Source organism: Gavia stellata, unplaced genomic scaffold (assembly GCF_030936135.1).
Source record: "Gavia stellata isolate bGavSte3 unplaced genomic scaffold, bGavSte3.hap2 HAP2_SCAFFOLD_42, whole genome shotgun sequence".
NCBI classification, from domain to species: domain Eukaryota; kingdom Metazoa; phylum Chordata; class Aves; order Gaviiformes; family Gaviidae; genus Gavia; species Gavia stellata.
In genome coordinates, this window is record NW_026776913.1 from 1,563,510 (window position 1) to 1,633,373 (window position 69,864).

Genomic DNA, 69,864 nt, shown 5'->3' on the forward strand with positions numbered 1-69,864 from the left:
TTTTCTTCCCGAATGCCTAATAAAGCCTTTTGCACTAGCTGTTGGCTCAACTGTAAAACAGGTACTGTGAAAGTAGCCTGGAAATCCGCACGCACAAAAGGACCGGAGCCCATCAACATTTGCGCTTGTACTCCTTGCAAGGGATCTCCTTGCGGGAGAGGCTCAGCAGCTGCCTGATCACATCATTGCTGCCAGGTACTAAAGAATTGAAGCCTTTGTGAGGGACCGAGCAACATTTGAACAATTTGTTTGCTATCATACGGAGTTAACAAATTTGCTGTGAACAGGTGTTCTATTAATGCTCTCGTATAAGGAGAAGTTAACCCGTACTGGGTAACGGCTTGCTTAGTCTCCTTTAATATCTTCCAATCTAAGGGTTCCCACGCTGCTTGTCCCGCTGGTGTGGTAAAAACTGGATAGGCGGCAGCCTCTAAAAACACCCTTTATCCCACTGCTTCCTTAATCACTCCCTTCCATCTATTTTGAAAACCGTTTCCTCCCCTCTCATCTCCCCCACGCCCATCTATTCCTGAGGTCCCGTGCATGGGAGGACGATAAGCAGGTGAAGGGTTAACAGATCGAGCATCTAAGCGAGCTTCCAACACTTCTAACTTTTGAATTAGTTCCCAAAACTGATGATCTTTCAGCCCCCCACCCCCACCTTCAGTACTCGATGGCGATGGGGATGGCGGTAAAGGAGGATTAAGAGTTAACTCAGCCATAGGATTCTGCTGTAACTCTTCCGCAGTTTCTTCTCCCCCTTCAGTTGCAGGAGGAGGAGGAAAACCTTCGGCTTCTCCTAAAGGAACAGGTTCTTCTTTTGTTCGGGCTACAGGCACCGTTTTTTCTCGGGGCTGCGGCGCAACGATTCCTGGAGGTTCACCGAAAGACAGTCTTTTATTTTTTTTTTCTTTTTTCTCTTTTTTCCCTTTTCTTTTCTTTTTTTTCCTTTTTTTCTTTTTTCTCTTTTTTCCCTTTTTTTCTTTTCTTTTTTTCTTTTTTCATTTTTTTCCTCTTTTTTTTCTTCTCTTTTTTTTTTAAGTCCAAGGTCACCGGCGAGCCACCGCGCTCAGTTCAGCGAGCGCCAGCGGATCGATGTGCTGCGGGTTTGATTGTGCATCCCTGGATCGTGGGGCCACGCACCAGCGGGGAGGGCCGGGGCACGGGGGGCGTGCGGGGGCCCGTGCCGGACTCCCGCCTCCGCCGCGCTGCACGCCTGGCATGGTGGCCCCACACCCGCACCGGCACCGCCGCGCTGCCAGAGGCCACATCTGTCCAGCTGGGTTTGGCTGGCAGGTGCCGTGGGCGGCGCACCACAAGACAGTCCTATAGGGTTGGTTTCCTTCTCAGGAGACGGAGCCATGAACGCTGCAGCAGCAGCACGTCGCTCTGCTTGCATTTCCGTCAAAGTCTCTGAGATTAACCTCCACACCATTGCTTTCTCCTCACTCACAAGAGACCTCTACCATTGCCATGACCTTTCAAGAGGCATATTCCAAGGAAATGTTGACCTTCCCCTGTAACTTCAGGACCACTCTTCTGCCTGTTCTACGCTGTATTTCATTTCTCCTATCTTTCATAGACTTTCCCCTGACCTGATACAAAGACCATTTCTAAAGCCGTTGTGTCAGATGACAAATGCCTGGGCAAAGGCCCTTTCCATTATTCTCCAGTTTTCTCCTTCCCTTTCTCTTTGTTCATTCAGGTACCTCTCAACTGCGCTGCTGCTTTGAGCTTCAGGGACTAAAAGCCTGCCTGTCCTTCAGTAGTCTAATTGTCTCTCTTTAAGAGCCAACTCTTTAATTATGTTGATATTTACTTTTTTGTATCTCCCTATCTAAAGCATTTCTCATGAGATTATCCCTTGTAGAAAGTCAGCCTCATGAGACCTAGCTTCTACTTTATGTGTGGCTGAGGAGTGCGTTTTAATGTTTATGAAACTTTTCCATGCTTTCCTTCTCTTTGCTTGCAAAGAGGAACATTCCCTCTGTGCCGGTGTGCAGGCAGTTCTCTACGGAAAGCAGGTGGGAGGTGGTGCAATGGCGCTGTAACATTCAGCTCCCAGAGTCCCGAGAAGTCTGACGGAAGGCAAAGTGAGGCAAGTCCCAGGTGGCCAAGGACAGAAATGGTGGGGTTGGGGAGGTGAGGAGCAAGGGTGTCCATGCAGTGTCAGGCCTCAAGGGACTGCTTTTCCTCCCCGACACTCTGGGTCAATATCAACTGGAGAATGCTGCTGTCACCTTACCTTTAAACTGAAAGGAATAAAATGTAACATTTTAAAAAATGTATTTTTTATTAGGGGCACTTTGAAATCTTCCTCTTTAACTGCACTATGAAATGATTCCAATTAGCTCTACAAGTCTTGAAGACTTGAAGAAAGTGTCATGCAGGGAAATAGCTCGTTAGGGCTTTCTGTACTTTAATGAGCCCCACAGTGTACTTGGGCCTGTAGTCCATGAAACTCTGATGATGATTGTGATCAAACCTCTCAAGAAGTCAAAGGCAGAAGCAAAAGCTAAAGAACCTTGAAGCATTACTGGGTCCCACTGAGGGCCATTACTGACAGAGCCTCCCCAGGGACTCGTTAGAGCCGATAACTGGAGGCTGTGATTGCAGGGAGGCAAAGGCACTGTGCAGGTGGCTGTAATGCTGAGAAAGCCCTTGGATTGTTAGATGAAGCAGAAAGGCCAAACCCTGAGCCCCAGGCCCTGGGCAGGCAGAGCTGGTCCCTCACGTGTGGCTCAGGGCTCTTCCTGGGGGCAGGGGGATGTGAGGATGAGCAATGCCAAGTGCAGAAAAACAGCGCAACACTTCCCAGCCTCCCCAGAAGGGGCGAGGAAGAACCAAAGTCCAGAGCCTCCGGGTTTCTCCTGGTAGGCGTCAGTAGCAGAGGCACCTGCCATAGCCCAGAGGACAAAGACCTTGGCCCTGTTGGGCTTTGGGGAGGGTTTGGTGTTCTGCTGAGGGTGTCCAGTTAGTGCCAGGGGAGGGGCTCGCTTTGTGGATTAGGGTTTGTGTGGGGCTGTGGGGAGGGTGAGGGTCAAGGCTAGCATTTAATGGCAGGGATAAAGGCTGGGAATTGGAGTGAGAAACAGGGTAGGAGGAGGAGTTTCTGGTTTGGGGCTTTGGTTTAGAGGTAAGGTTTGAGGTTAGGGATTAGAGCAGTGGATTCCTGTCAGGGTGAAGGGTGCCATTTTGGGGTAGGGTTAGGGCTTCAGGTTACTGCTTAGAATGAGGGTAAAGGCCTCACGTGAATGTTTTCTCAGTCAGTATCACGGTGGCATCAAAACTACCCAAATGCATCTTTCCTCTTCAAAACCTTTCATCTCTCTTGGCCAAACCTCTCTTCCCTCCTCCAAATCTTGTCCCAGCTCCCCCTGACCTCCCCAAATCTGTCATCTTGTTGGGTCCAGCATTGCAATGGCTTTCGAGACCTCAGAGTATCTGTCTCCCCACTGCTGGCTGCTCAGACCTGACCTCACAGCCAGCACCCAAGGGGACACAACGTGCTGCTGTGCTGGAGAGGCCTCGTCACAGCGCTGCCCAGCGGCGCTGAAGGCAGGCGATGTCTTCCACCACCCCGAGGTACTCTGCCTGCCTACCAGCTCAGGCTCCAGAAGGGCTCCCAGACGTCGTGGGATGCATTTCCCACGTGGGTGCTTCAGCTCCAAAGGACAGCGACCACCTCTGCGTGGGTAACTGAATCCAGTAGATTTTCAGGAGAAAACTGGAAACCTCTGCAGAAAAGACCTCAATGTAATACCTGGAAAAATCTTCCTTTCCAGCATGGCTGGCTTTTCATGAAGTTTCATGATTTTTTTTCATAGTTTTTTCTTAACAGCAGCAACGGCATGTACTGGCAAGCTGATTCCACTCCCTTGCTCTCTGTGAGTGGTTTTATGCAGCCCCTTAGCAAAATAAATTTTCTTATCATTTCTTCAATTGGAGAAGCATTGCTCCAAAGAACTACTGTCTTTATATTGGCACATTTCATCTCTCTACTTCTGCCTCTCTCTCTTTTCTCCTTCCTCTGCCTATGCTATCTCCAAGGAAAAGACTCACTGCATGACAGAATAACTCAGGTTGGAAGAGACTTGACCATTGTCTTGTCCGTCTCCCCTGCTCGAGGCAGGAGATGCTCACCCTGATGGCTCTGCCCTGGGTATGTCCCTCAGTGACACTCACCATGCCCACTGTCACTAGACACACACAGAGATCAGTTCAAAATCCATCCCTTGGTCTCTAAGAGGGCATGATGTGACAAGGAAGTTTTTGCTCTCACATCCATGGCCCAATGGGCCCTTTTGGGCTCTTGTTCTGCTTGACAGCAGCTTTGGAAGAAGAGCCAACCGTGCAGGCAGCGTGCAGGGGAGATCCCGTTTTATTACAGAGCTAGTGTGAGAGAGTCAGTCAGGAGACAATGTTACAGAAACTTTTCTAAGGTGTCCAAGTGAGAGAGAGCACGTTCCTGCCTTAGGTGTAGTGGGACAAATCCAAACAGTCATGCAGGAAAATGATAGGGAGAAATAACAACAACAAAACCAGCAACAGAGTGAATAAACAAAGCTCTAACAGACTACGGGATGCACTGTGAATCATGTGTGAAGAGAGAGGGCAGGTCTCAGCTGTTGAAAAATGTCCATGAAAACCATTTCTTGATGGCACCCTTGAGCTCCTGGTTCCTCATGCTGTAGATGAGGGGGTTCACTGCTGGAGGCATCACCGAGTACAGAACTGCCATCACCAGGTCCAGGGATGGGGAGGAGATGGAGGGGGGCTTCAGGTAGGAAAACATGATGGTGCTGAGGAACAGGGAAACCACAGCTAGGTGAGGGAGGCACGTGGAAAAGGCTTTGTGCCGTCCCTGCTCAGAGGGGATCCTCAGAACGGCCCTCAAGATCTGCACATAGGACAGCACAATGAAAACAAAACACCCAAAACTGAAACAAGCACTAACCACAAGAAGCCCAACTTCCCTGAGGTACGTGTCTGAGCAGGAGAGCTTGAGGATCTGTGGGATTTCACAGAAGAACTGGTCCAAGGCATTGCCTTCGCAGAGTGGTAGTGAAAATGTATTGGCTGTGTGCAGCACAGCGTAGAGCAACCCACTGCCCCAGGCAGCTGCTGCCATGTGGACACAAGCTCTGCTGCCCAGGAGGGTCCCGTAGTGCAGGGGTTTGCAGATGGCAACGTAGCGGTCATAGGACATGACAGTGAGAAGACAAAATTCTGTTGACATCAAAAAGAGAAACAGAAACACTTGGGCAGCACAACCTGCATAGGAAATGATCCTGATGTCCCACAGGGAACTGGCCATGGCTTTGGGGAGAGTGGTGGAGATGGAGCCCAGGTCGAGGAGGGAGAGGTTGAGGAGGAAGAAGTACATGGGGCTGTGGAGGTGGTGGTCACAGGCTATGGCGGTGATGATGAGGCCATTGCCCAGGAGGGCAGCCAGGTAGATGCCCAGGAAGAGGCAGAAGTGCAAGAGCTGCAGCTGACGCGTGTCTGCGAATGCCAGGAGAAAGAACTCAGTTATAGAGCTGCTGTTGGACATTTTCCTCCTCTGGGCATGGGGACCTGTCGAAGGAGGAAAAGACAGTGAGAAGTTAGGGAAGACTTCTCTGAGCAAAACCTATTCAATTTCTCATAGAACCCCACCAAACTGCCTCCACCTATTCAGGAACACCTTTCACACTTGCCTTTTTTTGAGTTCTGGTTGGTGCTGGCTGAGTGTGTCATGAGGAGTCAGTCCAGCCTTGCACCAACAGGTAGATAGGAACACAGGGTGACCTCAGATTAAATCCATTCATGGTGTCAAATGACTTTTCAGCATTGTCTCTCCCAATTCACTCAACTGCAGAACTGAGCTGTGGGGATTTTGTTTTTCTTATGCTGTTCTAGTTGCCCCACTACACCTGAGGAGGGTTTTTAAGGCAGAAACAGCTGGCATTTCTGCTGCACTACAAGTGAAACGTTGGTCCTGAGAGGTAAAGGGACTGTGCTTTCGTGCGGAGTGAGGACATTCTGTCAGCCCTTGTCTCATCTGCCCTGTGCTGGCACCTCTTTCAGCTGGAGGACAATCACACCCAGATGTTCCCCCAAAAAAACTGGGCACTGCTGAGAGCAGAGGAACCCAGTTTCCAAGTGCGGATCTCCAAACCCCTCAGCCCGTCTCATTGTACCTGAGGAGAATCTCAGCTCTGGCCTCCCAGCCAAGGACACAGAGGCACTCATTGCAGCTGCCCACATACAGTCCTCCAGCAGCATTTCCATGCCCTTAGCATCGAGATGTCTTCTCTGCTGGAGTCTTGGGAAACAGAGAGATGCCATGGGAGAGCTGTGCTCTTCTGGAGGGCAGCCTGCAGCCCAGCAGGACCTCCCAGGGAAAGAGCCAAGAGCAGAAAGATGACATGTCCTGACAGGAGAGCAAGATCATTGCCAGCCCCACACAATGCAGTGCCTAGACCCCAAAGTTTGCAGGGGACTTGGATGCTTTTCCTCCATGGATGCATCTGCATGGTAGGACCCACAACATCTGTGTCTGGGCTTCAGCCAAATCCTCACCCCCACACCGGTGAGTGCAATGGAAAAAAACAGGGCAGCGGGGACAAGAGGGGAACATGCCAAAGCACTCCTACCAAGGGAGGCAGGACAGGGAGACACAGCTGGACACACGACCATTCTGACTCTTTGGTGGTCTGGCTGCTGGGAAGGCAACTCTTGACAAAGTCCCGTGACATTAAGGGTGGGGGGCTCTGCTGGGTGGGAGAGAAGTCTGTGGGGTAGCTCCAGAAAAGTTTTTTGCATCGCAGGGGATGGCAGGGAGGTGCCCGTATCCTGCCTCCCAAGATGTTTCTGGTAAGAGCTCCCTCCCTGCCCATGTCTCTGCTGCCTAGAGCTGTCCCTGCAGGAAGCTGTCTCTTTGTCTCCACGCCTCCTCCCTGTCAGTGCTCACAGACCCCATCCCACCCACCACATGCTCAGCTCTGTTCTGCAGAGAGCTCCTGCGGCAGAGCACTGCCCAGGGGCATCTCTGAGTGTGCAGGGTCTGAGGACCAATTCATACAAACACTGATGAAACTAGAAATGTGATGATGGTGCTTTCTGAAGGCTGAGGCGCCCTAAAGCACTGTGGGGAGCTCCCCGGGCAGGCTGAGTGCTGACCCTGGCAGGCGGCAGAGTCCCTGCCCCAGCACCCAGCCCCGGGGGTGCAGGGACCCTGCTCGGAAGGACAGCCCTGGGCACCCCTGGCTGCACACCCACCTTCACACCCTGCAGCCGTCCCTGGCAGAAGGCAGCCCTCATGCCCTGTCCCTCTCATGGTGCAGCAGGGAAGCCCTGCTCTGGGGCACCTCCTCCTCTTCTACATTAGAGAAAATGTGAAAGTCCTTCTGACAGGTCCCATAAGCTGTTGCATGTACCAGATTTAGGAGATCCCTCCAGAAACCGCAGCTGCATCGCCCTGCACCCACAGACTTAACAAGTAGAGGGCTTTTAAGATTTCTCCCTCCCTGAGCTCTCAGCATCTTTCTTCTCCCAACTGACTTTAAGCTCTCTCAGGCTCCCGTGTCTCCCCTTCGTGCTTGCAGGCAGTGCCCTCAGCCCTGCTGCGCTCTGCAGAGGAGCTGCTCCTGGGCAGAGCTGTCTCTCCTCAGTGCTGCCCGCTTGCCGTGAGCTCCCTCCATCCCAGGAGCCCGGCCCAGCTCAGCAGCAGAGCAGCCCAAAGCGGCACTTTCTCTGACTCCCACCCTGTACTCCCGGGGGCTCCTCAGGAACCTACCTTGAAACAGACTGATGTAACCACTGTTCCCTCTCTCACCTCTGCAGAGACACTTCTTTCTAGCACTGACCTTTCTCTTCTCAGGGACAGAGTTAAGTCTGAGAAGCACCTTTCCGTGTCCCATCGTTAGACAAGACACCTGGACAGTGACAGACAGAGGTCTCCTTTACCCGTGCTGAGTGAAGGGATTCAGCTGAGTCATTCGAGGTGTCTCATCCTGGGTTTGTAGTCCTGGGACTGGAAGGATACTCAGCTCCCTCCCATGGACACCACAAAGACACAGGAGGTGGGATTCCTCTTGCCTCAGTTCACTTGTTCACAAAATAGGTACCTGCATGGGAGCTCCTCGTCTAAGCTCCGCTGGTATTTGATGGAGGTGGAGGCCAGCAGTGAGCTGTTCAGATGTGACACCTGGTGCCATCTGAGGTGCCAGAGGTGGTCCAAGATATGTGCTGGTAACTGCAAGGTCTAACCAACCAATGCTGAGGGGTTGTGGCAACATCTGGGGACATCATCCTGGAGCCTGTTGGGGAATTCCTTTGCGCAACTTACAGTGGACAGCAGGTGCCCACATTGAGAACAACTAAATCTCCTCTACTCATTGTGTTCAAGGCCACCTGTAGAGGTTTTCAGCTGAACAAATGGAGTCATGTGCCATCAGGACAGCTACCACTCTCTTTCTCTTCTCCATCAGCTCTGCTTCCTACATCTCCAGTGACTCTAATGGAAGCTTTTACATGCACATCCCTATATTGCCTAACCTTAGCCAGGGCAGCTGCTCAATTTAGTGGCTGAATACAGGCCTGCTGTGCCACGGGAAATGTCAGGGCGCTCCAGCACAACTGCATGTTGCTGGCACAACAGCACAGGACCGACAGGGAAACCATGCCCCACTCAGAGTGGGTACGTTATAGACACCTCAGGGCATCCTAGACATTTTTGGGACTGGTCTGAAAGCAGTTGATTCCCAGCGCTGCAGTAAGGCCAGGTCTGTCCCATCTCTGTCCACCAGATGCACGCAGTGTATGAACATGAAGCACATCATCGGGAGGTCTCCACTTGTGGGCCTACACTCTCAAACTTTGCTGGTTCTTCTATCCCCTTGATGATACAATCAGGGAACAGGCCAACAATTTTCACAGTGTGCTCGGATCGCAGGATGTCCACACCCAAGGGCATTTTGAGCAGCACCTTGTTTTTGCTGGACACCAGGTATGATAACCAAGGACACCAAAAACTGCAGGAGACAGTTACCCTTCTGCAGCTGAGGGCTGCTGCCTTGAATGCCTCTTCACACTCCTCTGCTTGCAGTAGGTATGTCTCCATGAGCTAAATGGGAGAGTCACAGCCTCATTCATGTGCAAAGATGTCCATGTGGACACCCACACTGGGCTGTGTACCTCACTGAGCTGAACCCCTTTCGAGTTGCTGCTCCAAGCGGGTGCTGGTGTCCGGGATTTGCTGTGTCATATTTACCAGTCATCTGCAGGTGTCTTTGCAAACGACTGGCCATCTCGAGTGCCTGTCTTCAAACCCCTGACCCAAACACTAGGTTTCTGGGGTGCACCAAGCCACTCCCCAGGCTTCGCTGGCTGTGCAGCACTAGACTGTGACAGGAGCACAGGCACCCTGCTGAGGGGTGGAACAAATGCTTTGTGTAGGATTCAGCTTTGCACCCAGTTCTTTCCCCACTCTGCTTGCCTCGTTCAGGGTCGTAAATATATATCTTTACACGTGAGGCAGGCATCTAAAATCACATCTGTGCCCTGGAAGGTCTAGTCCATACATTCAGTGAAGCTGAGGGTGAGATTTGGCTGACCCTGCAGTCAATATTGGCCAGGGCCCTCTACACCCAGCTTGGGTTGAGGAAGTCTTTTCTGTCTGAGGGGGCTTATCCAATGAATCATAGAATCATAGAATGGTTTTGGTCAGCAGGGTCCTTCCAAGATCATCTACTCCAACCCCCTCTGCCATGGGGGGGTCCAGTTGCTCAAAGCCTTACACCCTCCCTCTTGACAGTCTTCAAGATGACGCCGGTGTTTGCCTTTTGCTAGACATCAGGAACCTCCCCCAGTTGAAATGGCCTTTCCAAAATGATGGGGACAGTGCTGACATATGGAAAGAAGTGCTTCCTGGTGCCCTTCACAAGCCTCACTACTTCCATGTCCAGCTAAGCTCTGGCTTTCCTCTCTCCATCCCAGCAGCCTCAGCCATGTATTCCTCCAGGTGGCCCATCCCTGATCCCACCTTCTGCGTACTCCCTTTTCGTGCTCTGTGAGGAGATCCCCGTTCATCCGTGCTGGCCTAGCACCACTTTTGCTGGACTTCCTACACATGGAGTTGTCTGTTCTTCTGCTCTCAGGGGCTTGTCCCTGATGATCAGGAAGCTGCTCTGGGGGATCTTCTCTCTCCAGGGCAGTCTCCAAGGACATCCTGCAAAGTACATCCCTGGGAAAGCCCAAAGCAGCCCTCCACATACATTCACTTCTTCAGCCAGTCCTGCCTTGCCTTTTTGTGGAAAACAAATCTAGTACAGCTTCTCCTTGAGTCAGGTCAGGGATCACCTTCCACCTTCCCCTCAGCAGTACCCTTCTAGCAAAGACCCATGGTCTTCACAGTCCCCAGTGTTGCTTCCTCCAGCTGTCTAAAAGAGAGCTCCTCTGCTTCCTGACCTTCACCAGGTGGTCTACACAAGCCTGTGTAGATGCCATTGTAGAAACCACTGCAGAGAGCACTGCTGATGCAAAGTCAGGTGCAGGTACAATAAGGGATGTAGGAGCCGCTGCAGACACTGACTGCATTACAAATGCCTTTGCCGATGCGGAGGCCATTGCAGATACTGATCCCACGGCAGATATCTTGAGGGTGCTCACAGGGTATGTGCAGGACAAACAAGGGATCCGGCCCAGCCAGCACGGGTTCATGAAAGGCAGGTCCTGCTTGACCAACCTGATCTCCTTCTATGACCAGGTGACCCACCTAGGGCATGAGGGAAAGGCTGTTGATGTTGTCTACCCGGACTTTAGTAAAGCCTTTGACACTCTCCCACAGTAATCTCCTGGAGAAGCTGGTGGCTCCTGGCTCAGACCAGTGCACTCTTCGCTGGGTAAAAAACTGGCTGGACGGCTGAGCCCAGAGAGTTGTGGTGAATAAAAGGAAATCCAGTTGGCAGCCGGTCACAAGCGGAGTCCCTCAGGACTCAATTTTGGGGCCGGTCTTGTTTCATATATTTATGGGCGATCTGGATGAGGGGATTGAGTGCTCCCTCAGCAAGCTTGCAGACAACACCAAGTTGGGCGGGAGTGTTGATCTGCTGGAGAGTAGGAAGGCTCTGCAGAGGGATCTGGACAAGCTGGGTCGATGGGCCAAGACCAACTGTATGCGGTTTAACAAGGCCAAGTGCTGGGTCCTGCACTTGGGTCACAACAACCCCATGCGACGCTACAGCTTTGGGGACGAGTGGCTGGAAAGCTGCCCCGCAGAAAAGGACCTGGGGGTGCTGGTTGACAGACGGCTGAATATGAGCCAGCAGCATGCCCAGGTGGCCAAGAAGGCCAACGGCATCCTGGCCTGTATCAGAAATAGTGTGGCCAGCAGGAGGAAGGAGGTGATCATGCCTCTGTACTCGGCTCTGGTGAGGCCGCACCTCGAATACTGTGTTCAGTTTTGGGCTGCTCACTACAAGAAAGACATTGAGGTGCTGGAGCATGTCCAGAGAAGGGCGACGGAGCTGGTGAGGGGTCTGGAGCACAAGTCTGATGAGGAGCGGCTGAGGGAGCTGGGGTTGTTTAGCCTGGAGAAGAGGAGGCTGAGGGGAGACCTTATCGCTCTCTACAACTACCTGAAAGGGGGTTGCAGAGAGGTGGGTGCTGGTCTCTTCTCCCAAGTAACGAGTGACAGGACTAGAGGAAATGGCCTCAAGTTGCGCCAGGGGAGGTTCAGGCTGGATATTAGGAAAAAGTTCTTTACTGAGAGAGTGGTGAAACATTGGAACAGGCTGCGCAGGGAGGTGGTAGAGTCACCCTCCCTGGAGGTATTCAAGGAGTGTGTGGATGTGCCATTGTGGGATATAGCTTGATGGGCATGGTGCTGTGTGGTGTTGGGTGGGTTGGTTTTGGTGTCTTGTGGTTTGTTGTTATTGTGTGGTGTGTGGTGGTTTTTTTTTTTTGGTTTTTTTTTTTAGGTTGGACTTGATGATCTTACAGGTCTTTTCCAACCTTAGTGATTCTGTGATTCTGTGATTCTGTGATAATCTTCAGAAACCGCTTTTCCACCTCAGAAGAGGTGTCGTAAGTGGATTTTGAAAGGGGAGAGGGGTGGGGAGGGCAAACACATGGTTATGATGCATCTGCAGAAATGAGACCTCTCTTTCTTAGCAGTGTAAGATCTCCTTAATCGAATATCACACCAGACTCTCTTCTGCAACACGTCATCATAAGACGACCCTACATAGCAATGCCTTTCAAATGACCTACAAGCACTTTACAAACCCTGGTGAATACCACAGTGGCATTTTCTAAGCGTGCAAACCAAGACAGAGAGCAAAAAGCAGAGGACTTCATCCCTCCATGGCACACCCAATTGTCAACAAGCTTCACCCTCCTCCAGTTCTCATGGAACTGCACCTTGCTCCTAAATGTGTTTTCCCGATTATTTTGGTGGCAGATCTTTGCTGAACCTCTTAGTCTTTAGGAAATGACAGAAAATAGGTGGAACACAATGAAGAGAAGAATGACGGCCTTATTTCTCTGCAAAGTGGCACTTACATATCACTTAACCTCCTGGTCAGAACAAAAGCATGCCTGAAATTCAGTCCAGTTGAACTGTTGAGAATGACCTCTCTTCTAATTTGGTCCAGAATCTAGAATATTGGTCAGGAATGTAGGTTTGAATAACAGTGCACCTGTCTCCACAACACGTTTGGTGAAATAAATGTCCAGTCCTTGACACAATGCTCCCAGAGCCAATACTTCAGCTAATCCAGCACATTCAGAGGAATTAGCTTGTTCAGACATAGACTTTTATAACTTTAATGTCTAAAACGATGAGTTCATTCTCTGGCCTCCTTTGGTAGCGGGGAAGGATCAGCACTCTAGAGGGTGATATCATCTCCTCCTACAGTGGTCTTCAGGAGAACTGTACTTAGCATAGACTTGGCAGCTTCGTTTTCCCATAGGTAATGCCAAGTGCCCTGAGCCACATACTGGGCAACGTGTGCTCATTTGCACAAGGGAGGGACTCTTGCTCAGCGGGGCCTTCCTTTGAAGACATGAGGGTTACAATTGTCCCTTAAAGTCTCTCCAAAATTAAAAGGAAACCTGTCCTCTTCTCTAATCCCTGTCACAGTGTTGCCATTTAGTGCCAGTGGCCCTTGGCACAGTGGCAGCTATGAAGTGAGACCATGTGTCGGGGTACAGTCCTGTCCTGCCTGTCTTCTCATTCCAGCTCCTCTTCCCTTAGATACCCTCTCTGTGTGCTTGACACTGCTGAACCCAGATACAGGCAGCGTGGTGGTCAGTGCAGTCAGAGCTGTGGGGCATAAGCTAATGGGCACTCACACACCTCAGTGGACAGGCAGAGGTTGGGGCAGAGTGTATGGGGCCAGGGTGCCAAGACATGTCCCTTATGTTCTCAACTCTCTAAATCTCTCGCTGTCTCTTTCTCCATCTTGCTCGTATCTTAGGGATCCATCTCTATCCCTCAGCTCTCTCACAGTTGTCTCTCAGCCATCTACATGGGATATGATTTACAACGAGCAGAGAATCTGAGGCACCCTCCCCATGGAAGCACCTTCAGGACCAAGGCACCCCAGTGTAGGTGGGGTGAATCGCTGAGTAAAAGGGCTCCTCCATTCCAGGAGCTCTCTGGGCTGTCTAGGTGACTGCCTCGGCCATCTTCAACTCGCTGTAAAGGTATAAATTTTGAGAAAGTTCTTCCTCAGGGTGAAGATCAGTCTATGGCACAATGCATTGCCCTAAAGGCTTTTTTCATGATGGAGCTTTTCTGTCGGGCCCCTCTTCCTGTTGCTTGAAAGCAGGACTTGGCTAACGCCTATGCCAGGTAGTATGGGGAATAACTTCATGCGTCATAATGTAATGTGAGCAAATGAACATTCTCTATCATTCCACAGAAATAGGCACCTCAGTGCGGCAACTCATCTCTCTAATGAGAGGAGGTTCTTCCAAGAAGAGCAGTTTGGCCCTCTCAAAGAACCTCTTCCTGCCCTTTCACGAGGAATGGAGCCCCTAAGCCAAGTGTGAATTCAGTCAGAGGAGGGAAAACCGCCGTGTTGTCTCTGGCAGTGACTACTTCCCGATTCCTTTGTCCAACAAACACAGAAGCGCATGCCCTTCCTCAGGTTTCCTTCCTGACAGGTGGGGAAAAGAAAGTCCTGCAGCACTTCATAGAGAAAGAAGAATGGGACACGTGGACATCACCAGTGGAGTTCCTCCTCCTGCTGGGACTGAGTAATGTCCCCAAGCTTCAGGCACCTCTCTTTCTCCTCTCCCTCGGGATCTACATCGTGACGGTGTTTGTTAACATCCTCATTGTTGTGCTGGTGCTGGCAGATGGGCATCTTCACACTCCCATGTCCGTCTTCCTGGGGAATTTCTCCAGTGTGGAAATCTGCTACACCTCCACTATCCTGCCCAGGCTGCTGGCCAGCTTCCTAGCCAGGGACAGAACCATTTCTGCTCAAGGCTGCATGGAACAGCTCTTTTTCTTTGGCTGTTTTGCAGGTACCGAGTGCTATCTGCTGGCCACCATGTCCTAGGATCGCTACTTGGCCATCTGTCAAGCCCTGCTCTAGGCAAGCCTCATGAACTGGAAGCTCTGTCTCCAGCTGGCGGCTGGGTCTTGGCTAGCAGCATTGCTCATGTCTACCATAGTCACCGGCCTCTTTTCCAGGTTACAGTTCTGTGCTCCCAATGCCACTGATCACTTCTTCTGTGGTTTTGCCCCATTGCTAGAGCTTGCCTGCAGTGACACCACGGTGCTTAGGCTGGTTACTTTCAGAGTCTGCTTTCTGGATGTAGTCTTCCCATTTGGACTCACACTGGTATCCTACATCTGCACCAGAGTTGCAGTCCTGAGGATCCCAACCACCATGGGGAGGCAGAAGGCCTTCTCCACCTGCTCCTCTCACCTCATCGTGGTGACTGTTTTCTATGGCACCCTCGTCGTTGTCTATATGACACCCAGGACAGCCTCCCTGAGGCAGCTCCATAAAGTCCTCTCCTTTTTCTACACCATCCTCACGCCCCTGGTCAATCCACTCCTGTACAGCCTGCGGAACAGGGAGGTCGAGGGGGCTCTTGGAAATGCACTCAGAAAAACTGTGGCCTACCTCGACAGCTCACACTAGTTGTGATCCACCAGGAATAAACAGGTGGTGGATCTCTTCTGATCAAGTGGGGACCACTCCTATGTGCCTCTTTTGTGTACCAGGTATATCTTTAGAAGTGCAGAATCTTGGGACTGGTTGTGGAATGAGAAGCAGGAGAAGGGAATTTGTGTCTTAAAGAAATATAGGTCTGGTCTTGAAGAGTGTAAAAAACTTGCCTGGCTTTCTTCCTTCTTTAAAGTAAAGCCAGTTGTGATCCTGCAAGTGGGAGCTGTTGAAATGCCGGACCTGCCCAGGAGTGGGAGGAAACTGACTCTAAGCATGCTGTTTTCTCTTCTGTCACCCAGCCAGGCTGAGGCGTGGCATTCCTGCATGTCTGGGATTCCTCCCGGCATCTCCGTATTGGCAGGGAGAAGTGGGCAGCTGAATGAAGCCCTTCCACTGGACATGTCTAAATCCAACTCGGTGAATCCCATCCCTCTTGTTCTCTGGGCTTCCTAGCAGAGGACAACTGTGAAAGCTACTCTGATAGGGTCAGCCCCTCTGAAAAAAAAATAAAGTAGATCCTTGCGCAGAGGATAGATGCACAAGTTGGGTCTCAGTTTCCCCATTTTTTAACACAGAGATCATTACTTCCCCCTTCTTTCCTTCTCTTATTCCGACTCCCCTCCACCAATGTAATTACTTATTTGTTTCCCACTGTCTGACTTAGATACTGCAAACCCAGTCCTCCTGTTTTCTTCTTTCTTGCAAAAGAGAGCAAGGTCAGCTCATGGGGCATGACTGAGCACAGACACCCCCAGCAGCAGGCTCTCCCCATTCCCTAGGCTGAGGCAAGCGCACAAGGTGGGAATGTCTCCATCATCTCTGATTTGCGCAAGGGCCTTCAGCCCTGACATACTCCCACAACACACTTGTTCCTCCTCCACCCACAGACAGAAATTCCTTCCCACTTCCAGGCTCAGGTCTTGGCTGCAAGAATTTGCTGCACTTCAGAAGAGGCCTTGAGCTTCTTGGCTCTTCTTGGTGCTTAAGGCAATCTTCCGGGCTCCCTCCAGATTTCTTGGGGGGACTTCTTGTCTCTAACAAGGACTTCATGACAAGTTGTTATGAAATGTTTGTTTTTCTGTCATTCCTGTGTGTGGGAAGAGTAGACACAGAGAAGGAAGAGATACACCAAAAGGGATGCGAGTGAAGTGCCAGTAAGAACCAGGTGAGCTCCCCCCATGCCTGTGGCTTCCTGGCAAGGAGTCTGTCCTGAGAAGGGCATCCAGCCTCTACCCCACTCTGGAGTGGGGAATCAGCAGTGCTCGTGCCTCCTGGGGGACACAAAAGATGACTTTTCAAGGGCACCTTTCTCTGAAATGCTGTAGATTTGTCCTTGAGGATGAGGTCTAATGGCTGACACTGCAAATAGTGATTTAACTGGCATTGCCCAGAGTGGCCATCAGAGATGCAAACTGCTGTGTTGCAGATATTTATATTTAGGCAGATTAATGTTGGGGCTTTGGTTTGGTTTTGTTTCTTCTTCTTTTTTAGATACTGATACTCTTAGGGAAATCACACAAGCACCTGAAGGACTATTGAAGGTTTTCTGAGAGAAGCCCCAGCAGATTAGCATCTCAAGCAATGGGGTGCCAGGGGACAAGGGAAGGATGGTTTGGGCACTGCCCTGGGATTTGGGAAGCGGAAATGAGTTCTCCTCTCCTTGACACCCTGCCCTTTTCAGTGAGGGCTGTGAAAAACTCTGCCAACTAGGTCGGAACTCACAGCCGCGTCAAGGAAATTCTGTCGAACTGCAGCCAACGTGGTCCTCAAAGCTCAGGTGTTGAGTTTCCATTGGAGTCCAAACCACGACAACTCTCACTGCCTCCGTCTTCACTATGACACTGGGTGTTGTGTGACACAACTCTCCTGGATCTCCAGGCAGGATGGGCAAAAGTTTGATACCTGAACGGGAACTCTTCCTCTTCCTGGAAATGTCAATGTCACAGGCTCGAGCCAAGAGGCCCAAGAAACAAAACTTCCCAGAGGGTCAATTCATGAAAACGTCCCCCAGGCTGTGGGACTTGCTCTTGACTGACAGAGAATTTGTCAGTGTAGACAAATTTGTGAGTATTCACCTATTTTTCCCTCTCTCTTTGTAACTTGGCTCTCAGCATTTACGTATTGAATCTGCTTTGCCGCTTTGAAAATGTGTCTTTGAGAAACTAGCTCAGGATATATTTATTATCTTTTTTTAGCCCAAATGAATATGCAGCATTGAAGTGGGTTTCCATATATGGAGCAGTTTTGCACAAAGTCTGCTCAAAGAGGAGAAATATCTCAGCCTGCAGTGGGAAAAGAGTGAAGCTGTGGAGGATAAATGTGCTGCTTCAGACAATATGTGGTATGCATGCAAGAGAAAAAGTTGCAAAGGTGAATGGGCATGAAAGAAATGGAAAACTGCCCATCCAATGGAGCTCTGCAAGAGGAGGATGGAGCCGTACGTAACATGGCATGATCCAAGTGGGATCAGCATGGAGAGAAGACATTTGTAGGGAATGGAGTTGCAATGGAGTACCTTGACGTCACCCAGCTGAAAAAGAGAGATTGGACAGTGTGCTGTAGTGATGGGCAGAAGTGTCCGGGGCTAAAAGACCTTGGCTAAGAGAAGGTTGGAGGGATTTGGGTTGCAGAGATTTGAGGTAGTCCTTTCAAGATCTAATCAGGCTGAGCTTTGGAGACAAGTACAAATAATGAAGCTCTCAAGGATGTTTTGGAATTCATTGTACTATCTTTGCTCTCTCTTATCATTTAAAGATACAGTATTGCCCTTAAGTAATCCATGCTCCATATGTTTTTTCTCTGCTTTTTTGCGGAGGGGGAGGTGGAAGAGAAGAATAGTTTCTTTTTTAACCAAAGGCAGCCAACGGGCAGATCCCAGGTTAGCGAAAAGGTACAAAGGAAGGCAAAATTTTGATGTGGTGTACACTGACACAAGAGGATTACCTGCATTTCCATTCTCTGAAGTCCTAACTGGGCGACTGAGACCGTGGAAGCTCAGAGCTCCCTTCATCTGCCCTGCATTTCAGCATGTAAAATGAAGCTAACCTAGTCATAAAGTTGGTTTTGATTCTCTTCACAGCCTAAGGCACAGCATGGGGCAGGAGACAGGCAGGACACCTAAAGAGGACTCACACTTCTCTGGAAAAAAGCTTAGGTGCTTGCGGGAACCTCAGGAGGCATGGCATACTGATTCCAGGGTTCAACAACCTGGTCAAATGCCTTGTCTCCTTCTCTGTAATGGTGGCATCGATTCGTGGCACTTGTGTGCGGACTCTGTACAAGGATCATAGAAACATCAATTCATAGAATGGTTTAGGTTGGAAAAGACCTTTAAGATCATCAAGTCCAACCATAAACATAACCCTGCTAAGTCCACCACTAAACCATGTCCCTAAGCGCCTCATCCACACGTCTTTTAAAAACCTCCAGCTATCGTGACTCAACCACCTCCCGGGGCAGCCTGTTCCACTGTCTGACAACCTTCTCAGTGAAGAAATTTTTCCTAATATCCGCTCTAAGCATCCCCTGGCACAACTTGTGGCTGTTTCCTCTTCTCCTATCACTTGTCACTTGGGAGAAGAGACCAGCATCCACCTCTCTACAGGGGGACAATCACTTCCCTAGTCCTGCCGGCCACACTGTTTCTGATACAAGCCAGGATGCTCTTGGCCATCAGAGCAATGTTGGCCAACATATGAATGTTCACTTTCCATAGGTATTCAGAGAGATCCTTCTTGTGCTCGGGAGAGGCTGTCCTGCAAGGCCTATCAATTTTCCTGAGCTCCTTCCCCCTTCAGAGCTTCTTCCCATGGCACCACCTGTATAAGTTCCCCCGTATATCAAAGTCTTCTCCTCTGGAGTCCACCAGCCTGTGCTCCGCTGCTGGCCTTCCTTTGACACCTGGGACCCCAATATTTCCTTGTTTGCCAGTACCGCCTCCAGGTGAGCATCCCCCTTGTTGTCCCTACCTGGCAGCTCTGTTAGGAACTTGTCCCAGGAGCCTCCAGGCTGCCGGCATCCTGTCGCTTTGCCTGGCCAGGGAATGCCAGGGCACTTACAGTCCCCCACAGGAACCTGCTCCTTAACGTGGAGACTTCCTCGGCTTGCTGAGAGAGGACTATTGCTGTTTCCTCTCCCTGACGAAGTAGGTTATGACTACCAAGACCATGTCACCCTTACTGACGTCTCTTCTCATTCTCACTCAGAGAAGCTGGCCCAACCTGTTGCCCATCTCATAGAGGAGCTCCATATATCCTAGCTGCTCCTTCACACAGGGTGCTTCCCCCCAATACTTGTCCTCCCTGTCACCTTCTCCATCAGAGCCTGTATCCCTCCACTGCAGCACCCCAGCTCAGCAAGCTGTGCCACCACTTCTCATTTAATCGCAAACCATCACAGTAGAGTGACAAGTCCTGGGGCTTCAGCTCCTCCTGCCTGTGCTCCAGCTCTTCCTGGCCATGCACATTTGGGCTGCAGCACCTCAGCTGTGGAGCGCAGACTTCTCCCAGGTAAACCTGATCACTGGTCCTGACCATAAGAGCATTGTGCATCGAGCAGTTAGTGCTGTGCTGCGCTGTGCTGCGTGTACAGCGTGGCCTCCACACCTGTACTGTGCTGCAGAGATCCCTTGGGCACAGGACAACCTCAGCAGCTCCTTGTCACAGTGCAGCCTGCGGGCAGCTCCCACTCGGTACCGGCCATCACGGCACCTGCATGGCCTTGTCTCTGTCTGACAATGCAGCAGGAAGGTCTCCTGAGAACATCATTTCTGACTGACTGTGGAGAAGAGGAATAGAGTCATTTCCTCCTAAGAGAATACAGTAAGAGTGTGATTGACCAAAACAGGAGACTGTCTTCTCTGGACGGGCTCTGCATGATGTGCTGCGCATGGCTGGGTGTCCCATCTGATGCTACACCAACTAGGCATCCCATCACCTAACTGGATCAAAGATTACCCATACTATTTTCTCCTTCTAATCCTCGACCTAACTGCATTTAAATGATACCTCACAGAGTCTGAGTACCTTCCTTACTGGGATCATCTTGGACCAGGATCTACTGGTGAAGAACTCTCCCAGCACACTTGGATGCAGCCCCTACAGTCCAATGGACTGGTAGGTGTGCAGTTTGCTCAGGTAACCCCTGGCTTCATCCCCATTCACAGCTGGTTGTTCTCCTCCAGAGCCCTGCCTCAAAGCACAAAGGCCTGGGAGACCTTGCTGGTGGAAACTGAGGCAAAGGGGACACAGAGCATCTCAGATCTGTCTACACCTACTCTTACTAAACTTAGCAGTGGTTCCACACTCTCTCAGTCTCTTCCTTAACTCTTCCTGAAGTAGCAACTGGTCATCTTGGTGCCCTTGAATTCCCTGTTGAGTGTCAATTGAGTTTTGATATGGACCATTGCTGTGCTTGGAGGATGTGGTCTTTGAAGACAAGATGTGTGCAAGCACAGTGAGAAAAGGATTGTTCTGTTCCTGGACTGTATCATCAAGGGAGTGAATAAAGATCCCTGTGTGATGTGCTTTGTGTTCACGCAATGCCTGCAGCTATTGGGCAGAGAAGGGACAGACGTTGCCTCTCTGATGACATCTGACGACCAATACCTCTGAGTGATGGCAACAGCAATGGCACACAGCCACCAAATTGCATTGTCTGCAATGCCGCCTGCGGTGTCTGTCACACACCCACCCTGAATGGGAATTGCTTTCCTGGTGGTCCTGTGATTTTCTTGCCAGCCCTGGCATCTCATGTAGCTCTGTGGGCCTGGATTTGAACATTACATTGAGCAGCTGCCTTGAATTCTGTACCACAATTTGGGGATGAACACGAGACAGCTGCCAATACAGTCAGTGAAGGTCTAGTAAATCCAACACCTGGATAAGAGGAAGAAAGAGACTGAGCTCTCCCTGTGGCATATGACTCCATTCCATCCTATGACTATCTCTATAGGCTGACCTGAACATAACGAGTAGGGACAGGTTCAGTTGCCCTTAATTTGGGCAGCAGCTGTCCTTTCAGTTGGCCAAAGGAAATTCCCAAGAGCCTCCAAGAAGATGCCCCAGATGTTGGCCTGTCTCTACATCAGCCTGCACGTATCTTCAATCTGTCTCTATTAGCGGCACATATCTTTGACCACCTCTGGCACCGCAGATGTCACCAGACAACTGCATCTGAACAGCTCACTCCTGGCCTCCAGCTCCATTAATTACCATGGGAGCTGAGAGCAGGAGCTCACATGGAGGTGCCTATTGTGTGTCCACCTGAAGGGGGGCAGGAGGAATCCCACCTGCTGTGGGTCTGTGGTGTGCATGGGAGGGAGCTGAGTGCCCTTCCAGCCCCAGCACTCCAAACCCAGGATGAGATGCCTTGTCGGGCTCAGCTGCATCCCTTCCCTCAGCAGGGGTAAAGGAGATCCCTGCCTGTCCCTGTCTGGCTGTCCTGTCTAAAGATGGGCCAAGAAAAGTTGATATTTGGGCGTGACTCTGTCTGTCAGCAGGGAAATGACAGTGCTGGGAAGAAGTGTCTCTCCCCAGCTGTGGGAGGGAACCTCAGTGATTGCTCCAGCCTGTTTCACAGCAGGTTCCCCTGGAGCCCCAGGGACCCCTGGGGGGAGCCCCGAGGGGCAGAGAAAGTGCCGCCTTGGGCTGCTCCTCTGCTGCTGAGCTGTGCCGGGCTCCTGGGATGGAGGGAGCTCAGGGCAAGCGGGCAGCACTGAGGAGAGACAGCTCTGCCCAGGAGCAGCTCCTCTGCAGAGCGCAGCAGGGCTGAGGGCACTGCCTGCAGGCACCGAGGGGAGAGGATCAAGGCAGAGAGAGGTTAAAGGCAGTCTGGGGTGGGAGGACAGAGGCGAGCTCACTGGAGGAGAAATCTTCACAGCCCTTGACACGGTAAGTCTCTGGGTGTGGGGCAATTTAGGTACAGTTCACGGACAGATCTCCTAATGCTGGTACATCCCACAAACTATGAGACCTTTCAGGAAGAACTGCAACAGGTTCTCCAGTGTAGAGGAGGAGGAGGTGCCCCAGAGCAGGGCTTCCCTGCTGCACCATCAGAGGGACAGGGCATGAGGGCTGCCTTCTGCCAGGGACGGCTGCAGGGTGTGAAGGTGGGTGTGCAGCCAGGGGTGCCCAGGGATGTCCTTCCGAGCAGGGTCCCTGCACCCCCGGGGCTGGGTGCTGGGGCAGGGACTCTGCCGCCTGCCAGGGTCAGCACTCAGCCTGCCCGGGGAGCTCCCCACGGCGCTGTGGGGAGAAGCTGGGGGTGGAAGGAGAGACCAGTGCAATGGCAGGGTGCTTCTGCTGTTGAGAGGGTGCTGTGTGGGTCAGGGCTGCTCACAGCTCCACATCACTGCAGGATCTTCCCAGGAGACTTTTCAGGAAGCACAGCAAGGCAGGGGCTGCCTGAAAGGGAAGGATCCTGGTCTTTCACTCTTCTCCTCTGGGTTGTCTGGGTGGGCGATGGCACATAGAAATTAATCTCTCATTTCCGGAGGAGGCACTGAAATTCCAAGTCTGTTCCTCTTAGAGGTGAATAAAGCGGGGAGTATTGGAAATCACCATGCCGTGGTTACAGACAGCATCAGTGTCACTTTTCCAGCCTCGCCAGGGCTGGTCTGATGTTCCCCTCAGAGCCTGCACACCCAGAGATGCCCCTGGGCAGTGTCCTGCTGCAGGGAGGGCTCTGCAGGGCAGAGCTGAGCAGGCAGCGGGTGGGATGGGCTGTGTGAGCACTGCCAGGGAGGAGACACAGGGGACAGAGAACCAGCTCCTGGCAGGGACAGCTGCAGGCAGCAGAGACAGGGACGGGGTTGGGAGGACACTGCAAACAAGCACAGGGGGAGGGTGCGCTCAGGCAGCTCTCTTTCTGTGTTTCCCTGCAGATGTCTGCTGGGCACTGTCTGCGGGGCAATGAGCTGACTCTCTCTGTAGAACCTCCCATCTGAGGGACCCCCGAGTCTCTGCTTTGCCCGTCCTGCAGGGCTTGCAAGCTGCCCCCCAGAAAGGCGCAGCTCTGCTGTGGGATCCTCGGGAGTGCGGAGCCTTTCCTTGGGGGTCGGCACTCTCCTCGCAGAGGCAGTTGCTTCTCTCTGGGAGGGGTCGTGTCCTGCCCTCTCCATCACACCTCCACCTCTGGGCTGGGCTGGAGAAGAGTTTTCAGAGCTGTCCTTTGAAACAGGACTCCTCTGGTCTCATCAGAGTTCAGGTTTAGCATTTTTTTTTAAAAGAGTAATTTGTGTGTGAAGTCCTCTTCAAGGCAGCACAAGTGAAAGCACAGGGCAGATGGGAAAAGGGCTGATGGACACTGCAGCTCTCCTGACTCTGCATTAAATTACAAAGAGCTGAGCCATTTTGCCTGTCCCATCTCAAGACACTTCACATTTTCAGTCATAAAAATGAGGATTTCTACCCCTAAAAATAACACCCGCCAGATGTGATTGTGGAAAAGAAAAAACACAGACAAAATTATTAAAAAGAGATGCTGAGCCTCTCTTCCACAGTCCATGTTCTTCCGAGTCATGAGTGCAGATATTGAACTTTTCAATGAAAGGTACATTATATCTGACATCTGAAATCTGTGAACATCGGAGCTGTCCCATCCAGCTCCCATGTACCCCCTGCAGCAGAGCAAAGCTGTCTCCTCAGCAGCACCCGGGCAGAGGTCCTGCTCCTCACAGCACACTCAGCCAGCACAAACTAGAGAAAGGAAATGCATTCCAACTGGGGGGGATTGCTATGAAAATTTGAGTGGCTTTTCTGTCCTAATTTTTTCCTGTCTTTTCCTTCTTTGGACAGAGCCCCAGACCAAGAAACAGCCAATGTCCAACAGCAGCTCCATCACCCAGTTCCTCCTCCTGGCATTCACAGACACACGGGAGCTGCAGCTCTTGCACTTCTGCCTCTTCCTGGGCATCTACCTGGCTGCCCTCCTGGGCAATGGCCTCATCATCACCGCCATAGCCTGCGACCACCACCTCCACAGCCCCATGTACTTCTTCCTCCTCAACCTCTCACTGCTTGACCTGGGCTCCATCTCCACCACTGTCCCCAAAGCCATGGCCAATTCCCTCTGGGACACCAGGGCCATTTCCTATGCAGCATGTGCTGCCCAGGTCTTTCTGTTTGTCCTTTTCATGTCAGCAGAGTTTTATCTTCTCACCATCATGGCCTATGACCGCTACATTGCCATCTGCAAACCCCTGCACTACGGGACCCTCCTGGGCAGCACAGCTTGTGTCCACATGGCAGCAGGTGCCTGGGGCAGTGGGTTGCTCAATGCTGTGCTGCACACAGCCAATACATTTTCACTACCACTCTGCCAAGGCAATCTTGTAAACCAGTTCTTTTGTGAAATTCCCCAGATCCTCAAGTTCTCCTGCTCAGACGCCTACCTCAGGGAGGTTGGGCTTATTGTGGTTAGTGCTTGTTTTGGTTTTGGGTGTTTTGTTTTCATTGTGCTGTCCTATGTGCAGATCTTGAGGGCTGTGCTGAGGATCCCCTCTGAGCAGGGACGGCACAAAGCCTTTTCCATGTGCCTCCCTCACCTGGCCGTTGCCTCCCTGTTCCTCAGCACCATCGTGTTTTCCTACCTGAAGCCCCCCTCCATCTCCTCCCCATCCCTGGACCTTGTGATGGCGGTTCTGTACTCGGTGATGCCTCCAGCAGTGAACCCCCTCATCTACAGCATGAGGAACCAGGAGCTGAAGGAGGCCCTATGGAAACCGATCCAATGGACATTTCTCCATCAACAATAACCTGCCTCCCCTTCTCTGCGGAGTGCCCAGAGATTCTCTTAGCCCAGGACTGTGCTTTTTGTTTCTCTGATTATCATACCTGGTAGTAATTGCTGGGGTTCATACCACTGCTCTTGCGGCTTGTTCCTGTTGTGTCTGACCCTTTCACCAATGTGTTGAACACTGTGTCACGTCTGGCCTCTCTAATAGCATCTCTGAAATAAAAGGCAGTCTCCTGAGTGCAGTGCCTGACGGCTGAGCTTTCCTTGTAAAGCTCCTGCCAACAACACTCCAAAGGAATTGGACTTTTCAAAGTTTTCTCCTTCTGTTCTCACTGTGTTTGGGGCCATAATCTCAAGTCACACCTGGGACACTAAGAACTTGTCTGAAAACCACCTTCCTGGTGTCCAGAGGCAGTGGAGATGGTGCGTGAGCTCCCAGTCCCCTTCCTCCGGCTGCCAGAGGTATGACAGGGCTGATAGCAGATGTCAGTGCCTCTGGAAAGGAATGTGGAGGGCTCAGGAGAGGACAGGCACTCTCCATGTGCCCGGGGGTGGGCTGTGAATGGAGACTCAGAAGGTGAAACCCCCTCAGAGGTGCTGGGGAGCAGGGCTGGCAGGGAGCAGAGCGGGGCACTTTTCCATGTCTGCCCACACACCCCAGCCCTGGGGAGGGGCCTTTCTTGCGTGGCCAGCTCCGTCCTCCTGCTGGGCTCAGGGTACTGGGGCATGGCCAGCTCTGCCCAGCCTCTCACCTGGGCCAGACCCCCGGATCCCACAGCAGGGCTGTCTGCTGATGGTCCCATGGGACACGACGGAGGTTGTGCAGGGGCAGGCAGTGGTGGGGGGCTGCACATAGGGGGCTGCTGGGGGAGCAGGCACAGAGGACTGCTGTGTGGACTGTGTCGGGGGAGTGTTTCCCTGTCCTTTGATGCTCTCTGGTCCATGCAGCGCCTGCACTGTGGGGCTCTGGGACCATGTGGGGACCACTCAGCTGCAAAGGTCTCATCTTCTTGTCCCACAGTCCCCAGCTCGGTGTCAGCCGACGGGCACTGCCACGGGGCCTCTGTGCTGGGTGTAGGGTGTCTCCTCGTGCCCTGCTCTGATCCCATGCAGGCACCTGCAGTGCATGTCTTTGCTTGTAGCTGACCACCATGGCCCGCCTGCATGCTCCCAGGACATCCTGACCAGGCTGTCCTTGGAGATGGGTTGTGATGGTGGCTGAGGTGAGCAGCTCTGGTGCAGGCATGATCTGCAGAGGAGCACTCCAGCACTGTACAGGGTATAGAGTGTACAGGGGCTTTCCTGAACCAGGGACACCTCAGGGGAGTGGAGAGACCCATCAGGAGCCAGCAGCTAACATGACAGTGGCCAACGAGACCTGGGTAGGGCCAGGAGCAATGGTGGCCAAGCCCCGACATGTATAAAATAAAACCCTAGGGAGTGCCATGAGCAGGGCGGACAAATGGGGTGTGGTGCATCAGAAAGGGCATGGCGCAGCAGTTTGCGGGGAAGTTCATGTGGAAGGGTGTGCAGGAAGGGCGCTGTAACTCCACTGGCTTGACCAGGGAGATATGGTATCTACCCAGCAGAACGCCATGGCCTCTCTAAACTCTGCATCCACTGTGACTGTCGAGTCTTTGCAGAGCTCCATTGGGAACATGCTGGAAACACACCCTACCTTTCCTGGAACAAGCCTGTCAGGCAGACCGGACACATCATATGGAGGATTCCCTATCCTCTCTCCACCTAGCTGAACGCAGTCACTCAAGGGATAGGGGGAAACGGCGACAGGTTCCTGCCTGGCACAACAGACGCATCTCCTCCATCACTACCCCACCTTCCCAGGTGTCCTTGCACAACAGGTACGAGAATCTGCAAGTGGAACCCAATAATGACGAGGACGATGGTTGATCTAGGTTGGAGGTGTCCCCAAGGTTAAGTCAGACTACTCCCTGCGTCAAAACCACTTCCATAAAGAGAAAAAGATGGGCCACTGTCATAGGAGACTCTCTCCTGAGGGGAACAGAAGGCCCAACATCCAGACTGGACCCACTTCTTAGGGAAGTCTGCTGCCTCCCTAGGGTCTGCGTTAAAGATATGATGGGAAAACTTCCTACCCTGGTACAGCCCTCGCATTATTATCCATTCTTGCTTTTTCATGTCAGCAGCAATGAATCACAGAATCACAGAATCACTAAGGTTGGAAAAGACCTGTAAGATGATCAGGTCCAACCACCACCCCAACACCACCATGCCCACTAAACCATGTCCCGCAGTGCCACATCCACAGGTTCCTTGAACCCCTCCAGTGCTGGTGACTCCATCACCTCCCTGGGCAGCCTGTTCTAATAAGTTGCAATAAGAAGTCCAAGGGCAATCAAGAGAGAATTTAGGGCCTTGGGACGACTGGTTAAGGGATCAGGAGCACAAGTATTGCTCTCCTCTGTCCTTCCAGTTGCAGGAAATGATGAAGAAAGAAACAGGACGAGCCAGCAGAACAATACCTGGCTCTGAGCCTGGTGTCACCAGCAGAATTTGGGGATTTTTGATCATGAGTCGATCTACACAACACCAGGCCTGCTGGCAACAGATGGGGTACACCTGTCCCAGAAGAGGAAAAGAATCTTTGCAGAGGAGCTAGCAGGGCTCCTTGAAAGAGCTTTAAATTGGATTTGAAGGGGGAAAGGGATAAAACCAGGCTCACCAGAGACAAACCTGGGGGTGGCACACCAATGTTGGAGGGACGCTGTGCTAGCGAGGTCCTTCAGTCTGCTCCACGATGTGCTGAGTACAATGGAGCACATTTGAAGTGTGTTTATACTAATGCGTGCAGCATGCAAAATAAACGAGAGGAACTAGAAGCTTTGGCCCAGTACAGCCGAGGGTGCCCCCAACCTTCATGTCCCTCACCAGTCACTCTTTGTTTGTCAGTACTAGGTCCAGTAGAACACCTCTCCTTGTTGGCTCCTCCACCAGTTATCATCAATACACTGGGGGAACCTCCCGGACTGTAAATGCCTGGCTGTGAAGCCTTCCCAGCAGGTATCAGGGTGAGTGAAATCTCGCAGGAGAACTGAGACCTGTGATGGTGGGATGACTCTCAGCTCTCTGTAGAAGGCCTCATCATTTTCCCCACCCTGATCAGGTTGCCTGTAATCAACACCCACAACAGCATCTCTCATGTCAGCCTGCCCCTTAATCCTTACCTACAAGCTCTCAACTCGCTCTTCATCTGCCCCCAGGGAGAGCTCGATACATTCCAGTTGCTCTCTCCACATAAAGAGCAACTCCACCACCTCCCCTTGCTGGCCTATCTTTCCTAAAAAGAACACAGCCATCCATGACAACATTCCAGTCATGTGAGCTATCCCACCATGTCTCAGTCATTGCAATGAGATCATGGCCCTGCGACCGCACACAGATCTCCAATTCTTCCTGTTTATTCTCCATGCTGCTCATTCTGGGCGTCACCTCAAAGCACCAGGAGGAAAAGAAGGTTATCAGAAGTAGTCAACATGGATTCACCAAGAAAAGTCATGTCTGACCAATCTGATAGCCTCCTACGATGACATGTCTGGATGGATAGATGCGGGGAGGGCAGTGGATGTTGTCTGCCTTGGCCTCAGCAAGGCTTTCGACACCGTCTCCCACATCATCCTCAGAGGCAAGCGTAGGAAGTGTGATGGAATGGACAGTGGGGTGGATTTGGAACTGGCTGATAGATAGAGCTCTGAGGGTTGTGATTAGTGGCCCAGAGTCTAGTTGGAGGTCTGTCACAAGTGGCGTTCCTCAGGGGTCAGTACTGGGTCCAGTCCTGTTCAATATATTCAGCAATGACCTGGATGAAGGGATAGAGGGTGCCCTCAGCAAGTTTGCTGATGACACAAAACTGGGAGCAGTGGTGGATACGGCGGAAGGCTGAGCTGCCATTCAGTTTCACCTGGACAGGCTGGAGAGTTGGGCAGAGAGGAACCTGATGAAATTCAGCAAAGGCAAGTGTAGGGCACTGCACCGGGGGCGGAATAACCCCCTGCATCAGCATAGGTTAGGGGCTGACCTGCTGGAGAGCAGCTCTGTGGAAAGGGACCTGGGAGTCCTGGGGGACAACAGGATGACCACGAGCCACCAATGTGCCCTTGGGGCCAAGGAGGCCAATGGCATCCTGGGCTGCATCCAGAAGAGTGTGGCTAGGAGGGCGAGGGAGGTTATCCTTCCCCTCTACTCTGCCCTGCTGAGGCCGCATCTGGAGTGCTGTGTCCTGTTCTGGGCTCCCCGGTTCAAGAAGGACAGGGAACTGCTGGAGAGGGTCCAGCAAAGGGCTACGAAGATGATTAGGGGAGTGGAACAGCTTTCTTAGGAGGAAAGGCTGAGGGACTTGGGTCTTTCTAGTCTGGAGAAGAGAAGACTGAGGGGGATCTTATCAATGCTTAGAAATAGTTAAGGGGTGGGTGCCAGGAGGATGGGAACAGTCTTTTTTCAGTGGTGCCCAGTGACAGGACAAGAGGTAATGGGCACAAACATGGTCATAGGAAGTTCCGTCTACACATGAGGAGGAACTTCTTTCCTTTGAGGGTGTCAGAGCCCTGGAACAAGCTGCCCAGAGAGGTTTTGGAGTCTCCTTCTCTGGAGATATTCAAAACTCACGTGGAAGCATTCCTGTGCAACCTGCTGTAGGTGAACCTCCTCTGGTGGGGGGGTTGGACTAGATGATCTCCAGAGGTCCCTTGCAACCCCTCTCATTCTGTGATTCTGTGATTTTCTTGGTGGATCCTTATCCCCTTCTGCAAGAGGGTGGGGAAAACTCTAGTCAGGTCCATGTTGAAGCTGTTTCTGTGTTGGAGGCAGTGAATGGATTTCTTTTGTCCCTGTCCACCAAATGCAGTGTTGGCTGTGAGTGAGGCTGTTGCAGTGGTCAGGAGGGTATTTTTGCCCTCACAGAGATGACAGTCCCTCCTGTCCATGCAGGACTCAACTTGCGAATCCCCAGCAGAAGGTTTCTTTAGCAGCGTTGTGCCCGCTTTCTCCCAGTTCTGAGCTCCTTGGCCCCTTGGGGAGGCAGGAGGAGGGCAGGGCCTGTGGGAACCGGAGTCAGAGGCCAGTAGAGGACAGAGGCCAGCAAGAGGTCACTTCTTCCTGAGACCCCGTACGCAGCGCGGTGTTGTGTATATGTGTTCTGAGCGGTGCTGAGGAGGGGGGATAATGCCTGCTGTGCTGTGTGTGCATCTGTAATGGTGTTGGTATCTGCATGGGGGTGTGTGATGCTATGGATATCTGCAATGGGATCAGTATCTGCAATGGCCTCTGCATCTGCAGTGGGAAAGAATCTGTCAGGGCATCTGCAAAGGTATCTGCATCTGGAATGCTGTGTGTGCAACTGTCCTGTCAGCTACAGCTCTCCAATGCAGCCATCACTGCGGATGGAGATACCATTGTGGATAACATTGCCAATGCTGGTGCAGATGCCACTGGAGTTGGAAATACAGTTTCAGATGCAATTGCTGATGGAGATGCTATTGAGGATGCAGGTGCCATTGCAGATACCATTGCAGATGCAGACACCATTGGAGATGCAGGTGCCTTTGAAGATTCTTTTGAAGGTACCGGCACCGATGCCACTGGAGATGCCACTGCAGATGCAGATACCATTACAGACACCACCGGAGACGCAGGTGCTGTGTCAAACAGCATTGCAGCTGCAGATACCACAGCAGATGGCATTGAAGGTGCTAGTATGATTTCCAATGCAACTGCATCTCAATTATGCTGAGTAGAAGCAGCTACTGCAATTAAATACTCATGCTTTTACTCATACTTTTTGTCTTTGTCTTCTTGAAAGTGGATCTGCAAACCCAGTTCCTATTTCATATAATGAAGACTTCCGATGGGATTTCTAGGAAAGGACCGATGGCAGGGAAAGGGAGGACTCGAGGTTGTTTGGGGATGAAATAGGGCTAAAAACAGCTAGTCACGATGAAGGAGGTTGCTGGTAAGTACACTTGTCCAGCCGCACCCTGCAACAGATGGCCCCAGCCTGTCCTGCCTTCTTGTTAAACTCCATTTCACTACTTCCTGGGGTGAGGGGGATCTCTGTTCTTTGTACGTGTGGAGGTGTGAGTGCCAGCCCCTGGAGGGGGGACCACAAGTCATAGGGGCTCACGTGCCCGGGGGGAAGCAACTGGAGAGACTGGGAGGGGGGATTTGACTCCTGGAGGGAGCAGGTGGTCCAAAGCATCGCCTGGAGAAACTGTGGGGTCTTGGGGCTCTGGTACTGGTAAGGCCATAGGTCTGGACCAGGAGGGGAAGTGGTCCTTTACATGCCCCGGCAAGTACCTCAGATACAGCTCTCGAGGTGGCACTGGCTGCTTATGGTCAGACCCCGGAGCTCTGCCTGAAAACCTGGGAACTGCTCTCAATACTTTAAAAAAAGAAAGAAAAAAAACCCAGCACCTTTTTACCAGCTTCAATGTTTCAGTACTTTCAATAAAATATCACTGTATTTTCTATCCTGCCAAAATGGGACTTTTGAGACTGTGTATTTATTGCGGGAGAAGAAATCCTGATCTTGCCCTGTGCTTGCATTGCCAGTACTCTGTCTATCATGCTGTGTATTTAATCTCCCTAACCTTCCAGGTGTTTCTACCTGTCCTGATCAAACTCCCCACGTCGGAAGTCATCTCTTCAGAAAACGATCTGGACATACGCACTTTCCACTGTTCTCCAGGGTTTTCCGCCTCTTACTCTTTGATCATTCAGATCCCTCTCACCTATCACCCTGCTTTGAGCTCCAGGGAGGTAAAGCGTCATTGTCTTTCAGTCCTCTCTTGTCTTTCAGTACTCTCCCTCATAGTCCCTATAGGCAACTCTTCAACTGGGGTGGTGAACCTCGTTGGAAGCTGCTAAAAATAACCATACAGCTGAGAAGTGTGTTTATTGTGGATTAAGTTCTCTTCTGTTTTACTTTTTCTTCTTTTTTCTTTCCCCCAATTAAAGAACCCTGTTTCCATGCAGTTCTCCATGGAGAGCAGGTAGGAATTGCTGCAAAGCAGCTGTAATATTCAGCTGCAGACTTTGGTGGAGAAGTCTGATGTAAAGAAAAGTGATGCAAGTCCCTGGTGGCCAACGAGATCAATGGCAGGGTTGGAGAGGTGAGGAGCAAGGTTGTCCATACCGTGTCTGGCCTCAAGGGACTGCTTTTCCTACCTGTCCACACCTCTTTAGGAGACACTCTGCATCCATATCAACTGGAGAATTCTCCTATCACATCTTCAGATTGCTCATTGAAAAGGTTGAGCTAGCTATGCTACTTCAGGGTAGGTGCCTACCTCTCTAACTGGCTATACAAATGTTGAAGACCTGAAGAAAACTATAGAAGAGGCATAGCTCGTTAGCGCTTTCTGCATTTTAATGAGCCCCATGGTGTATGTAGTGCTGACTCCAGGAGCCTCAGGTACTGAGAAGAGACTGAACAATCCACTCAAGGAGACAAAGGCAGAAGACAAACCTAAAATACTCTGAAGCATTACTGGGCCCCACTGAGGGCCATTACTGACAAAGCCTCCCCAGGGACTCGTTAGAGCTGATAATTGGAGGCTGTGATTGCAGGTAGGCAAAGGCACTGTGCAGGTGGCTCTGACGCTGACAAAGCCCTTGGATTGTTACATGGAGCACAAAGGCCAAGCCCTGACCCCCGGCCCATGGAAGGGGGATCCTGTCCCTCACACGCGGGTCAGGGCCCTTCCTGGGCCAGTGGATGTGGGGTCTGCAATGCCCAGTGCAGGACAATGGAACAACACTCCCAGCTTCCCCATGGGGTTGCAAGGAGGAAATGAGGCTCCAGTGCCATGAGGACAACATGTCTTCTCACAGCCCTTGGTGGCACAGACAACTGCCATAGCCCAGAGGACAAAGACCTGGGTTCTGTTCATGCCTTCCAGCCTGGCCAGCGCCCTTGGCAGTTTCCATCGCAGGCTGTCCCACACCTGCCCCTGTTTTCCTGCAGCCTGTAGACATCCATCTTGCTTCTCCACCTTGCTCTCCCCTGGGCATTTCTCTGCCTTCACTGACGTCTCCCCACCCTCACCGGCCGTTCGTTGAAACACAAAGCCATGGTCTGATCACCAACTCTCACTGGGTGAGCTCTTGCACCACAGCTCTACCCTTCGAGTGACATTTCTTCTTCCTCATGTCCAGGCTCCACTTTCCAAGCTGCACTTTGTAGCACTTTTTCTCTCTCCTGCTTTTTCCCACCACCAAGGAGAGATCAAAATTCTCAGAAAGCACCCTTCAAGCACGCGACCTAACTCATCAGCCTTCTTGTGGCCCTTCACCTGAGCTGAGTGCGTAAACTCACTGTGATCTTCTAAACCACGTGACTTTCCCTGGCCTTTCAGCTTCTTGGATAGGCACAAACAAGCCCTATGCCTGCTGCTGTCCCGTCAGGTACTCAGGCAGAAGGCACATGCCAACCCATATCCATGCCCTATTCCTGGATGGGGCTCCACCATGTGGAGGGATAATAAGGACATTCAAGAGTGTTGGCCCAAATGCTAATCACTGAGGGATTCTGGGTATGACTGCCTTCTAAAAAGACTTTGTACTGCTGATGACATTTGGGCCTCACCATCCAGCCAACTTCCCACCCACCCTACCATCCACTTCTTCAGCCTTGATAGCATCAGTCCGGCTCTAAGGAGACTCTGGGAGATGATGTCAAAGGCCTTGCAAAAGTCCAGGTACACAACGTGCCCTCGTTTCCCCTAACCATTCTGCTTCAGCAATGCCTTTCTTGTCCTTCAAGGGCCTGGAGATGGCTGCAGGACAACTTTCCCCATGTCCTCCTAGAGTCTGAGGTAGGCAGGCCACTTGCAATTCTGTCAATCCTCATCCCTGCCCTTCTTGAAGAGGGGTTTGACGTCTGCTTTTTCCAAGGACCACAGAACCTCCATGATTGCTCCGGCACTTTTGAGGTCACAATCCAGAATCACAGGCAAGGAGCAGTCAGGAGCACTTGCAATGAGCCTGTCCAAGGCAGCTGAGATGAATGTAGCTGGGAAAATGGAAATTTGTTCTTGGAGTCACACACAGAAATGTCGGAGCTCTGCCAGGTGCCCATGTCTCAGCTGGACTCGTGCACTCCTCGTACACACGAGGGTGATCAGGGACAGGAGTCCTTGCCTTGCACGTGCAGAGGCAGTGCACTGCAGCAGTCACAGTGTCAATCTGACCTCCTGCTGCTGCTCCCAGAGGCTGGGAGGCACCTCAGCCCTGCGGTGTATCGCCCTGCTCTGCACTCGTCTGAGATGCTCCACGGCATGAGGAATGGACACGGGGACGTCCGTTCAATGAAGCACATCCCAGTGCTGCATCCAGGTGCTTTCCCAGGGGATGTTACTCTCAAAGTGAGAAGTGACCTTGAGACACTGTCTGTCCCAGAGGCCTTCATGGCACCCCCAGGAAGAGCTGATGGCATTTGTGCTCACTCGGGTTCATCTCCCCACACGCACACCATGTGCATGCTTACGTCTCGTCTGTACAATGCAAACCTGGACTTCTGACCTGGTCATTCGGTGTCCCTCTGTGGAGGGACAAGCAACCTCTCCGAGCTGGGGTGAGAGGCCAGTGCTGGACATGGTGGTGGTTATTGGCTGGTGTGTGACGACTACCCTGGGGCAGCTGCCCGGGGTGTCCAGCGAACACGGGCACAGGTCAGACCCTGCTCTGCTGGTCCTCCATGTCTCTGACTCGTCCCACAGCAGGAAATGGAGGCCAGTGAGAATGTCCATCCAGCCGGCACGCTGAGGAGATCTCCGCTCCAGGCAACTTGCAGCCCCAGGTGCCAAACTTGGTCCCCAGGATGGCATGAGAGAATTGGCCCAGGGGATGCTCAGGAAGGTCCTTTTGCCCCATGGACAGGGCAGCCTGCCCCCAGCTGCCACCCTCAGCAAAGGGTTTCTCTTTCCATGTCTCCCCTGCACACACACAGTGCCCTGCTCTTCTCCTCGCACTGGCCAGTCACCCCTGCACCCCCTCCCCAGGCTCCCCACAGCCTCCGAGCTGGCGGCGTTGCTCTGAAGAGCAAGCAGGCTGTAGTTCCCAGGGCCATGGAGTGACTCCACAGGGTCATGCTGGTCATGCTGGGAGGCAGACCCAGCTCCCGGTGACTACTGCCCCCTTCACCTCAGCACACAGACACTGCCCCACGTCTCCAGAGAAGATCTCAAAGAAAGGATCTCAGGCAAACCACCTGGAGCAGGGTCCTTTATTTTGTTTAAACACACAGCTCCCAATTTACACAAAGTCTCTGGGTCACACAGGACAGGCAGATACTGAAATAGAAATAGGATGAAGAATGACTTCCTTTTTGTGGACAGCATTAATACAACCAAGAAAAGCTAAAAACCAAAGAAACCAAACCAAACAACCTACCAAAGAGAGTCTGGGCATGTAATGAGTTATGTGACAAGTGATATGCAGAAGAAGATGGGCAGTTCATTGCTACTTCTGAAAAGCAACCAGTCATCAGTTTCCTTAGGGCATCCTTGAGCTCCTGGTTCCTCATGCTGTAGATGAGGGGGTTCACTGCTGGAGGCACCACCGAGTACAGAACTGCCATCACCAGGTCCAGGGATAGGGAGGAGATGGAGGGGGGCTTTAGGTGGGCAAACATGATAGTGCTGATGAACAGGGAGACCACAGCCAGGTGAGGGAGGCATGTGGAAATGGCTTTGTGCCGTCCCTGCTCTGAGGGGATCCTCAGCACGGTCCTCAAGATCTGCACATAGGACAGCACAATGAAAACAAAACACCCAAAACTAAAACAAGCACTAACCACAATAAACCCAACTTCCCTGAGGTAGGCATCTGAGCAGGAGAGCTTGAGGATCTGTGGAATTTCACAGAAGAACTGGTCCAAGGCATTACCTGGGCAGAGAGGTAGTGAAAATGTATTGGCTGTGTGCAGCACAGCATAGAAAAAAATACTGCCCCAGGCAGCTGCTGCCATTTTCACACAAGCTCTGCTGCCCAGGAGGGTCCCATAGTGCAGGGGTTTGCAGATGGCAATGTAGCGGTCGTAGGCCATGATGGTGAGAAGATAAAACTCTGCTGACATGAAAAGGACAAACAGAAAGACTTGAGCAGCACATCCTGCAAAGGAGATGGCCCTGGTGTCCCAGAGGGAATTGGCCATGGCTTTGGGGACAGTGGTGGAGATGGAGCCCAGGTCGATGACAGAAAGGTTGAGAAGGAAGAAGTACATGGGGGTGTGGAGGTGGTGGTCGCAGGCTATGGCGGTGATGATGAGGCCATTGCCCAGGAGGGCAGCCAGGTAGATGCCCAGGAAGAGGCAGAAGTGCAAGAGCTGCAGCTCCCGCGTATCTGCGAATGCCAGGAGGATGAACTGGGTGATGGAGCTGCTGTTGGACATTTTCTGTCTCTTGGTCTGGGGGCTCTGTCCAAAAAAGGAAAAAACAGGAAAAATTAGGACAGATTTCTCTGAGAAAACCCACTCCATTTTTCATCGCAACCCCACGCAGTTGGAATACATTTCCATTCTCTAGTTTGTGCTGGCTGAGTGTGCTGTGAGGAGCAGGAGCTCTGCCCTTCTGCTGCTGAGGAGTCAGCTTTGCTCTGCTGCAGTGGGTACATGGGACCTGACTTGTGACAGCTCCGATGATCACAGGGGATGTCAGATGTAATCCACCTTTCATGGAAAAATTCAATATCTGCACTCATGACATGGAAGAACGTGGGCTGTGAAAGAGAGGCTCAGCATGACTTTCTTATAACTTTGTCTGTGTTTTTTCACAGGGCTGCAGTGTACATCAGTCCTTTTCCCATCTGCCCTGTGCTTTCGCTTGTGCTGCCTTGGAGATGACTTCACACACAAATTAGTCTTTTAAAAAAAACAATAAACCTGGACTCTGATGAGACCAGAGGAGTCCTGTTTCAAAGAACAGCTCTGCAAACTCTCCTCCAGCCCAGCCCAGAGGTGGAGGTGTGATGGAGATGGCAGGACACGACCCCTCCCAGAGAGAAGCAACTGACTCTGCGAGGAGAGTGCCGACCCCCAAGGAAAGGCTCCGCACTCCCGAGGATCCCACAGCAGAGCTGCGCCTTTCTGGGGGGCAGCCTGCAAGCCCTGCAGGACAGGCAAAGCAGAGACTCGGGGGTCCCTCCAATGGGAGGTTCTACAGAGAGAGTCAGCTCATTGCCCCGCAGACAGTGCCCAGCAGACTTCTGCAGGGAAACACAGAAAGAGAGCTGCCTGAGCGCACCCTCCCCCTGTGCTTGTTTGCAGTGTCCTCCCAACCCCGTCCCTGTCTCTGCTGCCTGCAGCTGTCCCTGCCAGGAGCTGGTTCTCTGTCCCCTGTGTCTCCTCCCTGGCAGTGCTCACAGAGCCCATCCCACCCGCTGCCTGCTCAGCTCTGCCCTGCAGAGCCCTCCCTGCAGCAGGACACTGCCCAGGGGCATCTCTGGGTGTGCAGGCTCTGAGGGGAACATCAGACCAGCCCTGGCGAGGCTGGAAAAGTGACACTGATGCTGTCTGTGACCACGGCATGGTGATTTCCAATACTCCCCGCTTTATTCACCTCTAAGAGGAACAGACTTGGAATTTCAGTGCCTCCTCCGGAAATGAGAGATTAATTTCTATGTGCCATTGCCCACCCAGACAACCCAGAGGAGAAGAGTGAAAGACCAGGATCCTTCCCTTTCAGGCAGCCCCTGCCTTGCTGTGCTTCCTGAAAAGTCTCCTGGGAAGATCCTGCAGTGATGTGGAGCTGTGAGCAGCTCTGACCCACACAGCACCCTCTCAACAGCAGAAGGACCCTGCCATTGCACTGGTCTCTCCTTCCACCCCCAGCTTCTCCCCACAGCGCCGTGGGGAGCTCCCCGGGCAGGCTGAGTGCTGACCCTGGCAGGCGGCAGAGTCCCTGCCCCAGCACCCAGCCCCGGGGGTGCAGGGACCCTGCTCGGAAGGACAGCCCTGGGCACCCCTGGCTGCACACCCACCTTCACACCCTGCAGCCGTCCCTGGCAGAAGGCAGCCCTCATGCCCTGTCCCGCTGATGGTGCAGCAGGGAAGCCCTGCTCTGGGGCACCTCCTCCTCCTCTACACTGGAGCACCTGTGGCACTTCTTCCTGAAAGCTCTCAGAGTTTGTGGGATGTGCCATCATTAGGAGATCTGTCCGTGAACTGTACCTAAATTGCCCTGCACCCAGAGACTTACCGTGTCAAGGGCTGTGACGATTTCTCCTCCAGTGAGCTCGCCTCTGTCCTCCCACCCCAGACTGCCTTTAACCTCTCTCTGCCTTGATCCTCTCCCCTCGGTGCCTGCAGGCAGTACCCTCAGCCCTGCTGCGCTGTGCAGAGGAGCTGCTCCTGGGCAGAGCTGTCTCTCCGCAGTGATGCCCGCTTGCCATGAGCTCCCTCCATCCCAGGAGCCCGGCCCAGCTCAGCAGCAGAGGAGCAGCCCAAGGCGGCACTTTCTCTGCCCCTCGGGGCTCCCCCCAGGGGTCCCTGGGGCTCCAGGGGAACCTGCTGTGAAACAGGCTGGAGCAATCACTGAGGTTCCCTCCCGCAGCTGGGGAGAGACACTTCTTCCCAGCACTGACATTTCTCCTATCAGGAAAAGAGTCAGGCATGAGAATCACGTTTTGTTTGTTTCATCATTAGACAGGACACCAGGAAGGTGACAGGCAGGGATCTAATTTCTGCAAGCTGGGGACACGTCTTCAGTTGACTGAATTCAGACATTTCATTCTGGGTTTGTAGTCCTAGGGATAAAAAGACATCCAGAATTCTTTTGTCCAAGCCATGTCTCTCCTCTGAAGTAAAGCCTTTGCACACCCAGGCTCTTGGACACTTGATAACAGGTTCCCCTATGGCAAGTATGACCCTGCCTGATGCCACAGCTGTGGTGCTTCAGCCCAGATGTGCAGCAATGACCTCAGCCAGGGCCACGGACAGGACAAACTGGAGCCGTTACTGTGGGAGACAGAGCTGTGACCTGATGGCACAGCTCAGTCCAGCTGGTCTTCAAGGACAGCATCCTCCAAGCTCTGCAATAACCCAGACTGCAACTCAAAGGAAACTAGAAAGGGCACCATCATGAGTGTTTACTACTTCAGGAACAGTTGAAGAAGAAAACCAAGGTACTCTGTGGTCACTGCTGAGTTTCATAAGAGCAGGTGTAGACAGAGCTGAGATTCTCTGTTATCCTCTTTGCCTCAGTGTTCCCCAGCAAGGTCTCGCAGGCCTCTGTGACTCAGGGCAGGACCCTGAAGGAGATCAGCCAGTGGTGGATGGGGATCAAGTCAGGGGTCACCTGAGCAAACGCAACCCTTACCAGTCTATGGGACAAGTGGGGCGGCATCCCAGGGAGCTGAGAGGGCAAGCCAATCTCACAGTGATGACACTCTCCATCATCTTTAGAGGGTGATGGAAACTAGGGGGACTCCCTGATGACTGGCAGCACCCAAACATGGCACGCACCTTTCAAAAATGCACAACAGATGAGCAGTGAAACTCAAGGCTGTGCTCCAGAGTGTGTCCACTCACTCAGATCCCATTTCTGGGTGGCTGAAAAAGGTGGTGTCTGGTTTTACTCAGGGTAGTGTGTGTCTCGCCATCCTCTTTGCTTTCTGTGATGAAAGGACAGGATTGCTGGGCGTGGGGAGAGCAGTGGTTGTCTTTTAACCTGGAAGTCAGTGAAGTTTTCAGCATCATCTCCCACATTATTGTTGTGCCCAAGTTAGGATATGATGGCCTGCGTGGGTGAGTCAGTAGATGGCTAAAACAACAGTCGGATGGTGGAGCTCAGAGGGATGAGGTCAATGTGTGGTACTCTGCCTGGAGGCATCTAGCTAAAAGGGTCCTGCAAGAGTCTGTCGTGCTACCTGCTCTGTTTCATGTGTTTTTAATGACCTGCAGGAGATGAGAGAGTAATTTTTCACAGCATTTGTAGATGCAACTATATTGAGGAGAGCAGAAACTATACTGCAGTCCACAGCTGCCATCTCAAAGGACATAGACAGGCCAGAGGGATGGGCAAAAAGTAGAAACATAAAATCATAGAATCATTTAGGTTGGAAAAGACCTTTAAGACCACCGAGTCCCACCGTTAACCTGACACTTCCATGTCCACCACTAAACCAAGTCCCTAAGTGCCACATCTACACATCTTTGAAATACCCCAGGGACGGTGACTTAACCACTTCCCTGCACAGCCTGTTCCTAGGCTTGATAACCCTTTTGGTGAAGAAATTTTTCCTAATATCCAATCTAAAGCTCCCCTGGCACAACTTGAGGCCGTTTCCTCTTGTCCTATCACTTGTTACCTGGGAAAAGAGACCAACACCCACCTCACTACAACCTCCTTTCAGGTAGTTGTAGAGAGCGATAAGGTCTCCCTGAGCCTACTTTTCTCCAGTTCCCTTAGCCATTCCTCATAACACTTGTTCTCTGGACCCTTCATCAGCTTCATTGGTCTTTGTTGGACACGCTTCAGCACCTCAATGTCCTTCTTGTAGTGACGGGCCCAAAACTGAACACAGCAGTCGAGGTGCAGACTCACCAGCACCGAGTACAGGGGGACAATCACCTCCTTGCTCCTGCTGGCCACACTATTTCTGATACAAGCCAGGATGCCGTTGGCCTTCTTGTCCTCCTGGGCACACTGCTGGCTCATATTCAGCCAGCTGTCAACCAGCACCTCCAGGTCCTCTTCTGCGGGGCAGCTTTCCAGCCACTCTTTCCCAAGCCTGGAGCGTTGCATGGAGTTGTTGTGACCCAAGTGCAGGACCCGGCATTTGGCCTTGCTGAATCTCATACAACGGGCCTCGGCCTGTCCAGATCCCTCTGCAGAGCCTTCCGACCCTCAAGCAGATCAACACTCCTGCCCAACTTAGTGTCGTCTGCAAACTTACTGAGGGAGCACTCAATCCCCTCATCCAGATCGTCTATAGATATATTAAACAAGACCAACCCCAAACCTGAGCCCTGGGGGACACCACTTGTGACCGGCTGCCAACATGACTGAACTCCATTCACCACAACCCTTTGGGGCCTGGCCATCCAAGCCATTCTTTTACCCAGCAAAGAGTACCCCCATCCAAGCCATGAGCAGCCAGTTTCTCCAGGCAAATGCGCTAGGAAACGGTGCCAAAGGCTTTACTTATGTCCAGGTAAACAATACCCACAGCCTTTCCCTCGTCCAATAAATGGGTTACCTTGTACTAGAAGGAGATACAGGTATCAGTAGCTGCAATGGTATCTCCATCTGCAGTGGCATCTGCACCTGTATGGGCACCTGCAATCATCTATGCATCTGCAATCCTCTCTGTATCTACAACAGCGTCTCCATCTGCCATGTTACCTGCATCTGCAATGGTATCTCCATCTGCAATTAAATTTTATCTGCATGTCCAAAGGTACCTTCCTCTGAATTGGTATCTCTATCAGCAATGCTACCTCCGCCTGCAAGGCTATCTGCAACACTATTGCGCCTCCAATTTTGTGTACATCTGCTATGGCGTATGCTCAGAATCTGGAGTGGCATTTGCACCTCTAGTGGCATCTTCATCTGCAATCGCATCCAAAACTGTATGTGTTTCAGCAAGGGCATCTGCAGTGGTATCTGTGTCTGCCGTGGCATCTACAGTGTCATCTGCTTCTGCAAGGGAATCTGCAGTGGTATCTCTGATGGTATGGGTAGTGTTGTCTCTGCCTGTATTGGTATCGGTGTCTGTCATGGTGTCTAGATGGGTACCGGTATGTCTAATTGTACCTGCATCTGCGTCTCTTCTGGCATCTGTGCATGTATCTTCAATTGTATTTGTAGCAGCACCCGTATGTTTAACCCTGCCTCTATCAGTCATGGCACCTCTATCGGTAATGGTATCACGAGCAGTAGCTGTAGTTGTAGGTGTAATGGAATGTGGGCTTGTGTCTGTGACTGTACTTGTATCTGCGATTGTACGTGTGATTGTATCTTGATCTGTAATTGTATCTGCAATTGTATGTGTAATGATTTGTGTGACTGGTCATGTAGCTCTACTTGTGCATGTTATGGTGTCTCCGACTCTAATTGTATCAGTAATTAGATCTATTTTATGCCTGTATCTGCAATTGAACGTGTGTATGTGTCTTTTAATTATAATGGTGGCTCTGTGTGCTGGTTTTGGCTGGGATAGAGTTAATTTTCTTTGTGGCAGCATGTATGGTGCTATGCTTTGGATTTCTAATGACAACAGCTTTGATAACACACCGATGGTTTAGTTATTGCTGAACAGCGCTTACTGTCATGAAAATTCAAGACTGGCCAGTGCCGACCGAGCAGAGAGGCTAGGACGCAAAGTAAGGAATTAGAAGGGTAAATCTTTGTTCATGCGCATGAGGAGTCCCAGCCAAATTGGGGCACCCCGAACGAGGTTTTACATGGGCTTCCCATACCCTTCAAGCTCTCGGGGAATTTTTATGGTACCCCGTGAGGTAAATTAAACAGACTTTTGTGCTTAAATATTTAATGACCAATGCATCGGTCAGAGTCCTACCGCAACAAGCATTTCTACAAGGAGTCTGCAAATACGCATCACAAGCAGATTCCTTACCTACACTTGCACCAGCCCAGCTCTGCAGCCCAAAGTTTGCCCCTGAGCTTGGGCCCCTGAGCGCTCCCACTCCAGGATGGCTACAAGACAATGCGGAGGCTGTTGCTGATCTCATCACCCAGGGAAACTTCACTCCCTTACAGGAAGTCCTTCTGTTTCTGGCATCCCTGCTTCCAGCCAGTTTAACCCCTTCTGCAGCTGGGCCTCCTTGCCCTCCCTGCCAGATCATTCCTCGGTCACAAATGACCCCTGCTGAGCAATTGTAATTTGAATTTCCCCTCCATATGCAAGGGGCCAGCTGCATGGGGGTAGGGGGCTGCTCAGTGCTGGTCTGTCCAAACCCTGTGTCTGATATCCATGCTCTGTCCACTGTCTTATTAAACTCTGCTCCGGCTATTTGCTGGGTGAGAGTGCTCACTATTGCCTGTGTGTTTGGGGCGAATGCATGTACACGCTTTGCTGGTGAAATCCAGGGGCTGGCTGCAGCAGGAGGACACCAGGGTGTGGAGAGAGGCAGGGCTGGAGCTGCCAAGTGGATAACGGCCCCGGGTCTGGGCAGGGCACTTGGGCAGACCCAAGCGCAGGCCCACACTGGAGGGACCGTGAGCGTGTGTGCCCGTGGGTAAGCGCTGCAGGATCTGCACAGACCACTTGTCACCTGCACACCAGACCAGCTTGAGAAGGGAGCGGGATGGGGCCGGTTGTGATACTCATGCCTGTGTGTGTTCTGCCGGTGCTGTGGGGGCTGCAAAGGTGCTGTTCCCTGCTGGAGTTGGTCAGGTGTGTCCATCTGTATTTCCTCGCCGAGACCGGCATTTAACAATTTCCTTTGAGTGATTCCCCGTTGGGTGACCTCTCACTTTGGGAGGATCCAGTCACTGCCCACCCCAGGAACGTGCTGCCCCTGCAGAACCCCCAGGCTCTCCAGGTAGCTGTAGATTCCCCTCCTGGAGGACGTCTTCTGCCCAGTCATATGTGGGACAGCCCTGGGTGTGTAACTCAGTGCTCATTTACCATCTCCACGGTCACCATACACCAAAGAGTGAGCCCAAGATCCAGACCTGGGTCTCTAACAGCTGTGACAATGTGACCACGAGAGTTTCTCTCTCAATTCCAAGGAGAGAAAGGCCCTTTTGAGGTGAAATTCCTTGGGCCTGTTGCTGCCATCAGCTTTGGAAGAAGAGCCCAAACTTCAATCAGCACACTGGGGAGATCCCATTTGATTTCAGAAATGCTATGAGAGTGTAGCTCTGTCCCAGTGAAAGACAGACTTTTATTTCAGAGCCAGGGAAGACAAAGCAGGCTCATTAATCAGCAGAAGTAAGGAGAATCTCAACATTTATGTAGAAACACAGTAAAGGCTAATAACAACAAAGATAATGAAAACAAAAAGGACAAAAGAGCAAACAAAGGACAGTCCAGCAATGGGATACATGGGAAACATCCCTAAAATCACTTTCTTCATGGCATCCTTGAGCTCCCGGTTCCTCATGCTGTAGATGAGGGGGTTCAAGGCTGGGGTCACCACCGAGTACAGCATTGCCATCACTGAATCCAGAGCTGCAGAGGAGATGGAGGGGGGCTTGAGGTAGGCAAACGTGCCAGTGCTGATAAACAGGGAGACCACAGCCAGGTGAGGGAGGCACGTGGAAAAGGCTTTGTGCCGTCCCTGCTCAGAGGGAATCCTCAACACGGCCCTCAAGATCTGCACATAGGACAGCACAATGAAAACAAAACACCCCCAGAATAGAAAAGCACTAAAACTGAAAGGCCCAGCTACCCTGAGGTAGGAGTCTGAGCAGAAGAGCTTGAGGATCTGTGGAATTTCACAGAAGAAATGGTCCACAGTATTGCCTTGGCAGAGTGGAAGTGAAAATGTATTGGCTGTGTGAAGGAGAGAATTGAGAAACCCACTGCCCCAGGCAGCTGTTGCTATTTTGGCACAAGCTCTGCTGCCCAGGAGGGTCCCATAGTGCAGGGGTTTGCAGATGGCAACGTAGCGGTTGTAGGACATGACAGTGAGCAGAAAAAATTCTGCTGACATCAAAAATGTAATGAAAAATACCTGGGCAGCACATCCTGAGTAGGAGATGGCCCTGGTGTCCCAGAGGGAATTGGCCATGGCTTTGGGGAGAGTGGTGGAGATGGAGCCCAGGTCGAGGAGGGAGAGGTTGAGGAGGAAGAAGTACATGGGGCTGTGGAGGTGGTGGTCGCAGGCTATGGCGGTGATGATGAGGCCATTGCCCAGGAGGGCAGCCAGGTAGATGCCCAGGAAGAGGCAGAAGTGCAAGAGCTGCAGCTCCCTCGTGTCTGTGAATGCCAGGAGGAGGAACTGGCTGATGGAGCTGCTGTTGGACATTTGCTTTCTGTGGGCATTGGGACCTGTCCAAGGTGAAAAAGACAAAGACAATTGAGGACAGACTTCTGTGAGGAAAATAACATGCCATTTGGCATAGAAATCCCCATCCCTGTGATGAATGAGGAACAAGCCAGCGCATTCCCCAGCCCTGTCAACTGAATGGCATGGTGCGTGACAGTTTAAAACCTACTTCCCATGAAGACACTTCCAGGGAAGGACACCCAGAGTCAGTGCCGGAACAGAAGCTGACCTGTACCCCCATCCATACCCCAGAGAGCAAGAGCAGCATGGAAAGGTGGGGAAACAGGGAAGAAAACTGCAATGCTCCAAAACAATGAGGTGAGGACAGAAAGGCAGAGGGGCGTGCTGTGAAGCCTTCTCCTTACCCAGCTGTGCTCACCGCCTCTCAGATGGTGTCACTGTAGGGCAGGTGGTTTTAGTCTCTTTTTTGTGTACTGCATCCCAAGACACATCCACCTGGAGGGCAACCTGCCCAGGGCATGACTCATAACGGGGACCCCATTGCCATGAAGGCAGAGGCTCTGCTGGGTAGGAGAGGAGACCAGGGAGTTGCTCTGGGGAAGGTATCTGCACTCCAGGACATGGCAAGGAGGTACCCGAATAGCCCCCGCCATGGCATTTCTGGTAGCAGCTCCTTCTCATTCCCTGCCCTTGTCTCTGCTGGAGATGTCCCTGCTGGAAGCTGATTCCCTGTCCCCATGTCTCTTCCATACCATCTCCCACAGACCCCATCCCACTCACCGTGTGCTCAGCTCTGCCCTGCAGACACCTCCTGGCACCAGGGTACTGCCCAGGGGCACCTCTGTCCATGCTGGAGCTAATGAGCAGATCAGACAAGTGCTAAAGAGAACAGGGGTCTCAGTGCCTGCCCCAGAACATAGAAATAAATTCCCATCTCCCACTGCCCTCCCAGACAACCAAGAGGAGAAAATGCAAAACACCGGCAGCTTCCCTTTCAGGTAACTGCCACATAGACCTTCCTTTTGAAAAGTGCCCTTGGAAATGTGAGCAGCCCTGACCCATGCAGCACCCTCTCAACAGCAGAAGGACCCTGCCCTTCCCTGATGGGCTTCCCACAGTGCCATGGGGAGCTCCCCGGGCAGGCTGAGTGCTGACCCTGGCAGGCGGCAGAGTCCCTGCCCCAGCACCCAGCCCCGGGGGTGCAGGGACCCTGCTCGGAAGGACAGCCCTGGGCACCCCTGGCTGCACACCCCCCTTCACAGAATCAGAAAGAATCACAGAATCACTACGGTTGGAAAAGACCTGTAAGATCATCAAGTCCAACCATCAACTAACACCAGCATGCCCATTAAGCCATGTTCCGAAGTGCCTCGTCTACATGTTCCCTGAACACCTCCAGGGATGGTGACTCCACCACTTCCCTGGGCAGTTTATTCCCGTGTCGCACCACTCCCTTAGTAAAGAAATTTTTCCTAATATCCAGCCTGAACCTCCCCTGGCGCAACTTGAGGCCATTTCCTCTTGTCCTGTCGCTAGTCTCTTGGGAGAAGAGACCAGCACCCACCTCTCTACACCCTCCTTTCAGGTCATTGTAGAGAGCGATAAGGTCTCCCCTCAGCCTCCTCTTCTCCAGGCTGAACAACCCCAGTTCCCTCAGCCGCTCCTCATCAGACTTGTGTTCCAGACCCCTCACCAGCTTTGTTGCCCTTCTCTGGACACGCTCCAGCACCTCAGTGTCCTTCTTGTAGTGAGGGGCCCAAAACTGAACACAGGATTCGAGGTGCGGGCTCACCAGAGCCGAGTACAGGGGCACGATCACCTCCCTGCTCCTGCTGGCCACACCATTTCTGATACAGGCCAGGATGCCGTTGGCCTTCTTGGCCACCTGGGCACACTGCTGGCTCATATTCAGCCGGCTGTCGATCAACACCCCCAGGTCCTTTTCTGCAGGGCAGATTTCCAGCCACTCATCACCAAGCCTGTAGCGTTGCATGGGGTTGTTGTGACCCAAGTGCAGGACCCGGCACTTGGCCTTGTTGAACCTCATACAATTGGCCTCGGCCCATTGATCCAGCCTGTCCAGATCCCTCTGCAGAGCCTTCCTACCCTCCAGCAGATCAACACAAGACTGGTCCCAAAACTGAGCCCTGGGGAACACCAGTTGTAACCGTCCGCTAACTGGATTTCGCTCCATTCACCATGACTCTCTGGGCTCGGCCGTCCAGCCAGTTTTTTACCCAGCGAAGAGTGCACCTGTCTGAGCCACGAGTCGCCAGCTTCTCCAGGAGAATACTGTGGGGAACAGTGTCAAAGGCTTTACTAAAGTTCAGGCAGACAACATTGGCAGCCTTTCCCTCGTCCACTAGGCGGGTCACCTGGTCATAGAAGGTGATCAGGTTGGTCAAGCAGGACCTGCCTTTCATGAACCCGTGCTGGCTGGGCCTGATCCCTTGGTTGTCCTGCACGTGCCCTGTGAGCGCCCTCAGGATGAACCTCTCCATAATCTTCCCCAGCACTGAGGTCAGGCTGACAGGCCTGTAGTTCCCCAGATCCTCCTTCCGGCCATTCTTGTAGATTGGCGTCACGTTGGCAAGCCTCCAGTCGTCTGGGACCTCCCCCGTTAACCAGGACTGTTGATAAATGATGGAGAGCAGCTTGGCAAGCTGCTCCGCCAGCTCCCTCAGCACCCTTGGATGGACGCCATCAGGTTCCATAGACTTGTGAGTGTCCAGGTGGCATAGCAGGTTGTTAACTACTTCCTCCTGGATCATGTGGAGTTTATTTTGCACTCCATCCTTGTCTTCCAGCTCAGGGAGCTGAATACCCTGAGGATACTTGGTATGGCTGTTAAAGACTGAGGCAAAGAAGGCATTAAGTACCTCAGCCTTGTCCTCATCCTTCCTGACAATGTTCCCCGCCGCATCCAGTAAAGGATGGAGATTCTCCTTGGCTCTCTTTTTGTTGTTAATGTATTTATAGAAGCATTTTTTGTTGTCCCTCACGACCGTGGCCAGGTTGAGCTCTAGCTGGGCTTTCGCCTTCCTAATTCCCTCTCTGCATGACCTAACGAGGTCCTTGTATTCTTCTTCACTTGCCTGCCCCTTCTTCCAGTGGTGATAAATTCTCTTTTTTCCCCCGAGTCTCAGCAAAAGCTCCTTGTTCAGCCAGGCCGGTCGCCATTCCCCGCTGGCTCTTCTTATGACACGTGGGGACTGCCTGCTCCTGCGCCTTCAAGATTCCCTTCCTGAAGAACATCCAGCTTTCCTGGGCCCCTTTGCCCTTCAGGACTGTCTCCCAAGGGACCCTCTGAACCAGTGTCCTGAGCAGGCCAAAGTCTGCCCTCCGGAAGTCCATGGTAGCAGTTTTGCTGACCCCCCTCCTTACTTGACTAAAAATTGAGAATTGTATCATTTCATGGTTGCTAAGCCCAAGACGGCCTCCGACCTTCACTTCTCCCACCAGACCCTCTCTGTTCGTAAACAGTAGGTCAAGCAGGACACCTTCCCTGGTAGGCTCCCTTACCAGCTGTATCAGGAAGTTATCTTCCACACACTCCAGAAACCTCCAGGACTGTTTCCTCTCTGCTGTGTTGTATTTCCAGCAGACATCTGGTAAGTTGAAGTCCCCCACAAGAACAAGGGCTTGCGACTGTGAGACTTCTGCCAGTCGCTTGAAGAACGCTTCATCGGCTTCTACACCTTGGTTGGGTGGTCTATAACAGACCCCCAGCAGGATATCCGCCTTGTTGGCCTTCCCCCTCATCCTTACCCATAAGCATTCAACCCTGTCGTCACAACCATCGAGCTCTATACAATCAAAGCACTCCTTGATGTACAGAGCCACCCCACCGCCTCTCCTTCCTTGCCTGTCCCTCCTGAAGAGTTTATAGCCCTCCATCGCAGCACTCCAGTCATGCGAGTCATCCCACCATGTTTCTGTGATGGCGACTACGTCATAGCTGTCCCGCTGCACAATGGCTTCCAGCTCCTCCTGTTTGCTGCCCTTGCTGCGTGCATTGGAATAGACGCACTTGAGCTGGGCTATCAATCTTGCCCCCGACATTGGCACGCCACCACTAGGCTCATCTCTAGGTAGCCTGGCTTCATCCCCTTCCCCCTTCAAATCTAGTGTAAAGCCCTCTTGATGAGGCTTGCCAACTTACGAGCAAGGATCATTTTCCCCCTTTGAGGATAGTTGAACACCGTCTGCACCCAGCAGACCCGGTGCCGTGTAGACCACCCCATGGTCAAAAAAACCAAAATTCCTCCAATGGCACCAGTCTCTGAGCCACACGTTGACCAGGTTTCCTTTCCTGTTCCTATCAGCATTCCTCCCTGCCACTGAAGGGATTGAGGAAAATACCACCTGTGCTCCCGATCCCTCAACCAGTCTCCCCAGTGCTTTAAAGTCCTTCTTGATCCCTTTCAGGCTTCTTCGCTCAATCTCATCACTGCCAACCTGCAAAACCAACAGCGGGTAGTAATCGGTGGGCTGTACCAGACCAGGGAGTTTCCTCGTGACTTCTCTCACCCGGGCCCCAGGGAGGCAGCAGACTTCCCTGTGGGTTGGGTCAGGCCCTCTGTTCCCCTCAGGAGGGAATCGCCTACAACAATTACCCTCCTTTTTGTCTTAGTAGAGGTGGTTCTGATGTGTGGGGCAGACTGTCTCGCCCTAGGTAGCCCCCTGGAAGGACTTTCATCCATATCCTCGTTATCCTGGCCGTCAAGTTCCAGAGCCCCATATCTGTTGTGTAGGGGCAGCCGGGAAGGTGAGGGAGGCCGGGAGGGGATTCGCCTGCTGCCCCAAGCAGGGTCCTTTTCCCATTCCCCTTCGCCTCTTAGGTCCCCTCCTTCTGCCCGGCGGCAAGAGGGTAAGGGGTCCTCTGCTTCTCCTGGAGCCTCCGTCCTCTGCCTTTGCCTCAGGGACGGTAGGGCATGGCTCCACCAGTCTATCTCCCTCTCGCACTCCCTGATACTCCTCAGCCTCTCCACCTCCTCCTTCAGCTCTGCCACCAGGCTGAGCAGATTGTTCACCTGGTCGCACCACACGCAGGCATTGTCTCTCCCGTCCTCCGGCACCGGCATCAGGCTCAGGCACTCCTGGCAACCAGAGACCTGGACAGCCGCGTGCCTGGGCGGGAGCTCCGTCTGGGTCGCCACATTCCTTCTGGCGATGGCTTTCGGCCGAGTGGAGACCATGGCTGGGCCTCCTCTGGGAGGCCGATGGCCGCTCGTCCGCAGAGCCTTCAGAGCCAGGAGGGCAGGACTGCGCCCTGCCCGCACGCCTTCCCTGCACGCCCTGCCTGCGCGAACTGACGCCCCACACCCTTCTGAGGCGCCACGTCCTGTTTGCCTGCCCTGTTCGCTGCGCTCCGGGTCACTCGCGCTCCCTGGGGGCTGCTCTTGTACGCGAGGGCGTTGGAACTCCACCGCTCTAGTCCCTGCCCACACTGAGTCAGAGCTGCCGCTCCTCAGGAGCTCGCGCTGCCGGCTCGGGGAGGGGGGTGTGGGGAGCGGGCTGGGGCACCCTCTCTCTCCCTGTGCTTTCGCCTTCGCGGTTTGCCACCCTAGGAAGGGTCCCCCGTCGCGATCCTCCGCTCCGGAGCCCTTCGCCTCGGTGACTTCACCGAAATGGCGGGCACTCTGGGTTTTAAACTGCCGCTACCTCTATTGTAATTGGTGTAAAAGTTTCTCGTTTACTTTTAAAGGTATAGGCTAAGAAAAATTCGGAGCGCAAGCTCGGTGAGGGGTGGTCACACCTTGGAGGTGGGTAGCTTTGGGATGGAGGTGTGTTTTCTGGTATTATAATGAGATTATAATGAGCAAAGTTCACCCAAAGGATAGTATTTTGTCAAAAAATGACAGACAGTTGGCTCAGGGTGGTAAATATGCTGCTCAGGGTAGTAAATATGCAGCTTGTCAGTTCCATAGTAACTTCCAGTTCCCGTCTTATCACAGAGCCTGGCCGCGGTGTTGCCAACATCTAAAGTTGCCTAGGGAACCTCTGTGGGATGGATTCCTTGCGTATTCGCCACACTCCACCCTGAAGATTTCTTCAATACTGTAGCTTTAATATAAATTTAATTCCTAAATTACCTCCAGCAATTATTCCACACACAGGAGGTTGAACCAGGGGTAGTTGCAAAGGAGGAATTTAGAAACCTTGCCAAGGACATAGGGACAATGCCAAAGCCAAAGCTCCAGTAGCCTTTAGAGCTGCAGGAAAGGGTAGAGGAAGCAAAATGAGCTGATCCAGGCTTAGAGGGTCATATGGAATGAGACACACTCTGCCTGGAAGCCTGTAACAAGTGGGCGCTGCAGAGGTTTGCATCTCGAACTGCATACCTCAGCCTAGGAGATGGGGAATGTTCCTTGCTGGGGTGGCTGTGCCAGCCCATCCACATGGGTCTAGATGGTGCAGTCTACTTGAAGACATTCCTGTAACCCAAACACATTGGGATGAATGCCAGATTGGCTATTCGACATCAAGCATTTCACCCAGTCGGTCTCTTGGCTTTGATATCTTTTCCCTTTGACTATACTCCTGAAATCTCTCAATGTAACCACATAAGAATTGAAGACTAAAGGGAGATTATGCCCAGACCTGGCTCCGTAGTGTGTTTTTGCATGTTAAAGAGCCCTCTGGTGCCGAGTCCCTGAACTGCAGGTCCTTAAAGTCTGAACAAGCCTCTACAGAAGTGAAAATCAGAAGCAAACCTCCAGGGTTCTGAGGGTGTAAGCAAGCCCCACTTAGGGCCATGTCTGGAAAGACCATGGAGAAAACAACCGGACAAGCTGACCATTCCAGAGGGCTGGTGAAGCAGGAAATCAGAGGCACTTGGTGCAGGAGGAAATTTAACTCTGGAGGTCACTGTGAAAGCTCTTGATGTGTTTCACCAAGCAGGATCCCCTACAGAGGGGGACCCTTTCCCTCATGGGATGCTCAGGGCTCTTTCTAGGGGCAGTGTGCTGTGGGAGTGGGCCATGCCAAGTGCAGGTCAGCCATAGAACGCCTCCCAGGCTCTAGGGAGGGTGGGTGAGGAGGCAACGAAGCGCTGGAGCTGTAAGGACCTGGCGTCCTCTTGTGGGTTTCACTGGAAGAGACAGAATCTCAGTCCTGTTGTGGAGGTTCCAGCCCCAACAAGGCCTTTGGCCAGCGTAACCACAGGCTGTACTAAAATGTCTTATATCTGTGCATGCTTCCGTGCTGACTTCAAATACCCCACCTCACGGTGACCCCGTGATGTCCCAAGCTTTACTGATGTCCCTCTGTCCTCACTAGCTCTTGCTTCCAAGAAACATCTGTGGTTTTTTTGAAGGTTTACCAATTCCTGTGAGTTCCCCACACCCCGTTTGTTTTCTTCCGAAGCCTTGTTAATGCTCCTTTATCACCCAAGATATCCCAGCCCCTGACATGCTAGAATCATCGCTTTAGCTCCACATCCCAGCACTGAAATGCACATCCTCTTCCTTCTTCTGCTGCCTCAGAATAAAAATTCTACCTATGTCATTTCAGCATGACCCCCCCTGCTATTTCAGGGGTTTCTCCTGCCTTTAACACGGTCACTGCTATGCACATGCTGCTCTCCCCCTGCGCTCCCATGTCTCTTACAAACCCTTGCTCTTCCCCTGCAGGGATGAGACTTCAAGAGGTTTGTGCATCGTCCAGGCTCACTGATGTTTCCTGAGGTCTGTCCAAGTGTGGGGAGTGAAGGAGGGGAGGAGAGCGAGGTCAGCTCATGGGGCAGGACTGAGCACAGCCACCTCCAGCAGCGGCCGTTCCCCATCCCCAGGCTGAGGCATGGACACAAGATGGAAACGTCTGTGTCACCCCTGATTTGCACAGGAGGGGCCTTCCTTCCTGTCATATTTCTAGGATAAATCATCATCATCATCATCTTTAGCACACAGACACCGACTGCTTTCCATTTCTGGGCTCTGACATGGTTGTAAGGATTTGCGAAAGCCATCTGCAATCCCCCTGTTTTGCACTGACATCCCCTGACCCTCTCTCCAAGAGCCACACATGCCCAATCGCTGCTGCTCAGGGCAATTAACTCCTCAGAAGAGGCCTCGAGCTTCCTGGATCTTCCTGGTGCTTTTTGCAATCTTCCTCACTGCCTCCAGAGCTCATGGTGAGACCTCTTGGCTGTAACAGGGTCTTTATGACCATCTCTTATGAAGCGGTTGTCTTTTTATGATCATCGGTGTAGAAAGAGTGGTCACAGAAAAGCACCACATATCTCACAACGGATGCTGAGTGAAGTGCCAGGAAGAACCAGGGGAGCTCCCCCCATGCCTGTGGCTTCCTGGCAAGGAGTCTGTCCTGAGAAGGGCATCCAGCCTCTACCCCTCTCTGGAGGGGGAAATCAGCAGCGTCCACACCACGTAGGGGCACAAAGGGCCACTTTTTCAAGAGCACCCTTCATCTGAACTTCTGTAGGTTTGTCCTTGATGATGGGGTGTCAACACCTTGTATTGCAAATGCTGATTCAATATTGGTACTGGTATTGCCCAAAGAGGCTCCACAGATGCAGACTGCTACACTGCAGCTATTTGTATCTTGGGAGATTAATGCTTTTTTGTAGCTACTGGTAATCTTAGGGAAACCAAACACCTGAAGTATGATTTAAGGATTCTCAACTAAAGCCCCACCAAGTTTGCATCTCAAGCAGTGGGATGCCAGAGGGTAAGAGAAGGATGATTTGGGCACGTTCCCGGCATCCGGGAAACTGAAGCGTGCTCTCCTCTCCCTGACACCCTGCCCTCCACAATGAGCTGTGTGAGAAACTCTGCCAACCAGGGCTGAACTCACAGTCGTGTCAGGTAACCTGTGTCTAACTGCAGCCAACGTTGTCCTGCCAGCTCAGGCTTTGAGCTTCCACTTGAGCCCAAAAGATTTCCATTCACACTACCGCCATCTTCCCCCTGACAATGGCTGTTATGTGACAAGACTGTCCTGGATCTCCATGCAGGATGGGCAAAAGAGTTTAATTACAGGACTGGAACCTTTTCCCTTGCTGGAAATGTGAACCTGGCTCCCAACATTGATGTATTGAATCTCCTTTGCCACTTTGAAACTGGCTCGCTGAAAAACTAGCCCAGCATGTTTGTTAGTTTGGTTGGTTTGGTTTGTTTTAACCCAAATGAACATGCAGCACTGAAGCGGGTTTCCATATTATCTGCACAATGTCTGCTCCAAGAAGGGAAATTTCTCAGCCTGCAATGGCAAATGGGTGAAGCTGTGGGGAATAAAGGTGTTGCTTCAGACAGTATTTGGTATGCCTACAGGACAAAAGGTTAGTGAAGGTGAATAAGCATGAAAGAAGCAGGAAACCTTCCCGACAGTCATTCTTACTTGTCAAAGTAGGTAGAATTTTTCAGTGGTTAGCCTCTGGCATGAAGTTCCTAGAACAGTGTTTGTTCTCTCCCTGCTCTCTCTTTGTTATCACTTGAAGATTAGACTTCTTAGACAGAATTGCCCTTAAAACATGCCTGCTCCATATATTTTCTCCCTGGTTTAGGTAAGAGGTGGAGGGGTGGAATAAGGTAGTTGTTTCTTTTTCAGCCAAAGGAGGCCAAGGTACAGCTCACAGCTTTCTGAAAAGGCACAAAGGAAGGCAAAGGTTTCATGTGGCGGTGTGACTGGCACCCCCTGCTCCTGACCCCTGGAGTACACTGACACAACACTGTTACCTGCATTTTTGGTCCCCAAAGCCCTAAGCGTGCCGCAGAGAGCCTGGAAGCTCTGAGCTGCCTTTGTCTGCCCTGCATTGCAGCAGGTAAAATGAAACTAACCGAGTCAGAAAGTTGGTTTTGATTCTCTTCACAGCCTAAAGCACCACGTGCCTAAGGAGGCCACCCAGGAAATACAAAGAAGACTCAAAGGTAGGACTAGGTACTTCCTGAGCGCAGGACAATGCCACCCTCACTTGTAGCTGCATCTCTTCTCCTGGGGCACACTGCAAGGCACAGGCTCAGGGAAGGGCTTTTGGGAAAGGGATTGATGGGGGAGTTTCTGGTCCAGCCTCCCACCAAAGGGTAGGCTACCACCAACCCCAGGGTCAGGCTGGGTGACATTTTGGGGAATTGAAAACCTCACAGAGAGTCTCTGGGTGTCCTGCTGCAGGGCAGCACCCGCCTAGTCCCTTTTTCCCAGTGCTCAGGGTGAAGCTCCTTGGAGGATGCTTGTGGCTGTTGCCTCTGCTGTACCATCTGCCACTGCAGAAGAGTTTGCCTCCACCATCATCTCTCCAGGTAGGTGTTGCCTGCTTTTAGACGTCCCTGTGCCTCCCCTTCAGCAGACTAAAGAGGCCCATTTGCCTCAGCCTCTTTACACATCTCACGTGCTTTAGACCCCTAAGCCCATCATGACAGACTTCCTCTGGAACTTTTCCAGTTTCTCCATCCTCCTTTCACGATGGGAAAAGCACAGGCTCACATGACATCCATCATAACTCCCATGCCCTTCTCCTGTGGACTCCTCAGCCGGTCACATCACTGCCTGTCCTGATGCACCGGGTTTATTCTGTCCCCAGGGCAGACCTTGCCCCCTTTGCCTTGTAAAACTTCAGGAGGTTTTGGTTGGCCAAACTGACAAGTGTGTCAAGGTCCCTCTGGACTGAAACTCCAACACGTCAGCATTTAAGGTTTGTGGGCTACTGCCTCAAACAAGAACATGGAGAATTGCAGGACACTACAGGCAATGAAAGAAAATCATCTGCTTAAGAGAGTTGCTACCCAAGATGGAAAATAACACAGCAACCAGCTCAGCAATACCAAAAGAGGGTATAAAACAAGAAATGCATGGCCAATGGGAAAGGATTAACAGGGTAGGCCGTTCTTTTTGAGGCTCTTAGGATAGTAAAAGAGAAGAACTTGGGCAGGGGGAACCAAAATGGGAGCAATGCATGTATGTGGTCAGGGCTGTGTAGGGGCACCAGTAAATTCCTTCTGCGGTCAAGGAGAACCTGAATGCTTTCCCTAATGTAAAAACATGAAGGGGTGGAAAGGACAGCATCATTCAGCCTGGAAGGAGCCTCCAGACGTGTAACAATCAACCTCCTGCTCATTGCAGGTTCAAAACAGATAACTCAGGGCTTCATCCAAACATGTCCTGATCAGTTTCTTGGACAGAGCCAGCACACACTCCCTGGGAAACTTTTACTTTCTTCATGCTGTAAAGCTTTCTCCCTATACCGAGCCTTATCGTCCCTTAGAATCATAGAATCACAGAATATCTCAAGTTGGAAGGGACCCATAAGGGTCATTGAGTCCAACTCCCTGCTCCTCACAGGACTACCTAAAAATAAAACACATGACTAAGAGTGTTGTCTAGGCGCCCCTTGAACTGTGACAGGCTTGATGCCGTCACCACTTCCATGGGGGACCTGTTCCCATGACTAACAACACTCTCAGTGAAGAACTTTTTCCTCATGTCCAATCTGAACGTCCCCTGACGCAGCTCCATTCCATTTCCTCGGGTCCTATCGCTGGTCACCAGAGAGAGGAGATCAGCACCTCCCCCTCCGCTGCCCCCTTGAGGAGGTTGTAGACTGCGATGAGGTCACCATTCAGCCTTCTCTTCTCCAACCTGAACAAACCAAGTGACCTCAGCTGTTCCTCGTAAATCTTGCCCTCAAGATCTTTCACCATATTGGTGGCCCTCCCCCGGACACACTCTAATACCTTCATGTCCTTCTTCTGTTGAGGCACCCAAAACTGCACACAGCTATGCTGTGCTTGTTGCACCCCAGGACACGGGTGGCCCTTTGGGCTGCCAGGGAACACTGTTGGCTCCTATTCAACTTGCCATGAACCCAAACCCCCAGATCTCTCTCTGCAGGGCTGCTCTTCAGCCTCTCCTCCCCCAATTTGTACGTATAACCCGGACTACCGCATCCAATTGGAGAATCCGGCACTTGCTCTTGTTAAATTCCATACGTTTGGTGAAAACCCAGCTCTCTAGTCTATCCAGCTCTCTCTGTAAGGTTTCCACTCTCCCTAGTCTGACCTCCTGCTCATGGCAGAAGCAGCTATGGAGTCAGACCATGTTGCTTAAGGCTTTATCCAGTGGAGGCTGAAAGCATCCAAGGACAGTGATGGCACAATGTCTCTGGGAAACCCACTCTGATGCTTGGATGCCCTCATGGAGAACAAGATTTTCCTTATCTCCAGCCTTAATAGTCCTTATTTCAACATTTGACTATTGACCATTATCCTCCTGCCAAAGATCACGGTGACGAGAGTGGATCCATCTTCCTGAAAAAATTCCCGCAGTGACTGGCAGGCTGCTCTGAGATTCCCAAGGCCTTCCCTTCTCCAGGATGAACAAGAACTTTCCCCTCAGTTCCTCTTCCAAGGAACATTCTCCAGCCCCTGAGCATCTTGGTGGCCCTCCTCTGAACTTGCTCCCAGCTATCAACATGTTCCTTGCTGTGGTGGGTTTTCTCTGGCCAATAGCCCAGCAGCCACACAGCCGCTCACTCCCTCCTCCCCTGCCCCACATGAGGCCCAAAAATTTACATGGTAGTGTACAGATGTTCTAATTAGAGATTAGCAGGGGGAGACAATCACTTCCCTCACTCTTTTGCTGAGGCTCCACTTTATACACACCGGGGCACTGCTGGCTGCCTTTGCTACCACACACACGTGGTGGGATCATGTTTTGGTTTCTGCCCCCCAGCACCACCAGGGCCTTTTACGCAGAGCTGATCCCCAGCCAGGCTGTCCTCAGCCCCTACCACTGCACATGTTAGTCTGTCCCAGGCGCAGGACCTGCCATTTGGCCACCTTCTGTCCCATGAAGGTTCTGACAGGACGGTCCTCCCACCTCTCCAGTTTCCCCTCTATGGCATCCCTAGGGCACAGCAATGGTCCTCCCAATTTAGGATCATCAACAAACAAGGTGAGAGTTGCCTCCTCCAAGTCATAGCTACACGTATTAAACTGCCCAGGTCTCAGCAGAGTCCCCTGTGCTGCCCCACAATGCCCCAGTATGTCCCAGTGGCCTCCAGGTAGGGTATGACCCCGTCACCACTGCTCTCTCAGCCTGATCATCCAACTGGTGCTTCACCCTCCTGTTTGTCGACCCATCCAGACTGTAAGAACCTAACTTGGGTAGAGGAATATTGAGGGAGACCATGCCACAAGTCTTGCTTAAGCTGAGGTAAACAACATCCACTGTCTCCCCTCATGCACAAATGCAGCTACTTCATCATGAAGGTAATCAAGTTGGGGAGGCACGATTCACCCTTGGTAAGTCCATGCTGACTGCTTTTGGACAAATTCTTCTCTTTCAAGGTCCCAGAAATGTCACCCAAGAGGCCTCTAACTGATGACACACTCCCCACCAAAGTGAGCTTGTACAGCCTGGGGTTCCCTGGGCTGCACTTTTGGCCTCCTTCCAAGAGGGGTGCACCATTGCTTTGTCCTCACTCACAAGAGACCTCTACCAATCCCATGACCTTTCAAAAGGCATATTCCAAGGAAATGTTGACCTTCCCCTGTAACTTCAGGACCACTCTTCTGCCTGTCCTACAAAGACCATTTCTAAATCATCGTTTCAGATGACGACTGCCTGGGCAAAGGCCCTTTCCATTATTCTCCAGTTTTCTCCTTCCCTTTCTCTTTGTTCGTTCTGGTACCTCTCACCTATGCTGCTGCTTTGAGCTTCAGGGACTAAAAGCCGGCCTGTCCTTCAGTAGTCTAATTGTCTCTCTTTAAGAGCCAACTCTTTAATTATGTTGATATTTACTTTTTTGTATCTCCCTATCTAAAGCATTTCTCATGAGATTATCCCTTGTCGAAAGTCAGCCTCATGAGACCTAGCTTGTTCTTTACGTGTGGCTGAGGAGTGCGTTTTAATGTTTATGAAACTTTTCCTTGCTTTCCTTCTCTTTGCTTGCAAAGAGGAACATTCCCTCTGTGCCGGTGTGCAGGCAGTTCTCTAAGGAAAGCAGGTGGGAGGTGGTGCAATGGCGCTGTAACATTCAGCTCCCAGAGTCCCGAGAAGTCTGATCGAAGGCAAAGTGAGGCAAGTCCCAGGTGGCCAAGGACAGAAATGGTGGGGCTGGGGAGGTGAGGAGCAAGGGTGTCCGTGCAGTGTCAGGCCTCAAGGGACTGCTTTTCCTCCCCGACACTCTGGGTCAATATCAACTGGAGAATGCTGCTGTCACCTCTTCTTTAAACTGAAAGGAATAAAATGTAACATTTTAAAAAATGTATTTTTTATTAGGGCACTTTGAAATCTTCCTCTTTAACTGCACTATGAAATGATTCCAATTAGCTGTACAAGTCTTGAAGACTGGAAGAAAGTGACACGCAGGGAAATAGCTCCTTAGGGCTTTCTGTGTTTTAATGAGCCCCACGGTGTATTTGGGCCTGTAGTCCATGAACCTCTGATGATGAGAGGGATCAAACCTCTCAAGAAGTCAAAGGCAGAAGCAAAAGCTGAAGTACCTTGAAGCATTAATGGGTCCCACTGAGGGCCATTACTGACAGAGCCTCCCCAGGGACTCGTTAGAGCCGATAACTGGAGGCTGTGATTGCAGGGAGGCAAAGGCACTGTGCAGGTGGCTGTAATGCTGAGAAAGCCCTTGGATTGTTAGGTGAAGCAGAAAGGCCAAACCCTGAGCCCCAGGCCCTGGGCAGGCAGAGCTGGTCCCTCACGTGTGGCTCAGGGCTCTTCCTGGGGGCAGGGGGATGTGAGGATGAGCAATGCCAAGTGCAGAAAAACAGCGCAACACTTCCCAGCCTCCCCAGAAGGGGCGAGGAAGAACCAAAGTCCAGAGCCTCCGGGTTTCTCCTGGTAGGTGTCGGTAGCAGAGGCAACTGCCATAGCCAAGAGGACAAAGACCTTGGCCCTGTTGGGCTTCGGGGAGGGTTTGGTGTTCTGCTGAGGGTGTCCAGTTAGTGCCAGGGGAGGGGCTCGCTTTGTGGATTAGGGTTTGTGTTGGGCTGTGGGGAGGGTGAGGGTCAAGGCTAGCATTTAATGGCAGGGATAAAGGCTGGGAATTGGAGTGAGAAACAGGGTAGGAGGAGGAGTTTCTGGTTTGGGGCTTTGGTTTAGAGGTAAGGTTTGAGGTTAGGGATTAGAGCAGTGGGTTCCTGTCAGGGTGAAGGGTGCCATTTTGGGGTAGGGTTAGGGCTTGAGGTTACTGCTTAGAAAGAGGGTAAAGGCCTCACGTGAATGTTTTCTCAGTCAGTATCATGGTGGCATCAAAACTACCCAAATGCATCTTTCCTCTTCAAAACCTTTCATCTCTCTTGGCCAAACCTCTCTTCCCTCCTCCAAATCTTGTCCCAGCTCCCCCTGACCTCCCCAAATCTGTCATCTTGTTGGGGGCAGCATTGCAATGGCTTTCGAGACCTCAGAGTATCTGTATTCCCACCGCTGGCTGCTCAGACCTGACCTCACAGCCAGCACCCAAGGGGACACAGCGTGCTGCTGTGCTGGAGAGGCCTCGTCACAGCGCTGCCCAGCGGCGCTGAAGGCAGGCGATGTCTTCCACCACCCCGAGGTACCCTGCCTGCCTACCAGCTCAGGCTCCAGAAGGGCTCCCAGATGTCATGGGATTCATTTCCCACGTGGGTGCTTCAGCTCCAAAGGACAGCGACCACCTCTGCGTGGGTAACTGAATCCAGTAGATTTTCAGGAGAAAACTGGAAACCTCTGCAGAAAAGAACTCGATGTAATACCTGGAAAAATCTTCCTTTCCAGCATGGCTGGCTTTTCATGAAGTTTCATGATTTTCTTCATAGTTTTTTATTAATAGCAGCAAGGGCAGGTACGGGCAAGCTGATTACACTCCCTCGCTCTCTGTGAGTGGTTTTATGCAGCCCCTCAGCAAAATAAATTTTCTTATCATTTCTTCAATTGGAGAAGCATTGCTCAGAAGAACTTCTGTCTTTATACTGGCACATTTCATCTCTACTTCTGCCTCTCTGTCTTTTCTCCTTCCTCTGCCTTTTCTGTCTCCAAGGAAAAGACTCACTGCATGACAGAATAACTCAGGTTGGAAGAGACTTGACCATTGTCTTGTCCATCTCTCCTGCTCGAGGCAGGAGATGCTCACCCTGATGGCTCAGCCCTGGGTATGTCCCTCAGTGACACTCACCATCCCCACTGTCACTAGACACACCCAGAGATCAGTTCAAAATCCATCCCTTGGTCTCTAAGAGGTCATAATGTGACAAGGAGGTTTTTGCTCCCATATCCGTGGATCAATGGGCCCTTTTGGACTCTTGTTCTGCTTGATAGCAGCTTTGGAAGAAGAGCCAACCATGCAGGAAGCGTTCAGGGGAGACCCCATTTTACTACAGAGCTAGTGTGAGAGAGTCAGATATGAGCCAGAGTTACACAAATTTTTCTGAGGTGGCCAGATGAGAGAGAGCACGTTCCTGCCTCAGGTGTAGTGGGACAAATTCAAACAGTCATGCAGGAAAATGACAGGGAGAAATAACAACAACAAAACCAGCAACAGAGTGAATAAACAAAGCTCTAACACATTACAGGATGCACTGGGAATCATGTGTGAAGGAGATGGCAGGTCTCAGCTGTTGAAAAGTGTCCGTGAAAACCATTTCTTGATGGCATCCTTGAGCTCCTGGTTCCTCATGCTGTAGATGAGGGGGTTCACTGCTGGAGGCACCACTGAGTACAGAATTGCCACCACCAGGTCCAGGGATGGGGAGGAGATGGAGGGGGGCTTCAGGTAGGAAAACATGATGGTGCTGAGGAACAGGGACACCACAGCCACGTGAGGGAGGCACGTGGAAAAGGCTTTGTGCCGTCCCTGCTCAGAGGGGATCCTCAGCACGGCCCTCAAGATCTGCACATAGGACAGCACAATGAAAACAAAACACCCAAAACTAAAACAAGCACTAACCACAAGAAGCCCAACTACCCTGAGGTAGGCGTCTGAGCAGGAGAGCTTGAGGATCTGTGGGATTTCACAGAAGAACTGGTCCACAGCATTACCTTGGCAGAGTGGTAGTGAAAATGTATTGGCTGTGTGCAGCACAGCATTGAGCAACCCACTGCCCCAGGCAGCTGCTGCCATGTGGACACAAGCTCTGCTGCCCAGGAGGGTCCCGTAGTGCAGGGGATTGCAGATGGCAATGTAGCGGTCATAGGCCATGATGGTGAGAAGAGAAAACTCTGCTGCACTGAGAAAGAGAAACAGAAATACCTGGGCAGCACATCCTGAGTAGGAAATGGCCCTGGTGTGCCAGAGGGAATTGGCCATGGCTTTGGGGAGAGTGGTGGAGATGGAGCCCAGGTCGATGAAAGAAAGGTTGAGGAGGAAGAAGTACATGGGGCTGTGGAGGAGGTGGTCGCAGGCTATGGCGGTGATGATGAGGCCATTTCCCAGGAGGGCAGCCAGGTAGATGCCCAGGAAGAGGCAGAAGTGCAAGAGCTGCAGCTCCCGCGTGTCTGTGAATGCCAGGAGGAGGAACTGGGTGATAGAGCTGCTGTTGGACATTTTCTTCCTCCGGGCATGGGGAACTGTGCAAGGAGAAAAAGGCAGTGACAAGTTGAGAAGGACTTCTCTGACTTCCCCCTCCCTCAGCTGAACGATGAGTGAGTCAGCTCACTCCCCAACCCCACCAACTGAGCGACATGGTGCCTCACAGTTTAAAAAAAACCTGAGGCATCTACCTGCCATGAAGACACACCTGGCGCTGTGTCCCCAGACTTGAAGTCAAAACAGAAGCTGACCTTCACCCTCCACACCAACTCCTGAGATTGAGAGCACCACAGGCAGGTGTGGAAATACATAATATGTCTGTGGTCTGAAAAACTGAAGCAAGGAGAGAAAGGCTGATGGGTATGAAGTGAAGCCTTCCCCTTACCCAGCCGTGCTCTCCACCTCACAGATAGCAACACTGCAGGGCACTTGTTTTTAGCATATTTGTTGTGTATCGACTGTAGGACACATGCACTGGTCCTACGCTGGAGGTCCAGCTGCTGAGGAGGTGAACAACCCTCTGCAAATGTCCTCAGAGTGATCTGGAGCTGAGGGCAGCCCTGACCCACACAGCACCCTCTCAACAGCAGAAGCACCCTGCCATCGCACTGGTCTCTCCTTCCACCCCCAGCTTCTCCCCACAGCGCCGTGGGGAGCTCCCCGGGCAGGCTGAGTGCTGACCCTGGCAGGCGGCAGAGTCCCTGCCCCAGCACCCAGCCCCGGGGGTGCAGGGACCCTGCTCGGAAGGACAGCCCTGGGCACCCCTGGCTGCACACCCACCTTCACACCCTGAAGCCGTCCCTGGCAGAAGGCAGCCCTCATGCCCTGTCCCTCTGATGGTGCAGCAGGGAAGCCCTGCTCTGGGGCACCTCCTCCTCCTCTACACTGGAGAACCTGTGACAGTTCTCCCTGAAAGCTCTCAGAGTTTGTGGGATGTGCCAGCATTAGGAGATCTGCCCATGAACTGTACCTAAATCGCCCTGCAGCCAGAGACTTCCCGTGTCAAGGGCTGTGAAGATTTCTCCTCCAGTGAGCTCGCCTCTGTCCTCCCACCCCAGACTGCCTTTAAACCCTTCAATGCCTCACTCCTCATCCCTGGGAGAAGGCAGCCGTCATGCCCTGCCACCTCCTCTACACAGGAGTGAGATTCCTGGGGACTATGCCACGTTTATGAGAGCCCTCCACAAACTCCAGCTGCATTGCCCTGCAGCCAGAGACTTACCATGTCAAGGGCTGTGAAGATTTCTCCTACTTTGCGCTCTCAGCATACTCCTCCTCCTGACTGACTTAAACCCTTCGCTGCCTCACTCCTCTCCCCTCGGTGCCTGCAGGCAGTGCCCTCAGCCCTTCTGAGCTTTGCAGAGGAGCTGCTCCTGGGCAGAGCTGTCTCTCGGCAGTGATGCCCGCTTGCCCTGAGCTCCCTCTGTCCCAGGAGCCCGGCACAGCTCAGCAGCAGAGGACCATCTCAAGGTGTTTTAATGACCCCTCAGGTGGGTTTGGTGCCGAGTCCATAAACCTCAGACAGGGAGAGGAAGTTGAAGAAACCTCTCAAGAAGTCAGTGTCTGATGCAATCTCCACTGTTTCTTGGAGTGTTAATGGGTCCCACGGAGGGACATTGCTGACAAAGCCTCCCCAGGGGCTGCTTAGAGCAGAAAACTCCAGGCAGTGATGACAGTTAGGCAAAGGCAATGTGAAGGAAGAGATTCTGAGTAACCCTGGATGTGTTACCTAAAGGCAAAGGGCCAAGCTCTGACCCCCAGCCCCTGGGAAGGAGATCCGGTCCCTCACACATTGCTCAGGGCTCTTCCTGGGGCGGTGTGATGTGGGGATGGGCAATGCCCAGGGCAGGACTACGGTACGATACCTCCCAGGCTCCCAGGTGGGGAAGGGGAGGCAATGAGCCCCGAGTGCTGTAAGGACAAGGTGCTTCCTCATGGGTGTCAGTGGCAGAGACAACAGCCACAGCCGAGGAGGGAAAGAGCTGATCTCTCTTGGGGGCTTTTTCGACTTCATCCCTCTCTCATCTCCACCATTGGCTGTCCTACGGTCTCCCACACCTGCACCTCTTTCTCTGCAGGCTGTAGACATCCACCCTGCTACCCCACCTGGCTCTCACCTGAGCATCTTCCTTTACTGATATCTCTCCATCCTTCCTCGTTGTCCCTTGCAACACAAAGCCTTGGGTTGATCCAGTCTCCCTCTGGGTGACTTCTTACACCACAGCACTGCCCTTCGAGTGACATTTCTCTTTCCTCGTGTCCAGTCTGGAGCTCTCCAGCTGCACTTTGTGCTATAAGTTCTTTCTCATGCCATTTCCCACTACGAACAAAAGATTCATCATCTCTGAAACCACCTTTCCAGCAGTCTCAGGCTACTCCTATACTGCTCTGAGCCTCTCTGCCACTGGGTCAATGCTGCCCAGGTCCCTCAGCCGCCCCACACAGATCATATGCACCCGGTCCCATACCCCATCTTGGCAGACCTGCACTCGACACTCTCTAGTTCCTCCTGACTTCTCCAAACTGGGGAGCCGCCCTCTGGGACATACCCATGTGTGTGGAGCCACACCAGTGCTGAGTCAAGGGGGATGATCTCTCAAGTTGTCTGGGTGGCCCACACTCCTCCTAACACAGCCCCACGTGCAGCTGCCCTTGTTCATAGGGACCATACGCTACCGGTTGTAGGGCATCCCTCGTAGTGCCCAGGCCCTGCTCCTCAGCTGCTCACGTCCCAGCCTGTCCTGATGTATGGGGTTATTCTCCCCTCGCCCCCCACCACTGCAGCTCGGATGCAGAAATGTTGAACCATACAACTGTCACAGAGTTCCTTCTCTTGGGCTTCCCCTCCCTCCACCATCAGGAGCCCCTCATGGCAATCGCTCTCCTGGCTTCGTACCTGGTGATCTTAGGGACAAACCTGCTGATCATTCCCTCATTCTTGCTGAAGGAGACCTCCACAGTCCCACAGACTTTTCCCTCTGTAACCTCTCCTGTTTGGAGGTTTTCATCACCATATCCATCATACCCAAAGCCGTAGAAAACTTGTGCATGGCCAGCAAAGCCATATCCTGCCCAGGCTGCTTAACTCAGTGCTACTTCTGCTCCCTTCTGGACTGCATCTTCATTTATGTCCAGCCTTCAAGTCACCTCATTTCCTGAAACAAGGCAGTGGCCCTTCTCAACACAGTGCCAACTCCTTTGATGAGTCCCTTTGTTTTCAGGCTCAGGAACCAGCTGATGAAAGATGCTCTCAAGGCAGGTTTCAAAAGAAGTGGGATAATCTTCAGAAACTGCTTTTCCACCTGAGGAGAGGTGTTGTAAGTGGATTTTGAAAGGGGAGAGGGGTGGGGAGGGCAAACACATGATTATGATGCATCTGCAGAAATGAGACCTCTCTTTCTTAGCAGTGTAAGATCTCCTTAATCGAATATCACACCAGACTCTCTTCTGCAACACGTCATCATAAGATGACCCTGCATAGCAATGCCTTTCAAATGACCTACAAGCACTTTACAAACCCTGGTGAATACCACAGTGGCATTTTCTAAGCGTGCAAACCAAGACAGAGAGCAACAAGCAGAGGACTTCATCCCTCCATGGCACACCCAATTCTCAACAAGCTTCGCCCTCGTCCGGTTCTCATGCAACTGCGCCTTGCTCCGAAATCTGGTTTCCTGCTTATTTTGGTGACAGATCTTTGCTGAACCTCTTAGTCTTTAGGAAATGACAGGACATAGGTGGAACACAATGAAGAGAACAATAACAGCTTAATTTTTCGACCAAGTGGAAAATACATCTCCGTTAACGTCCTGGTCAGAACAAAAACATGCCTGAAATTCAGTCCAGTTGAACTGTTGAGAATGACCTCTCTTCTATTTTGGTCCAGAATCTAGAATATTGGTCAGGAATGTAGTTTGGAGTAACAGTGCACCTGTCTCCAGATCACTCATGTTTGGTGAAACAAATGTCCAGTCCTTGACACAATGCTCCCAGAGCCAATACTTCAGCTAATCCAGCACATTCAGAGGAATTAGCTTGTTCAGACATAGACTTTTATAACTTTAATGTCTAAAAAGATGAGTTCATTCTCTGGCCTCCTTTGATAGCGGGGAAGGATCAGCACTCTAGAGGGTGATATCATCTCCTCCTACAGTGGTCTTCAGGAGAACTGTACTTAGCATTGACTTGGCAGCTTAGTTTTCCCATAGGTAATGCCAAGTGCCCTGAGCCACATACCGGGCAACGTGTGGTCATTTGCAGAAGGGAGGGACTCTTGCTCAGCGGGGCCCTCCTTTGAAGACCTGAGGGTTACAACTGTACCTTAAAGTCTCTCCAAAATTAAAAGGAAACCTCTCCTCTTCTCTAATCCCTATCACAGTGTTGCCATTTAGTGCCAGTGGCTCTTGGCACAGTGGCAGCTATGAAGTGAGACCATGTTTCTTGGTACAGTCCTGTCCTGCCTATCTTCTCATTCCAGCTCCCTCTTCCCTCTAGATACCCTCTCTGTGTGCTTGACACTGCTGAACCCAGATACAGGCAGCGTGGTGGTCAGTGCAGTCAGAGCTGTGGGGCATAAGCTAATGGGCACTCACACACCTCAGTGGACAGGCAGAGGTTGGGGCAGAGTGTATGGGGCCAGGGTGCCAAGACATGCCCCTTATGTTCTCAACTCTCTTAATCTCTCGCTGTCTCTTTCTCCATCTTGCTCGTATCTTAGGGATCCATCTCAATCCCTCAGCTCTCTCACAGTTGTCTCTCAGCCATCTACATGGGATGTGATTTACAGCGAGCAGTGAATCTGAGGCACCCTCCCCATGGAAGCACCTTCAGGAACAACGCACCCTAGTGTAGGTGGGGTGAATGACTGAGTAAAAGGGCTCCTCCATTCCAGGAGCTCTCTGGGCTGTCTAGGTGACTGCCTCGGCCATCTCCAAGTCACGATAAAGATATGAAGTTTGAGACAGGGAATCATCAGGGACTTGTGCCAAATTGGGGAGCCACCCACTGGGACACACCCATGTGTGTGGAGCCTTCCCATTTGGACTCACACTGGTATCCTACATCTGCATCAGAGCTGCAGTCCTGAGGATCCCAACCACCATGGGGAGGCAGAAGGCCTTCTCCACCCGCTCCTCTCACCTCATCGTGGTGACTGTTTTCTATGGCACCCTCGTCCTTGTCTATATGACACCCAGGACAGCCTCCCTGAGGCAGCTCCATGAAGTCCTCTCCTTTTTCTACACCATCCTCATGCCCCTGGTCAATCCACTCCTCTACAGCCTGCGGAACAGGGAGGTCAAGGGGGCTCTTGGGAATGCACTCAGAAAAACTGTGGCCTGCCTTGAGAGCTCATACATGTTGTGATCCACCAGGAATAAACAGGTGGTGGATCTCTTCTGATCAAGTGGGGACCACTCGTAAGTGCCTCTTTTGTGTACCAGGTATATCTTTAGAAGTGCAGAATCTTGGGACTGGTTGTGGAATGAGAAGCGGGAGAAGGGAATTTGTGTCTTAAAGAAATATAGGTCTGGTCTTGAAGAGTGTAAAAAACTTGCCTGGCTTTCTTCCTTCTTTAAAGTAAAGCCAGTTGTGATCCTGGAAGTGGGAGCTGTTGAAATGCCGGACCTGCCCAGGAGTGGGAGGAAACTGACTCTAAGCATGCTGTTTTCTCTTCTGTCACCCAGCTAGGCTGAGGCGTGGCATTCCTGCATGTCTGGGATTCCTCAGGGCATCTCCCTATTGGCAGGGAGAAGTGGGCAGCTGGATCAAGCCCTTCCACTGGACATGTCTAAATCCAACTCGGTGAATCCAATCCCTCTTGTTCTCTGGGCTTCCTAGCAGAGGACAACTGTGAAAGCTACTCTGATAGGGTCAGCTCCTCTGAAAAAAAAAAAAAGTAGATCCTTGCGCAGAGGAAAGATGCACAAGTTGGGTCTCAGTTTCCCCATCTTTTAACACAGAAATCATTACTTCCCCCTTCTTTCCTTCTCATATTCTGACTCCCCTCCAACAATGTAATTACTTATTTGTGTCCCACTGTCTGACTTAGATACTGCAAACCGAGTCCTCCTGTTTTCTTCTTTCTTGCAAAAGAGAGCAAGGTCAGCTCATGGGGCATGACTGAGCACACACACCCCCAGCAGCAGGCTCTCCCCATTTCCTAGGCTGAGGCAAGCGCACAAGGTGGGAATGTCTCCATCATCTCTGATTTGCGCAAGGGCCTTCAGCCCTGACATACTCCCACAACACACTTGTTCCTCCTCCACCCACAGACAGAAATTCCTTCCCACTTCCAGGCTCAGGTCTTGGTTGCAAGAATTTGCTGCACTTCAGAAGAGGCCTTGAGCTTCTTGGCTCTTCTTGGTGCTTAAGGCAATCTTCCGGGCTCCCTCCAGATTTCATGGGGGGAATTCTTGTCTCTAACAAGGACTTTGTGACAAGTTTTTATGAAATGTTTGTTTTTCTGTCATTCCTGTGTGTGGAAAGAGTAGACACAGAGAAGGAGGATATACACCAAAAGGGATGCGAGTGAAGTGCCAGTAAGAACCAGGTGAGCTCCCCCCATGCCTGTGGCTTCCTGGCAAGGAGTCTGTCCTGAGAAGGGCATCCAGCCTCTGCCACTCTGGAGTGGGGACACAAAAGATGACTTTTCAAGGGCACCTTTCCTCTGAACTGCTGTAGATTTGTCCTTGAGGATGAGGTATAATGGCTGACACTGCAAATACTTATTTAACTGGCATTGCCCAGAGTGGTCATCAGAGATGCAAACTGCTGTGTTGCAGATATTTATATTTAGGCAGATTAATGTTGGGGGTTTGGTTTAGTTTTTTTTCTAATTTTTAAAATGCTGATACTCTTAGGGAAATCACACAAGCACCTGAAGGATTATTGAATATTTACTGAGAGAAGCCCCAGCAGATTAGCATCTCAAGCAATGGGATGCCAGGGGACAAGGAAAGGATGGTTTGGGCACTGCCCTGGGATTTGGGAAACGGAAATGAGTTCTCCGCTCCTTGACACCCTGCCCTTTTCAGTGAGGGCTGTGAAAAACTCTGCCAACTAGGTCGGAATGCACAGCCGTGTCAAGGAACTTCTGTCTAACTGCAGCAATGTGGTCCTGACAGCTCAGGCATTGAGTTTCCATTGGAGTCCAAACCGCGACAATTCACACTGCCTCCGTCTTCACTATGACACTGGGTGTTGTGTGACACAACTCTCCTGGATCTCCAGGCAGGATGGGCAAAAGTTTGATACCTCAACCGGAACTCTTCCTCTTCCTGGAAATGTCAATGCCACAGGCTCGAGCCAAGAGGCCCAAGAAACAAAACTTCCCGGAGGGTCAAGTAATGAAAACGTCCCCCAGGCTGTGGGACTTGCTCTTGACTGACCGAGAATTTGTGAGTCTGGACAAATTTGTGAGTCTTCACCTATTTTTCCCTCTCTCTTTGTAACTTGGCTCTCAGCATTTACATATTGAAACTGCTTTGCCACTTTGAAAATGTGTCTTTGAGAAACTAGCTCAGGATATATTTATT

The 69,864-nt window shown here is 51.9% G+C and overlaps 5 protein-coding genes and 1 pseudogene across 5 annotated transcripts; 2 read left to right on the plus strand and 4 right to left on the minus strand.

Moving 5' to 3' along the window:
* Positions 1-4,473: 4,473 nt before the first annotated feature.
* LOC132321465 (olfactory receptor 14C36-like) lies at positions 4,474-5,569 on the minus strand (annotated as a pseudogene).
* Positions 5,570-8,939: 3,370 nt separating this feature from the next.
* On the plus strand, positions 8,940-15,146 carry LOC132321466 (olfactory receptor 8A1-like). The gene is given in 4 exon segments (XM_059834959.1): positions 8,940-8,992; positions 10,462-10,656; positions 10,832-10,886; positions 14,139-15,146. Coding segments are annotated over 4 exon segments (1,311 nt in total).
* Positions 15,147-23,991: 8,845 nt separating this feature from the next.
* LOC132321467 (olfactory receptor 14A16-like) lies at positions 23,992-24,927 on the plus strand. Its single transcript, XM_059834960.1, has one exon. It carries the CDS (start codon positions 23,992-23,994, stop codon positions 24,925-24,927), a length of 936 nt encoding a protein of 311 aa, XP_059690943.1.
* Positions 24,928-33,781: 8,854 nt separating this feature from the next.
* LOC132321468 (olfactory receptor 14C36-like) lies at positions 33,782-36,333 on the minus strand. The gene is made up of 2 exons (XM_059834961.1): positions 35,334-36,333; positions 33,782-33,954 (listed from the first exon to the last, which is right to left on the minus strand). Exons 1-2 carry the CDS (start codon positions 36,331-36,333, stop codon positions 33,782-33,784), a joined length of 1,173 nt encoding a protein of 390 aa, XP_059690944.1.
* Positions 36,334-44,493: 8,160 nt separating this feature from the next.
* On the minus strand, positions 44,494-44,877 carry LOC132321469 (olfactory receptor 14I1-like; the record flags this gene model as incomplete). Its single annotated transcript, XM_059834962.1, has 1 exon — positions 44,494-44,877. A coding segment is annotated over exon 1 (384 nt), but the record flags the coding sequence as incomplete, so codon positions are not given.
* Positions 44,878-61,411: 16,534 nt separating this feature from the next.
* LOC132321470 (olfactory receptor 14C36-like) lies at positions 61,412-62,344 on the minus strand. The gene has a single exon (XM_059834963.1). The coding sequence runs from the start codon at positions 62,342-62,344 to the stop codon at positions 61,412-61,414; it is 933 nt and encodes a 310-aa protein (XP_059690946.1).
* Positions 62,345-69,864: the final 7,520 nt, after the last annotated feature.

Bases quoted from the DNA above. Each gene is read 5' to 3' on its own strand.
- LOC132321467 (XM_059834960.1), top strand. From the start codon at position 23,992: ATGTCCAACAGCAGCTCCATCACCCAGTTCCTCCTCCTGGCATTCACA.
- LOC132321468 (XM_059834961.1), bottom strand. From the start codon at position 36,333: ATGTCCAACAGCAGCTCCATCACCCAGTTCATCCTCCTGGCATTCGCA. The intron at 33,955-35,333 runs GTAGGTTGTTTG...CCATTTTCCCAG, and splicing joins ACATGCCCAGACTCTCTTTG to CTACATTCATCTCAGCTGCC.
- LOC132321470 (XM_059834963.1), bottom strand. From the start codon at position 62,344: ATGTCCAACAGCAGCTCTATCACCCAGTTCCTCCTCCTGGCATTCACA.